The following is a 72,089-nucleotide window of genomic DNA, read 5'->3' on the forward strand; positions in this document are numbered from 1 at the left end:
AAATGCTCTGGTGGTGACGCCGTCTTGGGCTCCACGATGACCTCCGTCTTGCAGTCCTCCTGGTCTTGGTCTTATTGCACCAATATAGCAACCTTTGCCTGATGCCTCGGTACTCTTTGCCTGCGCTGGCCTCCTTAGCACCAAAGAGGAAATAAGGACGCTGCGCGCGCTGGCGCCCGCCTGGTGCCGTTCGTCATGGCTCACGTCACGAGAGCCTCGGGAGGTTTGCCCCGCCTTGATATCTCCGCTCCATGTGAGACTGCCTGGCTAGGCTACTCCAGAGGAGGTCTTGCGTCGTCCGCCTCGAGAGGCTTGGACCCTCACGAAGGTCTTGGATGCCTTGTTGATGAGGATGGGCCATACGGCCTGCTGCTTAGCCACGCTGTGGGCCGCAGGCAGGCAAGCCTGGGGACCCCCGTTCCCAGAACGCCGACAGCCGCACGCAAGGAAATGCCTCCTTATTACGCGCAAAATAATGATTCCTCCACCTGACAACTAGGACCCACGGGAAGGGCTTCTGTATTTCACGAAAAAAAGTTCCCCCTGCTGACAGGTCGGACCCACCAGCTATATCTTCGAACGCAAGGAAGTGCCTCCTTATTATGCACAAAAAAAATGAATACCCCCTGCTAGCTGGGACCCCCATAGTGGGTGGCTGACTTGTGGGCCTACTAAGTTGACGGGGACGGAGGGCTTTGTCAACTTAGTCAATATGAACGATTCTAGCTCTAGTGACCGTACGATGTCCATCCAACGGCCATAGTGCTTCTTCAAGCTCTGGTCTTCTTGCTCCAGCCGCCCAAAGCAGCGCCGGTCGTGCCGCCTCCTCCTGCCTCCCGTGGCCGGCTGTGCTACCGCGGAGGCCTCACCGCCCCATACTACTCCCACCGCTGGCCAGGCCATCCCTCCACTCACCCACACCCCCTGTTACTCTGCGGCGATGGCAGCCTCACACCGTAGCTGAACCAGTGAACCCTCGTACTCCTCTCCGCGTGGGCATCCACTACTGCGTCTTCCCCGGCTCCGCGTCGTCCCCTTCCTAGGCCTCGCCGTCGTCCACCGACGGTGCTCTCGGCGCGACATGGTCAATGTGGTCAACGACCGACTTCCATCGAAAGAGTACTGTACGTGGAGAGGCTGATAGCTGGGTCCATGGCCACAGCCCAGTTTTTTGTGATTTGCCAAGTAAGTGGCTTTGTCAGGCCTGTTGGGCTGCAAATCTTTCAAGACGAGGAGAGCTTCATTCGGCTGGCCTATCAGTAATGAGAAATGGGTTGTACATTTTTAAAACACATCAAACCGGCAATTAGTTTCAAATTTCTTTTTTTCATTTCAAGATTTTAAATTGCATTGATTTTTATGCGTGGAAAATTTGTTGGATTTTATATTGATATACATTTGTTTTTAAAATCAGTTTGAATGTGACTCGAAATTTTGGGATTAAAAACAGTTCGGACCGCACCGAAATATGCAAAATTTCATATAATTTTTTAACCGTGGCCACAATATGGGCTGTAATGCTAACAAAAAGAATATGGGCTAAAAAACCTTAAGAATTAGAAAATGGTCTATAAATTATTAGAAATAATGGCAGATGGGTTGTATGCTGTTTTCCACAGATTTGAGGCTTTCCTAAAAAAAGGTTGACGCACAAGCAGTGACTATTGGATGTCCATCCAATGGCCGTCGTGCTTCTTCAATCTCTGCTCTTCCTGCTCCAGCCGCTCAAACAAGCACCGGCGGGACTGCCTGCTCCCTCCTCCCCGCGGCCGACTGTGCTGCCGTGCAGGCCTCATCGCCCCATCGTACTCCCATCGCTAGCCTAGCCATCCCTCTACTCACCCACACCTGCTGTTATTCTCCGGCGACGATAGACAAACCAGTAAACCCTTGTATAGTCGTACTCCCCTCCGCGTGGGAAACAACTACCGAGTCTTCCCTGCCTCCGTGTCGTTCCCTTCCTAGGCCTCGCCGTCGTCCACTGCCCTGGTGCTCTCGGCGCGGCCTGGTCAATGTGGTCAACGACCGACATGCATCTGAAGTGGACTGTACGTGGAGAGGCTGACAGCTGGGTCCACGGCCGCACGCAAGGAAATGCCTCCTTATTACGCGCAAAATAATGATACCTCCACCTGACATCTGGGACCCACCAAAAGGGCCTCTGCATTTCACGAAAAAACGTTACCACCGCTGACAGCTCGGACCCACCAGCTATATCTTCGCACGCAAGGAAGTGCCTCCTTATTACGCACAAAAAAATGAATACTCCCCCTGCTAGCTGGGACCCAGTATAGTGGCAGGCTGACTTGTGGGCCTACTAAGTTGACGGGGACGGAGGGCTTTGTCAACTTAGTCAATATGCATGATTCTAGCTCCAGTGACCGTACGATGTCCATCCAACGTCCGTAATGCTTCTTCAACCTCTGGTCTTCTTGCTCCAGCCGCCCAAACCAGCGCCGGTCGTGCCTCGTGCTCCTGCCTCCCGTGGCCGGCTGCGATGCGGCGAAGGCCTCACCACCCCCTACTACTCCCACCGCTGGCTAGGCCATCCCTCTACTCACCGACACCCCCTGTTATTCTGCAGCGACGGCAGCCTCACACTACAGCGAACCAGTGAACCCTCATATTCCTCTACGCGTGGGCATCCACTACCGCGTCTTCCCTGGCTCCGCATCGTCCCCTTCCTAGGCCTCGCCGTCGTCCACCGCCCTGGTGCTCTCGGCGCGGCGTGGTCAACGTGGTCAAGGAACAGCTTCCATCGGACGTGGACTGTACGTGGAGAGGCTGACAGCTGGGTCCACGACCGCAGCAAGGAAGTGCCTCCCTATTACGCGGAAAATAATGATTCCTCCACCTGACAGTAGGGACCCACCGGACGGGCAACCGTATTTCGCGAAAAAAACATTTCCCCCCTGACTGCTGGGACCTACCAGCTACATCTTCGCACACAAGGAAGTGTGTCCGGGCAAAAAAAATGATTCGCCCCCTGACTGCTGGGACCCACTAGCTACATCTTCGCACGCAAGGAAGTGCCTGACAGTCGGGACCCACCTGGTCCAAGCGTACGTAGCGTTGTCATTCTGGTTGCGAACGTGTACGTACATACAGGTCGATGTAGAGGCGCGCATGTGTCGTAGTAGAGGCGCACACGTAGCATGTACACGTACGTACAGCGGCCAGTGTGCAAGAAGGAAAATACGGCCACGTACATACATACGGGCGGGGTCTCGAACGCCTACTCGCGCATACATACGGCCATAGCACGTGTACATGGCTGGGTTGGAACGGAGAAACAGTGTCGTCGTTGCCCGTAAACAAAAAACAACAGTGTCGTCGTCGTGTTCATGGGGAGGCAGCGGAATGCGACGTGTTCTTCGGGAGGCAATTGAACGCGTGGGAGCCAACCGGCTTGGACGGAACAGCCGACGGAAACAAGGCCTGGTGTACCGCAGAACGGAGGAAACGGCCTTGTGTTCGACCAGCCACGTTCGAAATGGGATCCTGTTCATCTGGATGGGTCTGGCGTACCGCAAAACGGAGGAAACGGACCTCCTACAGTCGAAACGGAGGTCCTATTCATCGGGAGGGGTGTGGCGTACCGCAAAACGGAGGAAACAGACTTGTGGTGGAGCGCTACGGTCGAAACGGGGGTCCTGTTCATCGGGAGGGGTGTGGCGTACCACAAAATGGGACTCCATGGGATACTGTTCATCTCCACCGTGGACCCCCTCCAGCCTCCATGGGCTACTGTTCATCCACCGTCGACCTCCTCCAGCCTCCACATGCGACTGTTCATCCACGGGCTCATGTTCATCCAGCCTCCACCGCGTGCTACTCCACCGGCTACTGTTCAACCAGCCCTCTCCACACGGGCTCCTGTTCAACCACCCCTCCACGGGCTACTGTTCATCCAGCCCTCCACGGGGTCGTCTGATACGTCTCCATCGTATCTACTTTTCCAAATACTTTTGCCCTTGTTTTGGACGCTAACTTGCATGATTTGCATGGAACTAACCCGCACTGACGCTGTTTTCAGCAGAGTTTCCATGGTGTTATTTATGTGCAGAAACAAACGTTCTCGGAATGACCTGAAACTCTATGGAACTTATTTTTGGAAAATATAAAAAATACTAGAAGAAGAATCCACGTCAGGGGGGCCTCCACCTGTCCACGAGGGTGGGGGCGCGCCTGCCACCCCTGGGCGCGCCCCCTGCCTCGTGGGCCCCCTGTTGCTCCACCGACCTCAACTCCAACTCCATATATTCGTGTTCGGGGAGAAAAAATCAGAGAGAAGGATTCATCGCGTTTTATGATACAGAGCCGCCGCCAAGCCCTAAAACCTCTCAGGAGGGCTGATCTGGAGTCCATTCGGGGCTCCAGAGAGGAGAATCTGTCGCCGTCGTCATCATCAACCATCCTCCATCACCAATTTCATGATGCTCACCGCCATGCATGAGTAATTCCATCGTAGGCTTGCTGGACGGTGATGGGTTGGATGAGATTTATCATGTAATCGAGTTAGTTTTCTTAGGGTTTGATCCCTAGTATCCACTATGTTCTGAGATTGATGTTGCTATGACTTTGCTATGCTTAACGCTTGTCACTAGGGCTCGAGTGCCATGATTTCAGATCTGAACCTATTATGTTTTCATGAATATATGTGAGTTCTTGATCCTATCTTGCAATTCTATAGTCACCTACTATGTGTTATGATCCGGCAACCCCGAAGTAACAATAATCGGGACCACTCCCGGTGATGACCTTAGTTTGAGGAGTTCATGTATTCACTATGTGTTAATGCTTTGGTCTGGTACTCTATTAAAAGGAGGCCTTAATATCCCTTAGTTTCCGTTAGGACCCCGCTGCCACAGGAGGGTAGGACAAAAGATGTCATGCAAGTTCTTTTCCATAAGCATGTATGACTATATTCAGAATACATGCCTACATTACGTTGATGAATTGGAGCTAGTTCTGTGTCACCCTATGTTATGACTGTTACATGATGAACCGCATCCGGCATAATTCTCCATCACCGATCCAATGCCTACGAGCTTTTCACTTATTGCTCTTCGCTTATTTACTTTTCCGTTGCTATTGTTACAATCACTACAAAACCCGAAAATATTACTTTTGCTATCGTTACCATTACTTCCATATTACTTTGCTACTAAATACTTTGATGCAGATATTAATTTATCCAGGTGTGGCTGAATTGACAACTCAGTTGCTAATACTTGAGAATATTCTTTGGCTCCCCTTGTGTCGAATCAATAAATTTGGGTTGAATACTCTACCCTCAAAAACTGTTGCGATCCCCTATACTTGTGGGTTATCAAGACTATTTTCTGGCGCCGTTGCCGGAGAGCATAGCTCTATTCTTTGAGTCACTTGGGATTCATATCCGCTGGTCACTATGAAGAACTTGAAAGACACGAAAACAACAATTTATCCCTCAACTACGAGGGGAGGTAAGGAACTGCCATCTAGCTCTGCACTTGATTCACCTTCTGTTTTGAGTAAGCTTGCGACACCTAAACCTGCTTCTGCTATTAATTCTGATATGTCGCATGTTATTGATGATGCCACTTCTGCTATGCATGATACTTATGATGAAACTACTTCTATGCTTGATACTACTGTGCCACTTGGTGAATTTCTTGATGAACAACTTGCTAGGGCTAGAGAGAATGAAATTATTGAAACTGATAATATTGATGAAAGTGATGATGAAGACTCTCCCCCTAATAAATATGAATTACCTGTTGTTCCTGAGGTTTATGTTATGGATGAAGAAGCTGCTAGAGCTATTTTAGCTTGCAATGATAGATATGATCTTAAGAAGTTATTAGCTAAATGGAAGCAGCAATCTCTTAATGCTAGAATGAAACCTGACCCTGCTTTTGCTACTTCACCTATCTGTGTTACTGATAAGGATTATGAATTCTCTGTTGATCCTGATATAATTGCTTTGGTTGAATCTGATCCTTTTTATGGCTATGAATCTGAAACTGTTGTGGCACATCTCACTAAATTAAATGATATAGCCACCCTGTTCACTAATGACGAGAGAACTCGCTACTTTTATATCCTTAAAATATTTTCGTTCTCATTAAAGGGTGATGCTAAGATATGGTTTAATTCTCTTGGTCCTGGTTGTGTGCGTAGTCCCCAGGATAAGATTTATTACTTCTCTGCTAAATATTTCCCTGCTCATAAGAAACAAGCTGCTTTAAGGGATATATACAACTTTGTGCAAACTGAAGAAGAGAGTCTCCCACAAGCTTGGGGGAGGCTTCTCCAATTACTTAATGCTTTGCCTGATCACCCTCTTAAGAAAAATTAAATACTTGATATCTTTTATAATGGACTAACCGATGCTTCCAGAGATTACCTGGATAGTTGTGGTGGTTCTGTTTTCAGGGAAAGAACACCGGATGAAGCTGAAATTTTATTGAATAATATGTTGACAAATGAAAATAATTGGACACTTCCTGAGCCAATTCCTGAGCCTATTCCAAAACCAACTCTGAAGAAGAGGGGTGTTCTATTTCTCAGTCCTGAAGATATGCAAGAGCCAAAGAAATCTATGAAAGAAAAGGGTATTAAAGCTGGAGATGTTAAGAATTTACCTCCTATTGAAGAAATACATGGTCTTAGTTTACCGCCTGTTGAAGAAATATATGATCTTAATCCTTCACCTATTGAAGAAACTCATGGTCTTGATAACCCGACACAGGTAGTAAAGGTAAATTCTCTCTATAGATTTGATGAAGGTGATATCCCTCGTTATAAGTCTGCTAGACAATGCTTAGATGAGTTTGACAATTTCATTGTTAAACAAGAAAACTTTGATGCTTATTTTGGTAGACAATTGAAATATAATTCCGATACGCTTGAATACTTGGGTGATTATATGTCTAGAGTTAAAGGTGAACTTAAACTCATTAGTAAACATGCTTTTATGGTTACCACTCAAGTAAAACAAGTACTTAAAGCTCAAAATGATTTGCTCAATGAATTAAATAGTAAGAATAATGATCATGTTGTTAGAGTGGCTACTAGAACTGGTAAAATGACTCAGGAACCTTTGTATCCTGAAGGACATCCTAAGAGAATTGAGCAAGATTCTCAAAGAACTAATTTAGATGCACCTAGTCCTTCTAAAAAGAAGAAAAAGAAAAATGATAGTACTTTGCATGCTTCTAGTGAACCTGTTGCTGAAACACCTGAGAATCCAAATGATATTTCTATTTCTGATGCTGAAACACAATCTGGTAATGAACATGAACCTAGTGATAATGTTAATGATAATGTTCATGATGATGCTCAACCTAGCAATGATAATGATGTAGAAATTGAACCTGCTGTTGATCTTGATAACCCACAATCAAAGAATCAATGTTATGATAAGAGAGACTTTGTTGCTAGGAAACATGATAAAGAAAGAGAGCCATGGGTTCAGAAACCCATGCCTTTTCCTCCCAAACCATCCAAGAAAAAGGATGATGAGGATTTTGAGCGCTTTGCTGAAATGATTAGACCTATCTTTTTGCGTATGCGATTAACTAATATGCTCAAAATGAATCCTTATGCTAAGTATATGAAAGAAATTGTCACTAATAAAAGAAAGATACCGGAAGCTGAAATTTCCATCATGCTTGCTAATTACACTTTTAAGGGTGGAATACCTAAGAAACTAGGAGATCCAGGAGTACCAACTATACCATGCTCCATTAAAAGAAACTATGTTAGAACTGCTTTATGTGATCTTGGAGCCGGTGTTAGTGTTATGCCTCTCTCTTTATATCGTAGACTTGATTTGAATAAGTTGACACCTACTGAAATATCTTTGCAAATGGCTGATAAATCAACTGCCATACCTGTCGGTATTTGTGAGGATGTGCCTGTTGTGGTTGCAAACGTTACTATTTTAACGGACTTTGTTATTCTTGATATTCCCGAGGACGATAGTATGTCTATTATTCTTGGAAGACCCTTTTTGAATACTGCAGGGGCTGTTATTGATTGCAACAAAGGCAATGTCACTTTTCATGTCAATGGTAATGAGCATACGGTACACTTTCCGAGGAAACAACCTCAAGTTCATAGTATAAATTCTATTGGAAAAATTCCATCAATTATTTTTGGAGGTTTTGAATTTCCTCTACCTACTGTCAAGAAGAAATATGATATTCTTATTGTTGGGGATGTGCATATCCCCGTTGAGGTAACATAGTGTTATTCGAAATTTCTCCGGTTCCATGTTAGTCGGAATGAGTTTGTTAACAAGACTTGATCAACCTTGTTAGTGGATTCCTTTTGATGAGCATGAGATGGATGAAGTTAGAAAGCACAACCTTCTGTACCTTCTCTCTACTTTCTGTTATTTAGTTGAAATAAAGCAAAAATAGTATTTTCGTGTCAGTTTTCTAAATTATCCGTGCAATATAAAAATACCCCGAAAATAAAAGTTCTCCAAATGCCCTGAAATTGGAATATGATTTTTCTGGAATATTTGAGAATATCTGGTACTGAGAACACAACAGGGGGAGCAAGCACCTGGCCACGAGGGTCCAGGGCGCACCCCCTACCTCGTGGGCCCACGGTGGCTCCCTTCCACTTATTCCTGCACCCACACACTTCTTCTTCCTCCCAAAAAATCACCATCCAGCTCAAGCACGAGTTCTAGCTCATTTTGCTGCGATTTTCGATCTCCTTGCTCAAAGCACCTCTCACAAAACTGCTTGGGGGGATTGGTCCTTGGTATGTGACTCCTCCATTGGTCCAATTAGTTTTTGTTCTAGTGCTTTATTCATTGCAAATTTGTGCTTCCTAGGTGACCATGTTCTTGAGCTTGCATGTCAAATTTGTATGGTTCCAAGTAGTTCTAATGCTTGATATAGTCTCTAGGCACTTGTAGGAGTAGTTGCTATCAATTTTGTTGAGCTTGGCTCACTTTTATTTGAAGTTACTAAAACTTTCAGAAATTTTTCAGAGGAAGAAATATGTTTAGGAAAATGTACCAAGGTGGCCCTTCAAGGAAGCAAGGACCCAGGCTCGCAATGCGCGATGCCGATGATGAGCCACAAAGGAATGCTCCAGTGCGGCCTTGTGAATGGCCTTCAGAAGACTTTATGGATCGAGCGGGAATCAAGGAAGAATTTAACGCGTATTTGCGTAACGCCGATCTTGTGAGCTTCGAGGCAGAAAAGTGCCGCCAGTACCACTATCTCACTAGTTCCTTTGTGAGGAGGTTTGAATTTTCATCTTCACGCAATTCTCAAACTGTCCTGTTTGATCTTTATGAAAAATCTTATACTATGGACTTCGAGGATTTTACCACTGCTTGCAAACTTCCACAATGGGGTAGTGCTAGTGAATCTCGCAAATCCGAATTTAGAGATTTTCTTGCTAGTATAACTATGGGGGAATCTCGAGATATAGCCCAAGCTACCATAGGGAGCATTCATTTTCCTTCTATACATTATTTTGCTCTCTTCATAGGTAGGTGCATAAATGGTAAAGATGAAGCATGTCATATGTGTGTCCCTGACCTCAGTGTTCTCAGGAGTGCTGTGTTAGGAGATAAATCTTATAATTTGGGAGTTATTCTTGCACGTAGGTTGCATCATAATAGATTTAATGGAGATTTCTTTGGTGGAATTTATGCAACCCGCTTAGCTGATTTTCTTGGTGTAACCATACGTGATGATGATAATTAATTGCCTCCTACTTATCTAGACTTTAATGCTATGGTTCACCATCAGTTTGTTGAGAGGAATGAACCGCCTCTCCAGTACCGACTAATCTTTGACAGGCGTCACGCTGTCAATATTGTCCTCCCTGCTCCCGCTTTCTTTGACTTTCAGGAAAAAGGGAGACATTACATAACCAGAGAGGAGGAGGAGGAGTATAAGAGGAGGGCTGAGATAGCTCGCCTCCAAGCTGCAACACAATATGCAATGGCCGCTGCATCCCAGTACGACCCCAACTACAACTTTGGATATCCGTCAGGCCATCCGTGGCAATAAACCAACTTAGGCCAAAAGCCTAAGCTTGGGGGAGTACGTATTTCTCACCGACATTACATTCATGTTCACACACTCATTGCTAGATGTCGGTGCTCATACTTTTTCACTGTAATATCCATGCTAGTTTATTTTCTTTTTACACTTTTTCTTGTGTGTTTAATAAACCTTAAGAAAAACCAAAAAAAATTAGTTATAGCTTTTAGTTAGTTCACTTTTCTTGCTGTAGTAATAATTAAAAAGAAAACCCAAAAAGATTTCTTGTTCTTCTTTTGCTTGTTGGGAGCTTTCCCGTGTAAATAGTTTTATTTTCTTTTCTTTTCTTTGGGGGTCGATAGGAGAAGACCATAATTAAACTGTCGAAGTGGCTCTTATATGCATTATTGTTGATTTAACGAAGAGTCCATATTGCCTTGTCTTCTCCTTCTTATTGAATGCTCGCAGATTCCAGCTTAGTCCAATGCACGTGCACTCTTATTATTTTCACATCATTTGGTCATGCAAGTGAAAGGCAATTATGACGATTTATGATGGACTGATTGAGATGAGAGAAGCTGGTATGAACTCGACCTCTCTTGTTTTTGTAAATATGATTAGTTCATTGTTCCTGATTCAGCCTATTATGGATGAACATGTTTGCAATGACAATTAGAGATCATAGTTGCTCGTGCCATGCTTGATTAGCTATGAGTTATAATGGTTTTCCTTGCATGCCAACATGCTATTAAAATGGTTGTGATGTGGTATAGTGGGGTGGTATCCTCCTTTGAATGATTCAAGTGACTTGACTTGGCACATGTTCACACATGTAGTTGAAACAAAATCAACATAGCCTTCACGATATTTATGTTCATGGTGGATTATATCCTACTCATGCTTGCACTCAATGTTTATTAATTTTAATGCATGTTCATGACTGTTGTCGCACTCTAGTTGGTTGCTTCCCAGTCTTTTGCTAGCCTTCACTTGTACTAAGCGGGAATACTGCTTGTGCATCCAATCCCTTAAACCCCAAAGTTATTCCATATGAGTCCACTATACCTTCCTATATGCGGTATCTACCTGCCGTTCCAAGTAAATTTGTATGTGCCAAACTCTAAACCTTCAAATGAAATTCTGTTTTGTATGCTCGAATAGCTCATGTATCAACTAGGGCTGTCCATATCTTCCATGCTAGGCGGGTTATTCTCAAGAGGAGTGGACTCCGCTCCTCACTCACGAGAAAATGGCTGGTCACCGGGATGCCCAGTCCCATGCTTTATGCAAATCAAATCAAAATAATTGCAAACAAAACTCCCCCTGGGACTGTTGCTAGTTGGAGGCACTCGTTGTTTTGAGCAAGCCATGGATTGATGCTTGTTGGTGGAGGGGGAGTATAAACTTTACCATTCTGTTTGGGAACCGCCTATAATGTGTGTAGCATGGAAGATATCGCCATCTCTTGGTTGTTATGTTGACAATGAAAGTATGCCGCTCAAAATATTATTTATCTCTGTTTCAAAATCGAGCTCTGGCACCTCTACAAATCCCTGCTTCCCTCTGCGAAGGGCCTATCTATTTACTTTTATGTTGAGTCATCACCCTCTTATTAAAAAGCACTAGCTGGAGAGCACCGTCGTCATTTGCATCCATTACTATTAATTTATATTGGGTATGACTATGACTGGATCTCTTTTACCATGAATTACAATGTTTAGTCAGTCCTTGGTCATTAAAGGTGCTCTGCATTTATGTTTTCTGGTCTCAGAAAGGGCTAGCGAGATACCATCCTGTTATATCATATTATGATTGTTTTGAGAAAGTGTTGTCATCCGAGATTTATTATTATTGCTCGCTAGTTGATTATGCCATTGATATGAGTAAACATGAGACCTAAGAGTTATTGTGAATGTGGTTAGTCATAATCTTTGCTGAGAACTCGAATGCTGGCTTTACATATTTACAACAACAAGAGCAAACAGAGTTTGTAAAAGTTTTTCTTTATCACTTTTAGTTTATCAACTGAATTGCTTGAGGACAAGCAAAGGTTTAAGCTTGGGGGAGTTGATACGTCTCCGTCGTATCTACTTTTCCAAACACTTTTGCCCTTGTTTTGGACTCTAACTTGCATGATTTGAATGGAACTAACCCGGACTGACGCTATTTTCAGCAGACTTTGGTGTTATTTATGTGCAGAAACAAGCGTTCTCGGAATGACCTAAAACTCCACGGAACTTATTTTTGGAAAATATAAAAAATACTAGAAGAAGAATCCACGTCAGGGGGGCCTCTGGGCGTGCCCCCTGCCTCGTGGGCCCCCTGTCGCTCCACCGACCTCAACTCCAACTCCATATATTCGTGTTTGGGGAGCAAAAAATCAGAGAGAAGGATTCATCGCGTTTTACGATACGGAGCCTAAAACCTCTCTGGAGGGCTGATCTGGAGTCCGTTCGGGGCTCCGGAGAGGGGAATCCGTCGCCGTCGTCATCATAAACCATCCTCCATCACCAATTTCATGATGCTCACCGCCGTGCGTGAGTAATTCCATCGTAGGCTTGCTGGACGGTGATGGGTTGGATGAGATTTATCATGTAATCGAGTTAGTTTTGATAGGGTTTGATCCCTAGTATCCACTATGTTCTGAGATTGATGTTGCTATGACTTTGCTATGCTTAATGCTTGTCACTAGGGCCCGAGTGCCATGATTTCAGATCTGAACCTATTATGTTTTCATGAATATATGTGAGTTACCGATCCTATCTTGCAAGTCTAAAGTCACCTACTATGTGTTACGATCCGGCAACCCCGAAGTGACAATAATCAGGACCACTCCCGGTGATGACCTTAGTTTGAGGAGTTCATGTATTCACTATGTGTTAATGCTTTGGTCCGGTACTCTATTAAAATGAGGCCTTAATATCCCTTAGTTTCCATTAGGACCCCGCTGCCACGGGAGGGTAGGACAAAAGATGTCATGCAAGTTCTTTTCCATAAGCACGTATGACTATATTCGGAATACATGCCTACATTACATTGATGAATTGGAGCTAGTTCTGTGTCACCCTATGTTATGACTGTTACATGATGAACCACATCCGGCATAATTCTCCATCACCGATCCAATGCCTACAAGCTTTTCAGTTATTGCTCTTCGCTTATTTACTTTTCCGTTGCTATTGTTACAATCACTACAAAACCCAAAAATATTACTTTTGCTATCGTTACCATTACTTCCATATTACTTTGCTACTAAATACTTTGCTGCAGATATTAAGTTATCCAGGTGTGGCTGAATTGACAACTCAGTTGCTAATACTTGAGAATATCCTTTGGCTCCCCTTGTGTCGAATCAATAAATTTGGGTTGAATACTCTACCCTCGAAAACTGTTGCGATCCCCTATACTTGTGGGTTATCATCGTGTTGTTCATCCAGCCCTCCACGGGGTCCTGTTCATCCATCCCCAACCGGCTCGATCAATCGGGGTCCTGTTCATCCAGAGGCAACACCACGAGGTCCTGTTCATCCACCCCCATCGGGAACTGTTCATCCAAAACCCCCAGCAACGCTCACTGTTCAACCAGAGGCAGCATCGATCGGCTTCAGTTAGCAGCAGTAGCGAAGGAATCGCACGATCGGGTTCAGTTAACAGCCATCGATTGATCGCTCGGGTTCAGTAACGCGTAGCCTGCAGTGCAATCGCTCGGGTTCAGTTAGAGCCCAACGCCTCGCTCGGGTTCAGTTAGAGCCCAACGCCTCGCACCCACGCGCGTGCGTGTATGTGAGAAACGCACATCGCTCGGCCCCGACCACCCACCGTAACCGGGAACACCCCGATATTTTCCTCGCCCTCGCTTCTGTCATGATTTTTTGTCATAGAAGTAGGAGCCCACCACATCTATGATGATACCGGGTTTTGTCACAATTATCGTCATAGAAGTGTCATAAGTATGACAGAAATTTTTTTCGTTCGGCCCAAAATGTCACGGATGTGTCTTTTTTTGTAGTAATGCTTTCAATGACTTGAGCCTACCAAACATGACATTCAGTGGTTAGTTCATTGCATGTAATCCTATTAATTAGCAAAAAAGACATTAAGTTCTCTCGCTTTCCCCTTCGTCTTGGTCACGGTGCACAACCTAAGAGCATGGTTAATAGTATAGCTAGTTGCTGGCTATATGATGTTGCCATGTCATATAGAGCCATCACTTGTAGCCACTCATACAATAAGGTTAGCTATAAGGCTTGCTATAAGAGTACTACTTTTTCTCATGTTCTCTCTCTCTTTCTTCATATTTATTGTACGTATCGGCCTAGGAATCCGCATATAGCTAGGCTCTTGCATGAGAGCCCACTCCTCTTTTTAACTTGCTCTAAGATGACTTATACACCTAGACAGAAGGAGTAGTCTCAAGTCATTGGATGCATACGCAGCCCACATCTCGTATTGGGTGATTTCTTTTTTCGCGGCAAAAAACAGGGAATGAGGTGGGTAGTTAATGCACCGCGCCTAAAAGTTTTGGGATTACTATTTGGTTTTCGTAACGTGACTAATGCACCAGTACGGAGGGAGTACAATAGTAGTCTTTGATTGCAACTTTTTGTTGGTAGCTTAGAAAGCTGAGCACTCGGTGAGTACAATAGTAGTCTGATTGATGAGACTTCAGATTTGAGCCATCTACCGGAAGGAATAAAACAATACACCATGTATTTATTTACAGAGGGAGTAGTACATTTTTTGTGACATGCATTACTAGATATTGCTAGTCAAATACTAAATCTAGATGGACGTGGTAGTACTACTAAATCTAGATGGTGGTGCTAGTACTAGCAGTAGTACTACCAATGTAGTAGCACTGTACTACCCGTTGGTCAAATTATTATGTGCTGCTCCTCACAGTAAAGTGACAAGACCCTGCGCCGGAGATGACACCTGAGTATAGGCGCCATGTTCGGCATACCATAGTCAGCCTCACCGTATGTAGTCACTATCATCATGGCTGTAGAGCTAGCCTGCTTACAACTAGCCGTGTTCGACATAATTTCCCTTGCGTAGATGCCCATGCATTGCATGGAACACCAAGATTGGGGGTGGACGGCGCCGGCAGCGGCCATCGCGCCAGATTGTTTCATGGCCTTCTAGATGTGGTGGGGGAGATAAGGCTGATTGTGAGAGAGAAGGAGTTGTTTGTAAATAGGGAACAAGTGCGAGCATCTTTTTGCAAAGCTGGAGAAGTTTGGTGTGTATGCGTTAGATCTAGATCCGACGGCTATTGGTGAAAGATGGCAGGCACAACATCATCACCAACTCAGGACCTCTTTGATTCGTAGGATTTTGAAAACACAGGAATAGGACACGGCAATATTACAAGTTTCAAACTGATATTACAAATGTTAGGAGTAATGCTGCACCTACGAAGAGGGAATTACTAGGAAGTTTACGTAAGAACTTTTGTTACTTTAGGTGGATGCAGCATTATCGTACAAACTAAAATCCACCGCCCTGACAAGTCACTAATGGGAAAATAAATTTTCCAGTCTCTGGCCACTTGATGTTTCAAAAACAAATTCAGCTTCTGCAGAGACTTTGTCATTTAGGCTTAGACGCTTGCGGTGATCAACACACCATTCATTGTTGCGCCAGATAACGCCAAACCTCATTACCTTGAGCACACTTGCCTCCAGAACAAAGAACCTGGCCAATTTAATCTCAGATGTGCTGCCTCGGTAGTCGATCAAATCAAGTTCTGTAAGATGGAGATCAAGGCATTCGATTAGATTGTTATAGTGCAACACATTTTTCACTTTCGGGTCTTTTTTTATCTGCAAAAGAAGAGAACATATTAGAGCAGCTGGCTGTATAAGATTGTCGTATCATCAAGAGGTACCAATATCATTCGCTCATACGATAGGGTTGGCTGGCTAGTGATATTTTTTCACTCTCTCTCTCTTTCTCTTTCCTCTCATTTACCTAGGAGCACGTGAAGAGCTTGGGCATTTGTTGCCTTCCACTATGTGGCCGATGCCATATTTGTCAAAAGTATGCCACATAATACGCATCGATGTCAAATCAAAAGATTTTGGCACCGCTCTCACGATGTGAGAGAGTTGGCACCGCTGTGCACACATACCCACATGTATAAACAAATCAATCAAACCAACTACACCAGCCTCTCACTCTCCCAAACAAGTGTTTTTTTATTGCATCAGTCCTCTCTCTCTCCCACGCAAGTGTTTTTTCATTGCGTGAGTTAATTTGGCACCGGAGCAAAGTAGGTGATTCAGATTGGGGCACCAGGTGAGCAACGGAGGGGCATCGATGCCAAATGCATCACAAGTGAATTTGGCACACATTTTGGCCTACATAGTGGAGGGCCGTTATAGCCCACTTTTGTACAACCTCATATTTAGTGCAAAAATTTGACCATATATTTACCTAAGAAAATGCCAATGCATGTCACAAAAAATTATACCATTTGAAATTATGTTCAAATACGAATCCAACGATATTATTTTTAGTGACATGCATTAACATTTTGTCAGTTAAATCTATGGTCAAATTTTGATACTAGAAAATAGGAAGAGTAAACCAGGACGGAGGTAGTACTTGCTCTTAGGGTAACCATAGAGTTACTAGTCTAAGTTACTTTCCACTATGACTAGCCTAGGCTACTATAGTAGTACAACAAAAAACGATGCAGGTGATCACGTGAGAAAAAATACAAAAAAATTTCTTTCGATGCAGTGCGTAGATGCAGTTTTGAACACTACACTTGTCATCGTAATTTGGGAAAATTACAAAAAAAATCGAGCTACATTGTGATTACCATTTACTAATAGGAAAGAAGTTTCACCTCGATGAGTAGCTTCTTCGTGCACGGAAAGAATGTAAGGAATCCAACAACTTGATCCAGATTGGGCCGATAGATTTTATTGCCAAGATCTTCACTGTGTGCATAGACTGGGTCAAGCTTGTGGGAATTATTTTCTGGAAGACGGTCGTAAATACATCATGAAGAAATTTAAAAATGTGATTTTCAAGAAGATGGAGAAGAAGATGAGTGTTGTACCTGAACAGTTACGGATCCAATAAAGAGTTCGAAGAATTTGGCAGACGAGTACACCAACGCTGTCAATTTAGGCGCGTCAATGACCTTGAGTTTTGTTGGACCTTCTAGATCAGATACAAGCAATCTCTCAAGGAAAGGCGCATTCTCAATGACCATAACGTGGAACAGCTGGAGTGATCTCTTCCCAATTGATGTCTTGTTGCGGGGCCAGCAAGACACATAAATCCATCGGAGGTTCGTCGAGGCGATGTGGAGGCTAATGAACCCGTGGATCTGCTCAAGATGAAGGTACTCGAGTGCAGTACAGCTGCGGAGTAGGTGCTCCATAGCCTTCTTCGAGATGACAATGTCGAAGAGGTCGAGTTGCTTGAGTTGAGGGAGAAGAAGGGCGGGCGCGGCATTAATCTGGGGAAGATAGCAGGAGCTAAAGTTGGCGTGGCGCAGCGTTGGCGTGAGGCGGAGCGCGGACGGCGGCAGATAGCGACATCGACCAGCTTCAAAGCTGAGCTCTCGAGCTGATCTAGGGCGGGGGATAAGAACCACTCGTCTAACTTGGCTTGGACCTTGCAGTTGGTACTGAACATGCGGATTTCAAGGCGTCTGGTTGGCCCAGGGTGCGATGAAAGGATCTTGGAGACTACGGCCAATTTGCAATCCCTGTCGCAGAGGCAGCTGTCGACGGTGAGGTTGAGGGGGACGCGGCGCCAGAGGGGGCGCCACCGCCGGGAGAGCAGGGCGGTCCGCACGGTAGATTTGGTGGGGAGGAGGCCGATGATGACGAGCAGCATGTCGTCGGGGAGGCTGCTAATGAAGTCCAGGCTCGCCGGATGCGGTTTTGGCTCGAGCCGCCTCCCGCTTGTTGGCTGCCTCACCGTCCATCTCAACTGGCGGCGACGCCGGTGTACACGTGTGCTGGTGTGTGTTGTGTGCTGGCCTGCTGGCTGTGCGCGAGTGCGTCCTTCTGTGCATGCCGCCGCGCAGTGGTGAATTGTGCATGAGTGCGTGCTTCACGCGGAAGAAGTGTGTCCTCAATGCGCCCTCAATTTACTAGCATGCGGGGTGCTACCCCGAGTGGTTTCAACTTTGTTTACTTCACCGCGTGTCAGATGGGCCTCTAGTTTACTTATTTTCACCCACTGCCACATGGGCCAGCACACAAACATAGAGAACACGAGCTGACAAGGCAACATGTGGACTGGTTGACCAGTCAACTAAACAATATACGGAGCTATACGTTGACACAATGAGCGTATAATCCATCGGTATAGAGAGTTCGAGTGAGAGGGGAGGCCCGTGAGAGATAGCAGGGAGAGAGAAATAGCTACTCCCTCCATTCGATAATGTAGTGCCAACATTTTTTTTAAAGTCAAACTTTTGAAACTTTGACCAAGTTTATAAAGAAATTGCTTATATCTACAATACCAAAGATAAATGATAGTATGAAGTAAGTACATCTTGTGATGAATCTAATGATCGTTACAGATGTAAATGTTTTTCCCCACATATACCTGGTCTAACTTTTCTGAGGTTTGACTTGTCAAAACATCCATATGCTTATGGACGTGAGAGAGTACCTAACTAGAGAGAGTGTGTGTGAAATAGAAAGAGTGACTGAAAAAAGTGTGTGTGCCTGTGTGAAAGAGACATGGACAACACACGATAAAAGTAGAGAAAAAGCGTGTGTGTCTTATGCAAACATATCACACATGCATCTTCTACAGCAGAAGCAAGCACTGGTGCGCGTCGATCCTAAACAAACGGTTTTTACCCCTTTCCGCGACGGCATTTGGAACCGCCGCCAAGTGAGTGTGGGCGATAGGGGGGGTCCTTCCCACACGATACAAAAACCGTTGGGGATATGCCCTCCTGGCGCACACGCTCGGCAAAATGAGGTCGTGTGCGACCGGCGAGCACACAAATACGGAAATACGTACAGTAGTGCTAAAAAATACAATTATACAGGCGAAATCATTTTTGGTCCTAAGTACATCCCACACAGTCAGTCACCACTAAACGTTTCCGTTCGTATATACATCCCACACAGTCACTACAAGGAAAACGTTTGCGCAAGGTGGTGTAACGCAAACAGTTTTGAAGGGAATGTCGTGTGTGATTGTTCATTGATCCAACATAGTTTATTCCTAGAAACTGTGTGCGTTGCCTTAGGTCATCGCCCACGGTGTTTTCTCATTAACCGTTTGCAATAGGAAAACCCAATTAGCAAGCTAATTGGCCAATTAGTGGGCTAATTGACCTATTATTAATAATCCATTTACTAATCTAATTGACATTCATATTAAGCACATAATATATTCCATTTCCATATTAAGGAAGCAGGATTTCATAATTGAAATACATCGGAGTACAACATGATATAGCTTCAGCACTCAGCTACCCCATTACACAACTGCACCAGCAGCAAGTTTCACATGCAACATCTAGAACCTTTCGAAATTAGCATCATATACGGTACATACGGAGATGCATCTCATCTAGAAAACTGCTGAAGCGGAAGGCGGATATTGAGCCTTCATTCATGTTGAAGGTCTTTGCAACTTTAGGCCAGTGCAGGTGGATGATTGACTGTCCATCCTTCGACCTCTTCAGAAACACATCAATATTGAATCGTGGGTGTTGTATGAAAACTTTCCTCGCCTCCTGACCATAGAGGTGGTTTGAGAGGTAATCAGCAGTGAACCCTGAAAACAAGGATGTGCATAAATATCTTCTCTATATTGGAAATGGGGCAAAGGAATAAAAAATGGCAAGGTATAATAGTTAGTACCATCTTGTAAACCTCAGTGCTTCCCATTGTTTCCCTGCAACACATATAAGGTAGTTAGTCATCAGGTTAAGTAAGGGTTCACATGCTATCAGCAAAATATGTTGATGAAAAATAAGCACATTGCAGATTCATCAGACTAATTCAAGCCACATGGAAAACCCATTTATCCAAACCAAGCATGATTAAGAACTAGGAAATATAGCACTTGTATATGTTTCTCATGTATTAAGTGCAGCCAAATTCAATTTATTCCTCACATGGTATACAATAAGAGAATGCAGCCACAACAATTGAACATCGCATTGCAGAATTGAACCAAGTAGTTAACTAAACACCACCACAAATGAACCAAACATTAACTGAGCACCACATTGCACAATATAACATACTCCTAATAGAAGATCAGACATTAACCAAACCAAGCATGCTTAACAACTTGGAAATATAGCAATTGTATTTGTTTCTCATGTATTTAGTACAACCAAATTCGATTTATTCCTTGCATGGTATACAATAAGAGAATGCAGGCACAACAATTGAACATCGCATTGCAGAATTGAACCAAGCAGTTAACTAAACACCATAACAAATGAACCAAACGTTAACTGAGCACCACATTGCACAACATAACATAATCCTAATAGAAGATCAGACAATTAACCAAACCAAGCATGCTTAACAACTTGGAAATATAGCAATTATATTTGTTTCTCATGTATTTAGTACAGCCAAATTCGATTTATTCCTCACATGGTATACAATAACAGAATGCAGCCACAACAATTGAACATCGCATTGCAGAATTGAACCAATCAGTTAACTAAACACCACAACAAGTGAACCAAGCCACAACAAATGAACCAAGCAGTTAACTAAACACCAATTGAACAATATAACATACTCCTAATAGAAGATCAGACAGTTAACCAAACCAAGCATGCTTAACAACTTGGAAATATTGCACCCTGAAGAATTGAACATCACATTTGCAGAATTGAACCAAGCAGTTAATTGAACACCACATTGCACGACATATAGAACATATACAATATAGCAGAAGATTGCATGGTAAAAGTAGATAGCACAATTCACTAGAATTTGTTAAGGAAAGGCAGTAGCTAGCAAACTGAACATGGGTCCTTATAGTGAGCTAATAAGACAAGCTACTCCTCATTGTCGGAGATATCGATGACGATTGGGTCCTTGGACATGGAAGAGGGCAAGGCCTCCGCATCGTGGGCGCCCTCGTTGTAGTGGTGAGTTGCCTGAGCTGCTCCGGGCACCAACCTGCTGGCTCTCGAGATGAGGTAAGCACGTGCATGCTGAGAAAACACCTCGTAGTCTTCATCGAAGGCACCGACGGTGGCCTCGAGAAAACACCACGAACTGTCGTTTAAAGAAGCCAACCACGTCGCGGTGTCGGCGCGCGAGGCGTCAATGGTGGCCTCGACGGCGAGGTGCTCCTCGAAGATCTGGGGCTCGGCACGAATGGCAGCCATCGCGACCTCATCCGCGCCTACGGCCGCGATTTGCTTCTCCGCTGCCAAATGCTCCTTGAGGTCCTGGCTATACTGCGTGCACCATGGCTTAGGCCGGCGCTTATTTGGTGGAGGGGTCGGTGATTTGGGTGGAAGGTGTCGCGCTCGCGTCGGCGGTCGGGGCATGTGGGATGTGGAAGGAGGAGGAGGATGGGGGTCGGGTGTGGATTACCTGCCTGGATAGGCGAGGCCGAGCAGTGTGAAGGAGGGTCGCCGGCGCTGCAAGCAAGGAGTGAAGGTTTCAACTTGGAAAGGAAGGCGGACAGGGGGGAAATGTGGCTTTTGGTAAGGGGGAGGGGGCGGGGAGGTAGATATTTCCGCGGAATCCGAAAATTTGGAATCGCTTCAGCCAAAAAACTGGCGTGCAAAGTGTCATTAGACACAGTCCCTTATTCAGACACGGTCCGAAGATATTTTGTGCTGCATCTCACTCGGTTGGTTATAATAAACTGTGTGGGATCTACTTGATTTTTCGTCTTGATTTGAATTACATAATGGGGTCACAGCGGCCATGGACGGTGTTTGAATTGCTAGACCTTTTATCTGTAGTGATCATAAAAGAATTGGAATTATTCAGGGTTCGTTTGGACATTTTTATGCATTAAGTGAGTTTTCAATGCATTTACGTGTATAATTCAAATTTGAACTACATGCACATGCTCCAGTGCATATAAATTGGTTGAAAAATCAAATATTTGTCCTTGGGTGCATGCTTAGGTCCCATGCAAGAAATGGGAATGAATGTCAAACACCCTGCCACCGTCACTCGGCCGCAAACATTGAGATACCTGGTTTTTAAATTCTAGTAAATCCAAAACTCGTCTAAAATTCATGAAACTTGGCAAGCTATCATGGAGTGGCATCAACATGGTGTGGTAAAGTTTTTGTCCCATTTGGGGCAGGTTTTGGTATATGCTTCTCACAAACTAGAGCTTCTCACAACAAGCATGATGGTTTCAGTAGGGAACGCCCGAACTTTGGGGACGAAACGATATCCATTGCCTCTAATTGCTTTCAAATTTTTTTCTCGTGTCAACATAGAACAACAGGAGTGTTGTGTTGTTTTTTGTGATTTTTCGGGGTTCGTTTGGACATTTTTATGCATTAAGTGACTTTTCAATGAATTTATGTGCATAATTCAAATTTGAACTACATGCACATGCTCCAATGCATATAAATTGGTTGAAAAATCAAATCTTTGTCCTTGGATGCATGCTTAGGTCCTATGCAAGAAATGGGAATGAATGTCAAACACCCTGCCACCGTCACTCGGCTGCAAACATTGAGATACCTGGTTTTTAAATTCTAGTAAATCCAAAACTCGTCTGAAATTCATGAAACTTGGCATGCTATCATGGAGCGGCATCAACATGCCGTGGTAAAGTTTCTGTCGCATTTGGGACAGGTTTGGGTATATGCTTCTCACAAACCATAGCTTCTCACAACAAGCATGATGGTTTCGGTAGGGAACGCCCAAACTTTGAGGGCGAAACGATATCCATTGCCTCTTATTGCTTTCAAATTTTTTCTCGTGTCAACATAGAACAACAGGAGTGTTGTGTTATTTATTTTTATTTTTCGGGGTTCGTTTGGACATTTTTATGCATTAAGTGAGTTTTCAATGCATTTATGTGCATAGTTCAAATTTAAACTACATGCACATGCTCCGGTGCATATAAATTGGTTGAAAAATCAAATATTTCGTCCTTGGGTGCATGCTTAGGTCCCATGCAAGAAATGGGAATGAATGTCAAGCACCGTGCCACTGTCACTCGGCCGCAAACATTGAGATACCTGGTTTTTAAATTCTAGTAAATCCAAAACTCGTTTGAAATTGATGAAACTTGGCATGCTATCATGGAGCGTCATCAACATGCCGTGGTAAAGTTTTTGTCCCATTTGGGGCAGGTTTGGGTATATGCTTCTCACAAACCATAGCTTCTCACAACAAGCATGATGGTCTTGGTAGGTAACGCCCCAACTTTGGGGGGAAATGATATCCATTGCCTCTTATTGCTTTCAAATTTTTTCTCGTGTCAACATAGAACAACAGGAGTGTTGTGTTATTTTTTTGTGATTTTCGGGGTTCGTTTGGACATTTTTATGCATTAATTGACTTTTCAATGCATTTATGTGCATAATTCAAATTTGAACTACATGCACATGCTCCGGTGCATATAAATTGGTTGAAAAATCAAATCTTTGGTCCTTGGGTGCATGCTTAGGTCCCATGCAAGAAATGGGAATGAATGTCAAACACCCTGCCACCGTCACTCGGCCGCAAACATTGAGATACCTGGTTTTTAAATTCTAGTAAATCCAAAACTCGTCTGAAATTCATGAAACATAGCATGCTATCATGGAGCGGCATCAACATGCCGTGCTAAAGTTTTTGTCCCATTTGGGGCAGGTTTGGGTATATGCTTTTCACAAACCAGAGCTTCTCACAACAAGCATGATGGTTTCAGTAGGGAACGCCCCAACTTTTGGGGCGAAACCATATCCATTGCCTCTTATTGCTTTCAAATTTTTTCTCGTGTCAACATAGAACAACAGGAGTGTTGTGTTATTTTTTGTGATTTTTCGGGGTTCATGCATTAAGTGACTTTTCAATGAATTTATGTGCATAATTCAAATTTGAACTACGTGCACATGCTCCAATGCATATAAATTGGGTGAAAAATCAAATCTTTGTCCATGGGTGCATGCTTAGGTCCCATGCAAGAAATGGGAATGAATGTCAAACACCTGGCCACCGTCACTCGGCCGCAAACATTGAGATACCTTGTTTATAAATTCGAGTAAATCCAAAACTCATCTGAAATTCATGAAACTTGGCATGCTATCATGGAGGGGCATCAACATGCCGTGGTAAAGTTTTTGGCCCATTTGGGGAAGGTTTGGGTATATGCTTCTCACAAACCAGAGCTTCTCACAACAAGCATGATGGTTTCAGATAGAACACCCGTATGCAAAGTGAGAGCAGGATTTGTGCATCTCTTGAACACAAACGGTTCTTTTGGATGACCCGTGTGAACCACTTACAAACAATTTGGTGCGATTTGCATCTGTCATATTGGGTATGTTGCCATTTGTCAAACTAGAAAGATTGACATTTGTTGATCTAGTAACATTGCCATTTGCCAACCTTGTAACACTGCGATTTGTCAAAATATGAAGCTAAAAATCACTAGCAGGCGGCGCAGTACTATTCGATTTGACAGCGGGCGGCGCAGTTCCTGATACGGCTTTAATGCAGACGAGGGAGAGGGTAGCGGTTCCCAAAATGTTGAACGGCCAATGATGCATCCTCCTTCAATTAGTATCATGTGAATGCATGAGGGAAGTAATGGGAGGACCGGGAAAAGAGGCAGCACAATGTGAATGCAACGCAGTTTGCACTCATATAAAGGTGCCCCTCCATTCCAATGCATCTACCACATCGTACACACCTAAGCATTTGCCTAAGCACCTACACTAATAAGCGCAAAAGTGCCCACTCCAGAACCATGGCGGCGATGCGCGCGAGTAGCCAGCGGCTGTCCCAGATGGTCCATGACGCCGGCCTGCGGCATGGCACCGTGGATCGTCTCCATACGGTGTTGGCGACCGGCATGTGGATGGCCGCCGTCGACGCCAGCAACGACTCTCCGTTGGACCAGATGATCGTTCGCACCACCAACAGGTTCACCGTCGTCAAGAAGCTCGCGGACGACATCGCTGTACTCCTCCAGCCCGCGTGCCCGGGCTCCTCATTGCCTGCCACCCTAATCGGCCTCCATGGTCGGAACCTCTTTGAAGCAATGGTGGCCCTGCGACTGCCCGCCGACGCCACGAAGAATGTCCACCTGGAGGTCGCGCTCGCCGCGAGGCGCCTCGCCCTGCAAGAAACCATCGACCTACACATCCATGTGTACGAGCGAACCGTGTACATAGGTATCTAGATGGCCAGTGAGGATGCTACAACGTTGGCCTTCTTCAGCCGGCTGGAAGCCTTGGATGCCTTAGTTGAGAAGCACCTTGACCTCGCCACACAAGCCTCCGCTCCTTAGCCGCCGGTCGGTGGCCCGCCGGCCGCACTGAGTTGATGAGGAGGAGGTCGTATGTTGATGGATTCATCTTTCTTCTTGCCTCCTGTAACCACCACTGCGATCGCATCATCGTGGCCTTAATTCTTCTTTTTCTATTGCATTCTCGTTCCAGTCAATACAGACATGTGCGATCCCTTTGCTCAATACAGACATGTCCGTTCCAATCTTATTTTGATTGGCTTGAATGAAGGTCTATCCCAGGTGCCGCGGCGCGCTCTGCTCGCGCCGTTGAGGCGACCGCGGAGCGCTCTGCTCGCGTCCCTCTGCGCGCGCTCTACCAACGGTTGGGCGTGCGCACGATCACGTCGGGTGCCCCGTATGCACGCGGTTGCGCCGCGCGCATTGTCATGCGATGCAATTACGTGCGGCACGCTGGAGTTACGCGCTGCAAATTAGAACCGCCATCAGGGCCTGCCGATATTCCTGGCCGTCCGGCTTCGCCTTTAATTCCCGCGGCCATTATAACCTTAGTCTCTTCAACCTTTCGATCGCGCCCCACAACACAACAAGCACACCCACGACGACACATAGAGAGGGGATGTCCAGCGGCGCTCCAATGGAGTTCGGCGAGCATAGAGTGGAGACCCACGCGAGGGAGACGGATCTCTCGGTGGTGTACACCATCGACCCGGCCATGGTGGACGACTACATCAACAGCGTTGAGCAGTTGCTTGCTGGAGACAAGTACAAGGTGGTCGGCATCGACCTCCAGTACACCGCCGGTGGTCCCGGCATAGATCAGAAGGTTGCCGTCGCCCAGTTGTGCGTGCGGCATCATGTCCTCATCTACCACTACTGCATGGCCACAGAGCCTTGCGACCGTTTCAACAGGTTTGTCAACAGCACCGACTACAAGTTCGCCACGGTGGAAACCAAAGACGATGTAAAAGCGCTCAGTATTATGGGCTTGGCCTGCAAGAACCTTGTCGAAATCCATGACCACTACAGGGTCTGGGGCAGCACGAAGAAGGACTCCCTGGTCGAACTCGCCTCGGCCATCATCGACCCCTACTACGAAAAGATGAAGCGGGATGCCCAGAGAACAAGCCCCCTATCCCGGCACATGGCCTGGATGCGGCAACGGGATGAACCTCACCTCAGGTTTGCGGCCAAGAGCGTGTACACATGCTACGGGATGCACAGGTGGATCGTTGACATGAGGAAGTGCCTCGTTACCCAAATCGACGAGCCCGGATCGAGCCACAAGCAGAGCAAGCATCACAAGAAGTAGATGATGATTAGATGATCATTTATGCTAGTTATCATGCATGTAATATATAGTTTACTTATTAGTGTGTGGAAATGTCATGTGTGTAGTAGCCACCTATGTAATTATGCATGTAATAGTTTACTTTGGTGTGTGCAAATGCCATGGTTGTAGTAGCCACCTATGTAAGTGGATGTTTAATTTGGTTATGCAAGCATGTCCTTATAAGTGTGTGTGTGTGTGTGTGTGTGTGTGTGTGTTGTTGTTGTTGTTCTATATGCAATCCCATCGCACAACACACACGTCTTCTTAAGTTGAACCGTTTCTGTTCTCTTGTGTCAACGCAAGTAGTTCGTCCGAGTGAACCGCATGCCGTATATCGCACACACCTTCATCTGGCTGACCGTTTCTTTTGTATTGCCTAATCACAAACAGTTCATCCGAGTAAATCGTATGCTGTACATCACACACACCTTCATGTGGCTGCCCATTTCTTTGTTCCTCTTCATCGAAAATGGTTAATTGAACTGAACCGTATGCCCTGAATCACACATGCAACTAAAATCTGAACCGTGTTTGATGCATCCTCCATCGCAAACGTTTTGTACCTTTTTTGACGGTTTTTTACACCACCATTTGCGATTATGGCATCGCACACAGTTTCGTTGAAGGGTCTCTAATCTTAGTGTCGCGTTAGCAGCATCCTGCAGTAGTGAAGGTGAGGAGATAGTGTGCGGTTGTTTTCAACCGAGAGAGAAAGACCCCTAGCACGTGGCCAAGAGGGGTCCGACAAACAAGGGAGAGAGGTCGAGAGAGACGTACGGAGAAAATGCAAACATGGGGAGGAGAGAGTGTATGTTTGTCATAGAGAGATCCGCTGGAGATCGTGATCAGACTACATGGGTGGGAGATCGAGTGACAAGGTGTGTGCGCGATAGAAGATACCGAGATAGACGTATGGATGGAAGGAGACAATACGTGTGTTCCTGATGGCTAGTGAGAGATAATCATACTTAGGGGGTAGTGCGTGCGCCTATGATGGAGTGAGTGATTATGGTACTTAGGGGGTGCATGTCACATAGAGAGAGAACAAGGGAGGAGAGTGTTAGATGGGTCTATGTAGCGCGAGCAAGACATGTGTATGTGTGAACCAGGGAGATATAAAGTTTGATATAGATAGAGGAGCCCCGATAAGGCTGAGTGGTGCATTAGATAGCTGAGAGGGGGAAAGAGATATTCCATCCGCTCGATAATGCAGTGCATGTAAATTTTTTAGAAGTCGAACTTTGGAAACTTTGACCAGGTTTATGCAAATGTTATTTATATCTACAATACCAAAGATACATCATACGAAACTACATCTCATGATGAATCTAATGGTATATGTTTGCTTTTCTAGATGTAAATGTTATTCTCCACATACATGGTCAAACTTTGTGATGTTTGACTTTTCAATAAATCTATATGCTATGGACCGAAGAGAGTGCCTAAGTCGAGAGAGATCAAGTGCGTGTGAAGGAGAATGAGTGAGTGTGCAAAAAGAGTATGTGTGTGAAAGAGAAAGGGACAACAAACGATAAATTATAGAGAGCGTGTGTGTTTTTTGTTTCTTATGCAAACATATCACGCATGCATCTCCGAGATAGAAAAGCGAGGTGAGGAGATACACGAAGATAGCTAGTGCGTGATTGTTTGCAATGGAGAGAGACACCCCTATGGCACATGTCCAGTAGAGGTCTAGCCAACAAGGAACAAAGGTCGAGAGGGACGCATGGGGAGGGAGAGAGGGTGTGTTTGTGATAGAGAGATCCCCTCGAGATCGTGAGGGGACTATATGGTTGGGAGATCGAGGGGGGTGCGTGCGCGATAGAAAGATGCCCCGAGAGAAATCAAGATAGACCATGCACATGTTTGTGATGGAGACTAAGATTAGCTAGTCATATACATATAGGGGGAACTGAGTGTGCCTACAATTGAGTGAGAAACCATCATACTTGGCTAGGCATGAGATTGTGTGTGTGTGCGTGTGAGATGGAGAGAGAATGAGGGAGAGAGATAGAGTTTTAGATGGGTCTATCGAGTGCGAGTGAGATATGCATGTGTATGTGTGACCCAGGGAGATGGAGAGTTTGAGAGAGAGAGAGAGGGAAGAGCTCCGAGACGACAAAGTGGTGCGTGAGAGAGTTACGGGCAACGAGCCAAGGAATTTGTCTGCGTACGATGAGTGACCCAAGATATTTAGCTTGGACTAGATAATCATACATAGTGTGCGAGAGAGACCTATAGATGGAGTATATATGCATGCGAACTATAAAGACCCCCCCACACACACACAAAGAGAGAGAGAGAGAGATGGAGAGAGAGGAAGAGGGACCAACCAGGTTTGTGTGTTGGATGCATGCGACAGAATTGAAGATTGTCGGCGAGAGAGAGAGAGAGAGCAGGAGTCCGGGAGAGGGGGATGTCGCGTTTTATGCATCAAAGACTGATATAAACCATGTTTCGATATAAACTTGCATTCAAATATTTAAATTGGAGAACATGTTTTCTGCAATCCACACATGCACGGAGATATGCGTATATCAAACAAGTTCATTAATTTGACTTTCAACATGTTCATGGAGTACAATAATATTGTACAACATGCTACTCGATTGAGGTGTTCAATTTTGGATTTAGTTCACTATTTTGACCTGCTGAACGAGCTATTTCATTGAATCGAGATATTTCATTTTGGGTTTGATTCCTGTTTTTGAGTGGGCCAACTATTTGTCATATAGTAAATCATTAGCAACGAGCATGTAAAAACACATTACTCCCGAGCATCATCTCTCCATCTAAAAAAGAAGTGGCAAGCTAATATTTCAAAATTTGATTCGAATCGACTTAGTAAGGTAGACGTCGATTCTCGTTCTCCCAAAATTTGAACAAACCATTAAACACCCTCTGCTCGGTGGAATTCACCCGAGCAAATAAATGGGAGACGCGAAATTACCGGCCTATGTGGGACACGCATCAATTGGCCCGTTGTACATCGAGGGTAGGTTCGCAACTTCATCCAAGCACGCCTTCTCCTCGGCCGAAATGACATGTGCCGAATAATTCATAAACCATGGTCGGCAAAACACCCTCTCCTCGCCCGAAATAGCTCGCGCCCACTATTTCAAAACACGCTCTCCTCGCCCGAAATCGCTCGCGCCCACAATATTTTAAAACACGCCCTCCTCGCCCGAAATTGCTCGTGCCCACTATATTTCAAAACACGCCCTCCTCGCCCAAAATCGCTCGTCCCACTATTTGGGAGAAGCAAAGTTACTCTACTATCCCCGACCCTCAGTACACAGACCCACGCCGAGAAGCCTAAAGGCAGGGGTAGAACTGTAACCCCCCCCCACACACACACATTTCAGACAAATGCGTCCGTAAGACATGGTTCCACTCCCCTCCCAATTCCCCATTCATTCCTCGTGGGCGCCAAATCACCTTCTCCCCGGAAGCTCCCTTCTCCCGAGCCGCGAAACCTCAGCCCCTCCTCCATGGCGCCCCCACCGCACCAAATTCATAGCCGCCCTCCTCCCTAATGCCGGAGACGCTGTCCATTTGACGTCGTGCACTGGGCCGTGTGCCTCTTACTCCGTGCTGTTGGAGCTGCCTCGACGACGGCCGATTCACCCCCGCCGTTGTTCACGGCGCCGGAGCAACCCCAACTTCGGATCCATCCAGAGCCCTGGCATTGCTTCCCCGTAGCCGTCGACCGTCGCGATATCTCTGCTTCCCTGCCGCCGGTAGCCACCGCAACCGCGCCGGCCTCACCGACTTGGCAGCTGGAGCTGCCTAGTTCACCGACCCGCCAGATAGGTTGCACCCTCATCAAAAATCACTTTATTTAGGCGTCAGTTGTCTGAATTTTTTTTCTGGGCCAATCGATTCCCAATGGGAAGCAGCACCCCTCGAGGCGGCGGAGCTCCTAGGCTGCCGGTTGGCTGGTGTCTAACGTAAGGGTGCGGGGGCGCAAGTTCGCCGCAGAAGCAGCGCTTAGATGGCTATCTTAGAGTTGCGTGGGTTGAAGGTACTGCCGCTGCCGGATCTGGATGACGACGAGTCTTGTGGATTGGCCTGGGGCGGCGTAACCACGGTAGTGCGGTGGGGCGGGGTTTTGGTCGGGGCCACAGACGGGGGAGGCAGACTGCTCTGCCGGTGGTCGTTGGCTCTTCGGGGAAGATTTCGAATAGTGTCATCCGGGAGGCACAAGACGGCCATTAAGCCATCCGGCGTAGATCAATCAGAACCAAAATAAAATAAAATTGTGTGACCCCAATTTAGTCTTCAGTCAACAGACGTGTAACCACTCTCGTACCTTGCTGTTGATATCTTAGGGTATTTCTTCAGATCAGAGAGATGTGTCGTTCTTAACATTATGCGTTTTCTGCATCTTCAGCCACACCGTATTTCGACTCACCGCAGCTGCTCCAACAAGGGAAGCATACACCAGAAGGGAGCTATAGTCCCCACTCAACAGTTCCCTGCATCGAATGCGCGTGCCCGACATGGACAGCCACATCAACTGCAGGGTCATCGACAAGTCAACACATGATGCTCACTCCTATGGATGGCGGCCAGATTGGTTGTACCCTCATCTTACTTGTGTGCAACATTTATGGCTTTGTTATTCATCTAAGCATGGAAAATATATTATCACATTTCACTGTATATTCATGCTGGTCTCTTACGGGTCTTGTTCAGGAGTTAACGTTGTTCCATAGTTCAGCTAAGAGACTTGTTCTTTAGGTATTGTTGTTCCATAGTTATCATCCATCAGCCAATGCTATCGCATAGGCTGGTGATTATAGTATTATACCACTTCTAGTATTACCTAAGTTGTTCTTTCATACTTTTGTGTTCCATCTAGTTAATCTCGAGTACAAACGATACATATTCTGTAGCTTTCATCTGTGTTCTCCCTTTAGTTTTTGAGACCTGTTGCTGCTAGTTAACCCTACTCCTACTATTTATGTCGTCTCCTACAGGCACTCATTACATAAATCTAACTACTAGTTGTCTTCCATGCATGTCAGATATAATTGCACACACTGATTTATCCACAAGAACCTCACGAAGCAATGTAACGACCAACAAACTTGACGTCAATGATACCCAATATGATGGAACATGTAAAGGCAGTTCTTTACAAGACTTGCAGTAAGATGATGAATCCTATTCACCCCACAAGGTCCTTGCTCTAACTTGGCCCTTGATATGGGTACAACATGCATATAATGTCCTGGAATGCATCTACTCTATTGCAATGCCTTGTGCTTAGCCTACTGATCATGCATGTAAATAAGGCATGCCTTCCTGTTTTTCAGTACCTATTCCATTCATGATAACATGTTTTCAAATTCAAGTACTGTCATTCTACTCTATCGCAATGCCATCTGCTTAGTTTGGACATCATGCTTCTAAATATCTTATGCATTGTTATTCATCAGTATGTACTTCATCTGTCTACCATACCATGTTCTTTTTTTTAGATTGAAGTGTTGTTCTAGTGGTCTCTTGCAATGCCATCTTAGTTTCCCAATCATACACGCATATGTTGCCTTAGTGTTTTTCTGTATGTATTCCGCTAGCATACAGTTTTACATTCAAGTAGTGTTTTTTTACACTGTTGTCCTGTCGTATCCCTAGCTCCTACATCATACTCCCTCCGTCCGGATTACATGTCATAGAAATGGATAAAACTGGATGTATCTAGAACTGAAATACGCCTAGACCCATCCATTTATTTCCGGATGGAGGGAATACATGTCAATATGTCTTGCCTTTCTATTCTTCAGTACCTATTCCATCTCTGCTGTAGCATGTTTTATAATTGAAGCACCATTCTTCTATGTAAGGCATGCAAGGGGAAGATGGCTATGTTAGAATCTGAAGGGTTACAAACCAGGTCTTTGCAAAAGATCCAAACTCCAGGAGATAATAAACCAACTCTAGTTTTCATATATACTGCTCCAGCACAGAGAAACCCAACTCCCACTGATAATAAGCAGATTCCAGTGGCCAAAAAACTAGTCCGCTCCAGTCCAGCAAAAATATGTCAACTCCATTCTAAGAAGCGTGTGCGTATCCTCGCATCATGAAATTTTATAGCATTCTGATCATATTTTCTACATGTTTCTTACCCATCTCTCTTTTAGAAAATAAGTTTAAAGGATAGAAGGCTTCCTCCATTGGGATCGTATTCGAGGGAAGTATCTTGAGGGAATTCTCTGTGCTCCAGTGCTGATGTAAGTACCTGTTGTATATCACTATATTTTACATCAGCATGTATTTTGTTAATCAGCGTGAATCCAACCTTTATCTGATCTAAAACTAGTTGTAGCAAAATGTTAAAGGCGACAATGTAGATTTTTGTAAGGAAAACTGCCTGATAGTTTTGCATACTGAGCTGCATGAGTGTACTATCTCATATCATGCACATTACTTAATTGTAGTGCTTCTCTGGTTGCCCATTCATTTATTGTGTCAATGTTGCTTTCGTGTTACCTTACCTGGCTGATGATAGTTGTGCCATATTGTGTTAATTTGGTGTAGGTTGGTGTGGTCTGGTTACCCAAACGTTTGTTGTGTCAATGTTGCTTTCCTATTATCTGACCTGGCCAATGATAGCAATGCTAGTGTATTAATTTGGTGCAGGCTGCTAAAGATAAGAGACAAACTCTGAAAACAGCAAGGCAACCCCATTGTTTCTTTCCAATAAATCTAGGCCAGGTAATATGGCAATAACTCTTGATTAATCTTTTCGGTTCCCCTCCTAATTTATGTTATAAGGCAGTGGTCGAGACACTCTCCACTATCACTAATACAAGCCTGCCAAAATCGCCATCTGAATCTGTTCAGTTTCCTCTGTCTTGAATGCAACGGAAAAAAATGTATGTTTGTGAACCAATTAATGGCTGAAGCAATGATGGAAATGGTGGAGGAATCAAAGGTGCACATTCGTGCGCAACAACAACTGATCAATGTTTTCAGAGACAATGTAGCAAAGCAGCAAGAACTTGCCCACATGCTTATGGGTGTCATCCGCGCTGAGGTTGCAGATTGTGATGTTGTAGATCATTAGGTTTTGTTCATTTATTTGCACTGGTCAATCTTTGATTGCCCAATGGATGTAATTTCCTGTAATATATGCTGGATGTGCAACGTTTTCCCCTGTATGCCGTACCTTTGCTTGATCGGTTTTGGTCCTGTGCATAATTGCTCGTCATACTGGGCTCAAATTATCTAATTGGGCCTAAAGACATGTACGAACTTTAGTGGGCCCATTAAGTTAATGGGCCATTAGCAGGCCGAAAGTTAATGGTCGGCCCTCTTACCTCCCAGATCGTTAATAGGCCAACATCAAAGCGGGCAACTGGTGGGCCCATTTGATTTCACGGGCCGTTAACAGGCCGATACTAAGGTCGGGCTACATATGGCCCAATATACTGTGGGCCTTTAGCAGGCTGAAAGAGACAGCGGGCTCGTACTAGACCATGAAGAGCATGGGCCGCTAAGAGGCTGAAAGTCAGGTCGTACTGTAAATGGCCCAACTGTGTTGTGGGCCTTTAGCAGGCGGAAAGAGAAACCGGGCTGGTGTTGGACCATGAAGAGCATGTGCCGTTAAATGGCCAAAACTCAGGTCCGACGGCAAATGTCCCAACTCACTTATGGGCCATCAACAGGCTGAAAGACACACCGTGCCAGAAATTGGCCCAACACTTAAATGGGTCGCTAAAAGGCCGAAAGATGGACATCCTAAAAATTGGCCCATCCCTTGAATGGGTCGTTAACAGGCCGAAACCACATCGGCCTGATACTGAGCCCAAATATATAGCGGGTTGTTAACGGGGTCGAACTGACGATGGGCTGCAATGGTGTCAAATCGTTAATGGGCCGTTGACGGGCCGAATTGGCACATCTCGTATGGGCCGTGGGCTTAAATGGACCTGACACAAGTAGGCCTTATATGGGCCAGCCTGCTAATTCTTACTAGGCTGGCCTTTTTCACCGGAATGGGCCACTGTTGGGCCGTGCCATGTGTCGATCTATCATAGGCGCCTCCTGTCCAATGAGTGGACGACATCTGTACCAACCGTGAGCCGATATGTGGTTCCTCCGGCCAATGAGAATTTTACACATGGAAAATCCCCATTGGTCCGAGCTATTAACGGGTTATCAGATCCAAACCCGAACCCGATAGCTTAACAACGACCTGTTACGGTGGATGCCACGTGTCGGTCACCCTTGACGAAAGCACTTCTATGACGCGTGATTTATCGTCATGCAAGTGGACACTTCCGTGATGATAATTTTGGTAATGTCATGGAACACTTCTACGACAACACAAGTAATGACTATCTTGATTCTGTCATAAAATTGTCATGGATGTACATGCATGACAGAAAACGTGACCTACTGTGACAAACATGTATCATCACGGAAGTGTATTTTTTTTGTAGTGTATAACGTGGAGCTCAGTAGCATCTGGCAGCGGAGAAGCAAATCGCAGCCGCACGCGCGCACGAAGTCGCTATGGCTGCCATGCGTGCCGACCGCCATATCTTGGAGGAGCACCTCGTCTTCGAGGCCACCGTCGACACCGCCACGCGGTTGTCTACCTTAAAATAGAGTTTGTGTTATTTTCTCGAGGCCACCGTCAGTGCCTTCTAGTGATTTGTCCTCTGTAATGTTAATATGCAATCTAATGTTCAGTTAACAGTTTGGTCCTCTGAAATGTAATGTTCAGTTACCAGTTTGTGTTGGGGAACGTAGTAATTTCAAAAAATTTCCTACGCACACGCAAGATCATGGTGATGCATAGCAACGAGAGGGGAGAGTGTTGTCCACGTACCCTCGTAGACCGATAGCGGAAGCGTTATCACAACGCGGTTGATGTAGTCGTACGTCTTCACGATCCGACCGATCAAGTACCGAACGCACGGCACCTCCGAGTTCTACACACGTTCAGCTCGATGACGTCCCTCGAACTCCGATCCAGCCGAGTGTTGAGGGAGAGTTTCGTCAGCACGACGGCGTGGTGACGATGATGATGTTCCACCGTCGCAGGGCTTCGCCTAAGCTCCGCAACGATATTATCGAGGTGTAATATGGTGGAGGGGGGCACCGCACACGGCTAAGAGATCTCAAGGATCAATTGTTGTGTCTATGGGGTGCCCCCCTGCCCCCGTATATAAAGGAGCAAGGAGGAGGCAGCCGGCCAAGGGAGAGGCGCGCCAAAGGGGGGAGTCCTACTCCCACCGGGAGTAGGACTCCTCCTTTCCTTGTGGGAGTAGGAGAAGGGAAGGGGGAAGGAGAAAGAAGGAAGGGGGCGCCCCCCTTCCCTAGTCCAATTCGGACTAGCCCATGGGGAGGGGTGCGGCCACCCTTTGGGGTCTTTCTCTCCTTTCCCGTATGGCCCATTAAGGCCCAATACGAATTCCCGTAACTCTCCGGTACTCCGAAAAATACCCGAATCACTCGGAACCTTTCCGAAGTCCGAATATAGTCGTCCAATATATCGATCTTTACGTCTCGGCCATTTCGAGACTCCTCGTCATGTCCCCGATCTCATCCGGGACTCCGAACTCCTTCGGTACATCAAAACTCAATAAAACTGTCATCGTAACGTTAAGCGTGCGGACCCTTCGGGTTCGAGAACTATGTAGACATGACCGAGACACCTCTCCGGTCAATAACCAATAGCAGGACCTGGATGCCCATATTGGCTCCCACATATTCTACGAAGATCTTTATCGGTCAGACCGCATAACAACATACGTTGTTCCCTTTGTCATCGGTATGTTACTTGCCCGAGATTCGATCGTTGGTATCTCGATACCTAGTTCAATCTCGTTACCGGCAAGTCTCTTTACTCGTTCCGTAATACATCATCCCGTAACTAACTCATTAGTCACAATGCTTGCAAGGCTTATAGTGATGTGCATTACCGAGTGGGCCCAGAGATACCTCTCCGACAATCGGAGTGACAAATCCTAATCTCGAAATACGCCAACCCAACAAGTACTTTTGGAGACACCTGTAGAGCACCTTTATAATCACCCAGTTACGTTGTGACGTTTGGTAGCACACAAAATGTTCCTCCGGTAAACGGGAGTTGCATAATCTCATAGTCATAGGAACATGTATAAGTCATGAAGAAAGCAATAGCAACATACTAAACGATCGGGTGCTAAGCTAACGTAATGGGTCATGTCAATCACGTCATTCTCCTAATGAGGTGATCCCGTTAATCAAATGACAACTCATGTCTATGGCTAGGAAACATAACCATCTTTGATTAACGAGCTAGTCAAGTAGAGGCATACTAGTGACACTCTGTTTGTCTATGTATTCACACATGTATTATGTTTCCGGTTAATACAATTCTAGCATGAATAATAAACATTTATCATGATATAAGGAAATATATAATACTTTATTATTGCCTCTAGGGCATATTTCCTTCAGTTTGGTCCTTTGAAATGTAATGTTTAGTTAACAGTTTGGTCCAATAATTGTTACATTTTGTAGTATTGTTCTCAAGCATTCTTTATTTTGTTAACTGTTGTCGGCGTCCTGGGAACGGGGGTGCCCAGACTTCCCTGCATGCGGCCCATGGCGTGGCTCCATCAACGGCCCGGTACGGCCCAGCTTCGGCAGCAACTACTCAAGACCCTCGCGAGGGGCCAAGCCTCGTGAGGCGGACGACACCAAGACCTCCCTGGGGGCGGCCTTGCTAGGTTGGCTCCCGAGGAGTGGAGATATCTATGCAGGGGGCATCTCGCGAGGTTCACATGACGTGAGCCATGACGACCGAGGCCATGCGGGCGCCAGCGGGCAAAGTGTACCAGTTTCCTCTTTGGTCCTAAGGAGGCAAGCGCAGGCGAGGAGTCCCGAGGCATCAGGCAAAGGTTTCCATATCAGTGCAACAAGACCAAGACCAGTAGGACGGCAGGACGGAGGTCATTGCAGCACCCACAGCAGCGTCACCACCAGAGCCTTTGGCAGGCGAAGACTACTTTTGTCAGGATAGCTTGTACTAGTTGTCTCCCTTCAAAATTGGCCGTAGTGGGATCCCTTCCCGCCTACATTTGGGAAGAGGACCGGGGCCTCTATAAATAGGACTAGCCACCACCGTGGGGGGGGGTCATCTCATCTTGGATCGGATCCATCCCATCCTCCCATCCGCCAGCTCATTGAGCTCTAGAAGACCTCTCCTCCGGAGGTCGTTCATCCACTGTACTTGTTCATCCTCAGCCCTCGTGAGGCAATCCACCACCACACTAGAGTAGGGTATTACACCACACGGTGGCCTGAACCAGTATAAACCCCTGTGTCTCTTGTTCTTTGGGTTCGTCGAGCTAGGCCATGGAATCGTTGGGTAGGCAGGCTGGGGAGAAAGAGTCCTTCGTGCGCACCCCATAGTACGAACCTCTCAAGGGTCTGCGGAACCCTGAATCTGACATTTGGCGCGCAAGGTAGGGGTGCGCCGAAGCTCTGCCTCTCTGTCCACTCTACCTCTCTGCCTGCTTTGTCTCTCCATCCAGCTCCATGGCAGGCGCCGCTCTTTCGGCTGGATCGACAGGCGCGCGCGAAGGCTCCGTGGGCCTCCAGGCCTTCACCCCCGCCTTACGACAAGTGTAGTGGCCGCACAAGTTCAAGCAAGAGATGCCGCCGCGCTACGATGGCGCGGCGGATCCAGCAGCCTTCCTGCTGGTGTACGAGGAGGCCGTCCTGGCAGCCGGAGGCGACGACAGGGTTATGGCCAACTGGTTCCCCATGGCCCTCGCCGGCATGCCACGCGCCTGGCTGCTCGACCTGCCAGGATCTTCTGTGGCCTCTTGGGAAGAGCTGCGTAGTATTTTCATCGCACGCTTCGTAGCACCAGCACCCCTCGCCGTTGCGGCCCTCCTCGGTGGCTCGCAAGCACTGCCCTCAGATTGCCATGTCAAGCAGTTCTTCCGCCAAATGGGTGCCACCTCTGTGCAGTAGGGAGCTCCTCCGGGAAGGGCGGCGCCCAAGGCCGACCTCACCTTCGACTCGGGGGACCATCCGGCAACCACCGCTGGCTCGGGCACGCTCCCGATGCTCTGCACACCCACCATCTGCAAAGTGGCGGCGACCAAGACCCTCATCGACGACGGGGCTGGCCTCAACGTGCTCGCCGTCGAAGCTTTCGGCTTGCTTCACGTACCACATGGCCGGCTCCGTCCCACCAAGCCCTTCTCCGGAGTTGGCAGCGGTTCCACCAGTCCCCTAGGGCAGATCTGCCTCCCGGTCACCTTCGGTACCCGCGACAACTACTGCACCAAGCTTATCGACTTCGACATTGCTCGCATCGGCCTCCCGTACAACACCATCCTTAGGTACGCTGCCCTGACTCAGTTCATGGCGGCGACCCATCCGGCCTACAACCTTATGAAGATGCCGGGAAGCAGCGGCGTCCTCGCCGTGGCTGGAGACACCAAGGAAGCCCTGACGGCCCTCAAGCTCACCTTCAGGGCCACACAAGCAGCACGCCCGGCCGCCGGAGCCGCCCCCGGGGCTAAGGGGGCTGCGCCGGCAAAGAAGAAGCAGCTGTTCTCTCAAGATCGGGCCAAGACGAAGTAGGTACCGATCGACGAGGACGGGGTCTCGGGGGCCACCTTCACCATAGGTGCCGACCTCGCCTCGGACCAAGAGAAGGAATTCGTGAATTTCTTGTGGGCGAACAAGGAGGTATTCGCCTGGGAGCCCAAGCAGCTGGTTGGGGTCCCAAGGGGAGTGATCGAGCATCTCCTGAGGGTATGCCCTAACATGCGCCCTATAAAGCAGAAGGTGCGACGGTAGTCCACGGAGAAGCAGGAGACCCGCAAGCTGCAAGAAGCAGGTGTCATCAGTGAGGTGCGGTACCCGAAGTGGCTAGCGAACCTAGTCTTCGTGCCCAAGAAAGGGGGGAAGGAGCGCATGTGCGTCGACTTCACCAACCTCAACTAAGCCTGCCCTCAAGACCCATTCCCGCTTCCGCGCATCGACCAGATCGTCAACTCCACCGCCGAGTGCGACCTACTATGCTTCCTTGATGCCTTCTCGGGCTACCACCAGATCAAGATGGCGGTGCAGGACATCGAGAAGACAGCCTTCCTGACCCCGTGCGGGGTGTACTACTACACCTGCATGTCGTTCGGGCTGTGCAATGCTGGGGCGACTTTCCAGCGACTGATGCACATCGCTTTAGGCCAGCAGCTCGGGAGGAACGTTGAGGCCTACGTCGACGACATTGTGCTGAAATCTTGGGAGGCAAGGACCCTCATTCAGGATCTGGAGGAGACTTTCGCCAGCCTGCGCAAGGTGGACCTGCGGCTCAACCCGGAGAAGTGCGTGCTCGGTGTCCCCTCCGGCAAGCTGTTGGGTTTCCTCGTGTCGCACAGGGGGATCGAGGCGAACCCGGAGAAGGTCAAAGCAATAGAAGGCATGAGCCCGCCGCAGACTCTCAAGGAAATGCAAAAACTCATGGGTTGCGTGACCTCACGGGGGCGCTTCATCTCCAAGCTGGGGGAGCGCGCCCTACCGTTCTTCAAGCTAATGAAGAAGAAGGGCCCGTTCGAGTGGACTTCGGAGGCCGACATGGCGTTTCAAGACCTCAAGAGATACCTAACCAGCCCATCGGTGATGGTGGCGCCTCGTCCCCTCGAGCCTCTAATGCTCTACCTGGCCACCATGCCTCATTCCGCTAGCGCAGCACTGGTGGCCGTCCGGGAGGAGCGCCAGGCCAAGGGCCTGCCGCATGGCGTCGCACCTTCGGTTGGGATGGTGCGGTATCTAGAGGGCGCCCCTGAAGCCACACCGGCGCCAGCAGATGACCAAGCTCCATAAGACGACACTCCTGAGGCCGCGGAAGCCCCGATGGGTGACCAAACTCCTGGGGTCCCCCGGCCTCAGGAAGCGCCCTAGCCTCCGTAGACCTCGGACTCCACCGACGCTCCCGCCTTCGTCGAACACCCGATGTACTTCGTCAGCACGGTGTTACGGGACCCGCGGGCATGCTACCCCATGCCGCAAAGGCTTCTACTCGCGCTCCTCGTTGTCTCGCGCAAGCTGCGCCATGCTACCTCTTGAGCATGCGTTGGTTTTCCCTTGAAGAGGAAAGGGTGATGCAGCAAAGTAGAGTAAGTATTTCCCTCAGTTTTTGAGAACCAAGGTATCAATCCAGTAGGAGACTACATGCAAATCCGTAGTACCTGCACAAACAATTAAGAACCTTGCAACCAACGCGATAAAGGGGTTGTCAATCCCTTCACGGCCACTTGCCAAAGTGAGATCACATAAAGATAATAAGATAGATATTTTTTTGGTATTTTTGTTGTATAGATTGTAAAATAAACGGCGACAGAAATAGCTAGTTGACGGGAGATTAATATGATGGAAAATAGACCCGGAGGCCATAGGTTTCACTAGTGGCTTCTCTCAAGATAGCAAATTCTACGGTGGCTGAACAAATTACTGCCGAGCAATTGATAGAAAAGTGCATAGTTATGAGAATATCTACGCATGATCATGAACATAGGCATCACGTCCGTGACAAGTAGACCGAAATGATTCTGCATCTACTACTATTACTCCACACATCGACCGCTATCCAGCATGCATCTAGAGTATTAAGTTCATAAGAATAGAGTAACGCATTAGGCAAGATTACATGATGTAGAGGGATAAACTCAAGAAATATGATATAAACCCCATCTTTTTATCCTCGATGGCAACAATACAATACGTGTCGGTTCCCTTTTTGTCACTGGAATCGAGCACCACAAGATTGAACCCAAAGCTAAGCACTTCTCCCATTGCAAGAAAGATCAATATAGTAGGCCAAACCAAACTGATAATTCGAAGAGACTTGCAAAGATATCAAATCATGCATATAAGAATTCAGAGAAGAATCAAATATTGTTCATAGATAATCTTGATCATAAACCCACAATTCATCGGATCTCGACAAACACACCACAAAAAGTATTACATCGAATAGATCTCTAAGAGAATCGAGGAGAACTTTGTATTGAGGTCAAAAGAGAGAGAAGAAGCCATCTAGCTAATAACTATGGACCCGAACGTCTGTGGTAAACTACTCACACATCATCGGAGAGGCCATGGTGTTGATATAGAAGCCCTCCGTGATCGATGCCCCCTCTGGAGGAGCACCGGAAAAGGCCCCAAGATGGGATCTCCCCGGTACAGAAGGTTGCGGCGGTGGAAAAAGTGTTTCGTGGCTCCCCTGGATGTTTTCAGGGTATAAGAGTATATATAGGCGAAGGAAGTAGGTCGATGGAGCTGGGAGGGGCCCACAAGGGTGGGGGCGCGCCCACCGCTCTGGGGCGCGCCTCCCTGCCTTGTGGCTTCCTCGCTGCTTCCTTGACGTCCACTCCAAGTCTCCTGGATTGCGTTTGTTCCAAAAACGATCCTCGCGAAGGTTTCATTCCGGTTGGATTCCGTTTAATATTCCTTTTCTGCGAAACACTGGAATAGGCAAAAAAACAGCAATTTGCACTGGGCCTTCAGTTGATAGGTTAGTCCCAAAAATAATATAAAAAGGTATATTAAAGCCCATTAAACATCCAAAACAGATAATATAATAGCATGGAACAATCAAAAATTATAGATACGTTGGAGACGTATCAAGCATCCCCAAGCTTAATTCCTGCTCGTCCTCGAGTAGGTAAATGATAAAAACAGAATTTTTGATGTGGAATGCTACCTAACATAATTTTCAATGTAATGCTCTTTATTGTGGCATGAATGTTCAGATCCAAGAAATTCAAGATAAAAGTTTAATATTGACATAAAAATAGTAATACTTCAAGTATGCTAACCAAGCAATTATGTCTTATCAAAATAACATAGCCAAAGAAAGCTTATCCCTACAAAATCATATAGTTTGGCCATGCTTCACTTTTGTCACACAAAATGCTCCCATCATGCATAACCCCGATGGCAAGCCGAGAAATTGGTTCATACTTTTTAACGCGCTTCATCCTTTTCAACCCTTACGCAATACATGAGCGCAAGCCATGGATATAGCACTATAGGTGGAATAGCATATGATGATGGGGGTTTATGTGAGGAGACAAAAAAGGACAAAGTCTCACATTGACGCTTCTAATCAACTGGCTATGGAGATGCCCATCAATTTATGTCAATGCGAGGAGTAGGGATTGCCATCCAACGGATGCACTAGAGCTATAAGTGTATGAAAGCTCATCAAAAGAAACTAAGTGGGTGTGCATCCAACTTGCTTGCTCACGAAGACCTAGGGCATTTTGAGGAAGCCCATCATTGGAATATACAAGCCAAGTTCTATAATGAAAAATTCCCACAAGTATATGAAAGTGACAAAATAAGAAACTCTCTATCATAAAGATCATGGTGCTACTTTGAAGCATAAGTGTGGAAAAAGGATAGTAATATTGTCCCTTCTCTCTTTTTCTCTCATTTTTTTTCTTTTTTTTGTTTGGGCTTCTTTGGCCTCTTTTTTATTTGGGCTTCTTTGGCCTCTTTTTTTTATTTTTTTCGTCCGGAGTCTCATCCCGACTTGTGGGGGAATCATAGTCTCCATCATCCTTTCCTCACATGGGACAATGCTCTAATAAAGATAATCATCACACTTTTATTTACTTACAACTCGATACTAGAACAAAATATGACTATGTGTCAATGCCTTCGGCGGTGTACCGGGATATGTAATGAATCAAGAGCGACATGTATGAAAGAATTATAAAGGTGGCTTTGCCACAAATACGATGTCAACTACATGATCATGCAAAGCAATATGATAATGATGGAGCGTGTCATAATAAACGAAACGGTGGAAAGTTGCACGGCAATATATCTCGGAATGGCTATGGAAATGCCATAATAGGTAGGTATGGTGGCTGTTTTGAGGAAGATATAAGGAGTCTTATGTGTGATAGAGCGTATCATATCACGGGGTTTGGATGCACCTGCGAAGTTTGCACCAACTCTCAAGGTGAGAAAGGGCAATGCACTGTACCGTAGAGGCTACCAAATTGCGGAAAGGTAAGAGTGCGTATAATCCATGGACTCACATTAGTCATAAAGAACTCATATACTTATTGCAAAAGTTTGTTAGCCCTCGAAGCAAAGTACTACTACGCATGCCCCTAGAGGGATAGATTGGTAGGAAAAGACCATCGCTCGTCCCCGACCGCCACTCATAAGGAAAGCAATCAAAGAACACCCCATGTTTCAAATTTGTCACACAACATTTACCATACGTGCATGCTATGGGACTTGCCAACCTTAACACAAGTATTTCTCAATTTCACAATTACCCAACTAGCATGACTCTAACATTACCACCTTTATATCTCAAAACTATTAGCAAGTATCAAATTTATCATAGTATTTAATGCACTCTATATAAACGTTTTTGTTATACCCAACTTGGATGTCTATCATATTAGGACTAATTTTATAGCCAAAGCAAACTACTATGTTGTTCTAAAAGACTCTAAAAATAATGTAAGTGAACCATGAGAGATCAATAATTTCTACAAAATAAAACCACCACCATGCTCTAAAAAGGTATAAGCGGAGCACTAGAGCAAAATTATCTAGCTCAAAAGATATAAGTAAAGCACATAGAGTATTCTAATAAATTCCGATTCATGTGTGTCTCTCCCAAAAGGTGTGTACATCAAGGATGATTGTGGTAAACTAAATAGCAAAGACTCAAATAATACAAGACGCTCCAACCAAAGCACATATCACGTGGTGAATAAAAATATAGCATCGAGTAAAGTTACCGATAGACGAAGACGAAAGAGGGGATGCCTTCCGGGGCATCCACAAGCTTAGGCTTTTGGTTGTCCTTGAATTTTACCTTGGGGTGCCTTGGGCATCCCCAAGCTTAGGCTCTTGCCACTCCTTCTTCCAAAATACATCAAATCTTTACCCAAAAACTTGAAAACTTCACAACACAAAACTCAACAGAAAATCTCATGAGCTTCGTTAGCGAAATAAAACAAACTACCACTTTTAATGCTGTAATGAACTCATTATTTATTTATATTGGTGTTAAACCTACCGTATTCCAACTTCTCTATGGTTCATACCCCCCGATGCTAGCCATAGATTCATCAAAATAAGCAAACAACACACGAAAAACAGAATCTGTAAAAAACAGAACAATCTGTAGTAATCTGTATCAAACACAAACTTCTGTAACTCAGAACAATCTGCAAAAATAGGACGACCTAGATAATTTGTTTATTGATCTACTGCAATTGGAATCAGTATTTTATCACTTTCTGGTGATTTGTAACAATTGTTTTCGTGAGCAGAAAGTTTCTGTTTTTTTCAGCAAGATCAAATAATTATCACCCAAGAAGATCCTATAGGTTTTACTTGGCACAAACACTAATTAAAACATAAAACCGCATCTAACCAGAGGCTAGATGAAATATTTATTACTAAACAGGAAAAAAAGCAAGGAACAAAAATAAAATTGGGTTGCCTCCCAACAAGCGCTATCGTTTAACGCCCCAGCTAGGCATAAAAACAAGAATAGATCTAGGTATTGTCATCTTTGGTATGCAATCCATAAGTGGCTCTCATAATAGATTCATTAGGTAACTTAATTTTATTCCTAGGAAAGTGTTCCATGCCCTTCCTTAATGGAAATTGGAATCTAATATTTCCTTCTTTCATATCAATAATTGCACCAAACGTTCTAAGGAAAGGTCTACCAAGAATAATAGGACATGTAGGATTGCAATCTATATCAAGAACAATAAAATCTATGGGAACATAATTCCTATTTGCAATAATAAGAACATCATTAATCCTTCCCATAGGTTTCTTAATGGTGGAATCCACAAGATGCAAATTTAAAGAACAATCAGTAAATTCACGAAAACCTAACACATCACACAAAGTTTTTGGAATCGTGGAAACACTTGCACCCAAATCACACAAAGCATAGAATTCATGATCTTTAATCTTAATTTTAATAGTAGGTTCCCACTCATCATAAAGTTTCCTAGGGATAGAAACTTCTAATTCAAGTTTTCCTCCATAGGATTGCATTAAAGCATCAACGATGTGTTTAGTAAAGGCTTTATGTTGATCATAAGCATGCGGAGAATTTAACACGGATTGCAACAAGGAAATACAATCTATCAAAGAGCAATTATCATAATTAAATTCCTTGAAATCCAAAATAGTGGGTTCATTGCTATCTAAAGTTTTGACCTCTTCAATCCCACTTTTACCAATTTTTGCATCAAGATCTAAAAACTCCGAATCATTAAGACGCCTTTTAACTAAAGTTGACTCATCTCCAGTCCCATCTTTATCAAGATTCATATTGGAAAACAAAGATTTAATAGGAAACACATCAATCACTTTTAGATCTTCATCATTATTATCATGAAAACTAGAAGAAGACGCTTTCACAAAGCAATCTGTTTTAGCACGCATCCTAGTGGTTCTTTCTTTGCACTCATCAATGGAAATTCTCATGGCTTTGAGAGACTCATTGATATCATTCTTAGGTGGGATAGATCTAAGTTTCAAAGAATCAGCATCAAGAGAAATTCTATCCACATTCCTAGCCAACTCATCAATCTTAGGCAATTTTTCTTCAAGCAAAGCATTGAAATTCTTTTGCGAAATCATAAATTCTTTAACAATAGTGTCATAATCAGAGGGCATCTTATTAAAATTTTCATAAGAGTTGTTGTAGGAATTACCATAATTATTAGAGGAATTACTAGGGAACGGCCTAGAATTAAAGTTTCCTCTATATGCGTTGTTACCAAAATTGTTCCTACCAACAAAATTCACATCCATAGATTCATTATTATTCTCAATCAAAGTGGACAAAGGCATATCATTAGGATCAGAAAAAACACTCTTATTAGGAAACAATTTCATAAGTTCATCCATCTTTCCACTCAAGACATTAATCTATTCAATTGCATGAACCTTTTTACTAGTAGATCTTTCGGTATGCTATTGAGAATAATTAACCATAATATTATCTAGGAGTTTAGTAGCTTCTCCTAAAGTGATTTCCATAAAAGTGCCTCCCGCGGCCGAATCTAAAAGATTTCTAGAAGCAAAATTCAATCCGGCATAAATTTTTTGTATAATCATCCATAAATTCAAACCATGTGTAGGGCAATTACGTATCATTAATTTCATCCTCTCCCAAGCTTGTGCAACATGCTCATGATCAATTTGCTTAAAATTCATAATATCATTTCTAAGAGAGATGATCTTAGCGGGAGGAAAATACTTAGAGATAAAAGCATCTTTGCACTTATTCCATGAATCAATACTATTTTAGGCAAAGAAGAGAACCAAGTTTTGGCACGATCTCTAAGTGAAAACAGAAATAGCTTCAATTTAACTATATCATTATCCACATCTTTCTTCTTTTAAATATCGCACAAATCAACAAAGTTGTTTAGATGGGTAGCGACATCTTCACTAGGAAGGCCAGAAAATTGATCTTTCATGACAAGATTCAACAAAGCAGCATTAATTTCACAAGATTCAACATCGGTAATAGGAGCAATCGGAGTGCTAATAAAATCATTGTTGTTGGTATTGGAAAAGTCACACAATTTAGTATTGTCTTGAGCCATCGAGAAAAACAATCCAACACACAAGCACACAAGAAGCAAGAGAAAAGAGACGAACGAAAAAAGGGCGAATTAAACGGCAAGGTTAAAGTGGGGGAGAGGTAAACTAGAGGAAAATGGCAAATAATGTAATGCGAGGGATAAGAGTTTGTGATGGGTACTTGGTATGTCTTGACTTGTGCGTAGATCTCCCCGGCAATGGTGCCAAAAATCCGCACGTTAGCGGGAGATCAAATCTTGACTTGACTTGGCATAAACCTCCCCGGCAACGGCGCCAGAAATCCTTCTTGCTACATCTTGAGCATGCGTTGGTTTTCCCTTGAAGAGGAAAGGGTGATGCAGCAAAGTAGCGTAAGTATTTCCCTCGGTTTTTGAGAACCAAGGTATCAATCCAGTAGGAGACTACACACAAATCCCTAGTACCTGCACAAACAATTAAGAACCTTGCAACCAATGCGATAAAGGGATTGTCAATCCCTTCACGGCCACTTGCAAAAGTGAGATCTGATAAAGATAATACGATAGCTATTTTTGGTATTTTTGTTGTATAGATTGAAAAATAAAGATTGTAAAATAAACGGCGACAGAAATAGCTAGTTGACGGGAGATTAATATGATGGAAAATAGACCCGGGGGCCATAGGTTTCACTAGTGGCTTCTCTCAAGATAGCAAATTCTACGGTGGCTGAACAAATTACTGCCGAGTAATTGATAGAAAAGTGCATAGTTATGAGAATATCTACGCATGATCATGAACATAGGCATCACGTCCGTGACAAGTACACCGAAACGATTCTGCATCTACTACTATTACTCCACACATCGACCGCTATCCAGCATGCATCTAGAGTACTAAGTTCATAGGAGCAGAGTAACGCGTTAGGCAAGATGACATGATGTAGAGGGATAAACTCAAGCAATATGATATAAACCCCATCTTTTTATCCTCGATGGCAAGAATACAATATGCGTCGGTTCCCTTTCTGTCACTGGGATCGAGCACCGCATGATTGAACCCAAAGCTAAGCACTTCTCCCATTGCAAGAAAGATCAATCTAGTAGGCCAAACCAAACTGATAATTCGAAGAGACTTGCAAAGATATCAAATCATGCATATAAGGATTCAGAGAAGAATCAAATATTGTTCATAGATAATATTTATCATACACCACAATTCATCGGATCTCGACAGACACACCGCAAAAAGTATTACATCGAATAGATCTCCAAGAGAATCAAGAAGAACTTTGTATTGAGATCCAAAGAGAGAGAAGAAGTCATCTAGCTAATAAATATGGACCCGAAGGTCTGTGGTAAACTACTCACACATCATCGGAGAGGCCATGGTGTTGATGTAGAAGCCCTCCGTGATCGATGCCCCCTCCGGTGGAGTGTCGGAAAAGTCCCCAAGATGGGATCTCACGGGTAAAGACGGTTGCGGCGGTGGAAAAAGTGTTTCGTGGCTCCCCTGGATGTTTTCAGGGTGTAAGAGTATACATAGGCAAAGGAAGTAGGTCGGTGGAGCTGCGAGGGGCCCACGAGGGTGGGGGCGCGCCTCCCTGCCTCGTGGCTTCCTCACTGCTTCCTTGACGTCCACTCCAAGTCTCCTGGATTGTGTTTGTTCCAAAAACGATCCTCGCGAAGGTTTCATTCCGTTTGGATTCCGTTTGACATTCCTTTTCTGCGAAACACTGAAATATGCAAAAAAACATCAATTTGCACTAGGCCTTCGGTTAATAGGTTAGTCCCAAAAATAATATAAAAAGGTATATTAAAGCCCATTAAACATCCAAAACAGATAATATAATAACATGGAACAATAAAAAATTATAGATATGTTGGAGACGTATCACGCCACTACTTCCAAGGCCATCCTATCAAGGTCGTTTCAGCTTACCCACTCGAGAGGGTGCTCCGGAGCCCCAACGCCGCGGGAAGGGTCATAGAGTGGAACAATGTCGTCAAGGGAGCCGCCCTCACCGACTTCGTGGCGGAATGGACCGACGCTCCAGAGCCCGAAGCAGGCAAGAACCGGTCCCTCTCGCCAGGAAGTGAAGCGCCAGATGGCTGGATCATGTACTTCGACGGCGCCTTCGCGCGTCAGGGCGCTGGGGCTGGAGCCGTGCTCATCTCGCCCACCCAGGACAAGCTCTACTACGCCGTGCAGCTTTGCTTCCAGCAGGGCGAGAAGGTCTCCAACAACATCGCGGAGTACGAAGGTTTGATTGCCAGCCTCAAGGCTGCGGTGGCCTTGGGAGTGTAACGCCTCACCATTAGGGGCGACTCACAACTCCTCGTCAACTTCTCCAAGAAGGTATACGAGCCGAAGGACGAGCATATGGAGGCATACCTCGCGGAGGTACGCAAAATAGATAAGCCATTCTTGGGCCTGGAACTGCAGCATGTGCCTCGCGGCACGAACAAGGAAGCCGACAACATCGCCAAGAGGGCGTCAGCCCCAGGAGCCCGGAGTCTTTGAGGAATGTCTCTTCAAGCCCACGGCAGCCTCTCCAGCTATGGAACCAGCGCCACCTCAGGAGGAGCTTCCCCCACCACCAGCCTCGGGAGCCCCCGCTTGTGGCCCGACCTCAGGAGCACGCCTGCTCCTAGCGCTCGGGCCCTAGGAGGGGTGCTGGACCGAAGAATTCAGGGCGTACCTGATGCAAGGAACACTGCCAAAGAAGGAGAAAGACGCGGAGTGCGTGGCCTGGCAGGCTACAACATACTGCATTCAGGATGGTGAGCTGTATCAAAAACGGCCGAACGATGTTTCCTTGCGATGTATCTCCAGGAAGCAAGGGTGCAAGCTGTTAGCTGACATTCAGAGCGGGGACTACGAGCATCATTCGTGATATGCACCTTGGTGGGCAAGGCGTTCCGCAGCGGATTCTACTGGCCCACGGCACTCAATGATGCAACCGAGCTGGTGAGATCCTGCGAGGCCCGCCAGTTCCACGCCAAGCAAATCCACCAACCGGCTCAGGACCTTCACACTATTCTGCTCTCGTGGCCATTCGCGGTCTGGGGGTTGGACATTTTGGGTCCATTCCCTCGAGCGCCCGGGGGCTACCGCTACCTCTACGTCGCCATCGACAATTTCACCAAGTGGGCGGAGGTGGAGCCAGTACGTACCATCCCTGCCGGCTCAGCGATCAAGTTCATCAAGGGCCTCGTGAGCCAGTTCGAGGTCCCTAATCGTATCATCACCGACAACGGCTCGCAGTTCACTAGCAATCTCTTCATAACATATTGTGCTAACCTTGGAACGTAGATATGCTACGCCTCAGTAGCGCACCCCAGAAGCAACGACCAAGCTGAACGCACCAACGCGGAGGTCTTGAGAGGCCTCAAGACAATAACCTTCAAGAAGAAGCTCGAGGCCTGCGGCAGGGGCTGGCACGACGAGCTCCAGTCCGTGATGTGGTCCATCCGCACTACCACCAGCAAGCCAACGGGCGAGACTCCATTCTTCCTCATCTACGGAGCCGAAGCGGTTCTCCCTCACGAGGTCAAGCTTCACTCCGCGCGGGTCTTGGCGTTTGACGAGGCACGTCAATACGCCATGCGGGGGATGGACCTCGTGCTGGTGGAGGAACGCCGCCGCCAAGCCTCGCTCCGAGCGGCAAGGTACCAGCAGGCGCTGCAGCGGTACCACTGCCACAACGTCTGCTCCAGGACGCTCGAGGTGGGCTATCTCGTCCTGAGGCGGGTGCTCTCCAGGGAAGGGCTGCATAAGCTCTCACCCATGTGGAAGGGCCCATTTAGAATTGCCCGCGTCTCGAGGCCTAGCTCCGTGCGCCTGGAGACGCAGGACGGGATCCTCATCCAGAACGCCTGGAACGTCCAGCACCTCCGGAAGTTCTACCCATGAAGCAAGGCCCAGTGCCTGTGAAGGTCTCCGCTCGTGAGACTCTCACGTAATAATGAGTGGGGTTGTACACGCCCTAGAGTCTCCGGAGTGCCACCCTAGGGCCTCAGGGGCTCCCTCCCACATCCTAGTGGCAGCACTTAGCTCCACGCTGGTGAGAAGACTAGACTAGGTGCCGGACGCGGCTGTTCATTTGCTTTCTGTAGCTGGTTTGCAACCTTCTTAATGGAATTTGGAGTTCTGGCGTTTCTCGATTGCTTGGTTGAGTTTCCCCTTTTTATCTCGCTCGCTTCTTTGTCTTTCGTCAGGGAGGGTGGCAGTTGCCAGAGGCTCTCCCTGGTACACCTCGCGCAGGGCCTGGGTAGGTGTGTACGTGCGCTGGGCTAACCTAGACCGCGGACGGACGCACCTCGCCAAAGCCCTGTCGCCCCAGAGCTTCGGCTCCCTTGATCTTCGCGAGGCGCCCTTGAATGAGCTCGTGTCTTGCGCCCCCCCCTAAGTCTGTGCCCCACGGGTACCGCGACGTGGTGTGCTAAGCCGTGACTAGCTCATGCCTGAGGGCTCGCGCAGGGAAGAACAAGGCACCCGGCAGATGTCCTAACAAATTATGCAGCTTTGCGATGCCTCCCGAGGTCAGCGGCTCCCGAGTCGGCAACAAGGAGACCTCACCAGATGCCAGAAGACGGGAAACAACCCCGAGCGTACCAAGCGAAGTTACCCCTCTATGCCTACGTGGAGCACGAATATCACAACACAACACAAGAATAATAAACACAGCATAAGGGCACGGATACCACGGTTCATTACAGGCCCCAGCAGGGCCATCTACTTTTTCAAATGCAGGAAGAAAGGAAAGGTTAAACAAAGTGGGCGCACGACCACGGCGCCCCCCGGACTCAGCCGGAGCCTTCCTCGCGCTTCACCGGAGCACGACGACGGGACGACCCGCCACCATCCTCAAAGCGAGCCCGGCGACGTGGTGGCTGGTCGTAGCCGCCGCTGCTGGAGCTCTCGCCGAAGGAGAAGCCGCCGCCGCTGGAGGAGTCACGGCCGTCGTCAAGGCCAAGCTTGCCATCATCACCGCTGTCCTTGGGGCAGCACCCTGCGCGGCGACCGTCTTCCCCAAATACCCTCACGTAGAGGGTCGCGACGCCGTCGTACTTGAAGTGGAGGGTGCACCGCCTGCTCAGGCGACGCGCGCGAGCGAACGTCTGCTAGCTGCGGGCCAGGACCGCGTTCCCCGCGGCGGAAACCTCCACCGCGGCCCATGTGGCCCTGCTACAGCATCCGTTGGCTTGCAGCCAGAAGCCGTTGAGACCCGCGGCCGGCAGCTCACCGGCAAAGGAGCGCGGGAGCTGGAGCAAGCTATCGGCCGGCTGCTCTGACCACACGACGAACTCCGGGAGCACCTTCGCCGAGTGGAAGCGTGGCCGAGGGTGCCGGGCGACCATGGCACGCCTCCCCTCGGCACAAGGGCTGCTCCGCCTAGAGCAGCCCCCGCCTTGGGAGGAGGCACCGTTGCGGCCACCTAGGACGACGCCGGACCCCAAAGGAGTACGACCATGCCCCCGAGGAGCGACAACAGGGGTCAACGTGCTTGCGGGGGCAACCACGCGCCCTCTTGGGCGGTGGCGAGTTGAGCCCCTCCTGGCGAGGCTTCCCTTTCTTCGCGGCCGAGAACCTCTTTGTTGGCACCATGAGTTCCGCAGCAAGACGGCAAGGCGAGGAGGAAGAAGAAGGAGCGGGCAACGAGAAGAAGGAGATGAGCAATGGGGGCTCCGCCCCTCTCCTCATTTATAGCCAGGAGGAGGCCAACCGTCGACCTCCAGGATCGCACGCAATGATGGTTTTCTTTTGGATGCAGCAGGGTCTCGTCAGGTCGAACGGTTGCCAAGGCAGCATGGGGAAGCGGAGGCGCCCACGTCCCGTCAATTGCCACGCGTCGACCGAGGCCGCAGGCGGTTGGGGCCCGTGGCGCTCCGCACTTGCCCTTTCGCTTCGCCTCGAAGCCAAGTTCAAGCGCGCCTTGGGCCCGGGGGCTACTGTCGGCGTCCTGGGAATGGGGGCGCCCAGACTTGCCTGTATGCGGCCCGTGGCGTGCCTCCATCAACGGCCCGGTACGGCCCAGTTTCGGCAGCAACTACTCAAGACCCTCGCGAGGCGGACGACACCAAGACCTCCCTGGGGGCGGCCTTGCTAGGCTGGCTCCCAAGGAGCAGAGATATCTATGCAGGGGGCACCTCGCGAGGTTCACATGACGTGAGCCATGACGATCAAGGCCAGGCGGGTGCCAGCGGGTGCAGTGTACCAGCTTCCTCTTTGGTGCTAAGGAGGCAAGCGCAGGCGAGGAGTCCCGAGGCATCAGGCAAAGGTTTCCATATCGGTGCAACAAGACCAAGACCAGTAGGATGACAGGACGGAGGTCATTGCGGAGCCCACAACAGCCTCACCACCAGAGCCTTTGGCATGCGAAGACTACTTTTGTCAGGATAGCTTGTACTAGTTGTCTCCCTTCATAATTGGCCGTTGTGGGATCCCTTCCCGCCTACATTCGGGAAGAGGACCAGGGCCTCTATAAATAGGACTAGCCACCACCGTGGGGGGGGGGGTCATCTCATCTTGGATCGGATCCATCCCATCCTCGCATCCACCAGCTCACTGAGCTCAAGAAGACCTCTCCTTCGGAGGTCGTTCATCCACTGTACTTGTTCATCCTCAGCCCTTGTGAGGCAATCCACCACCACACTAGAGTAGGGTATTACACCACACAGTGACCCGAACCAGTATAAACCCTTGTGTCTCTTGTTCTTTGGGTTCGTCGAGCCAGGCCGTGGAATCGTTGGGTAGGCAGGCTGGGGAGAAAGAGTCCTTCGTGCGCACCCCAGAGTTCGAACCTCTCAAGGGTCTGCGGAACCCTGAATCCGACAACTGTCTTATCTTCTAGTACATGTTTCTATTCTGCAATGTCGTGCTCAGTTAACTGTTTTGGTTCATTTGGTCTGCTGTCCATTTAACTGTTTGGTTCAATTCTACAATTTGATTTTCATTTGTTGTGGGTACAATTTTGTATTGTTATGCATGAGAAATAAATCAATTTTGGCTGTACTCAATACATATTCTACTGATAGTATGGCAACTCTCAGTTAACCTGATCAAGATCTTCCTTATGTGTGTTGCAGGGAAACAATGGGAGACACTGCAGTTTACCATTAAGGTATGCTCATGCATGGTCCTTTCACTAATAGCACATTATTGTGAAGTTGCAGGAATCATTCTAATATTTAGGTTTCTTACAATTTGGTCTTGCACATGTAGGTCATGCTGTCAGAGGCTTAGACCCACTGTTTGACCCATTTTGCATATGGGGAAATGAGATGTCCATGAATATCAGTCAAGTCAAGAAACACAGAAAGATGGTTAGGATGAAGAAACTTGCGACGAATAACAGCAAGATCTTTGTTTGCGCAATGAAGAAGACATCAGTCAACTATAGGATGGTACTAACTCTTTTACCTTGTTTCGACCCCTTGCACCATTTCAAAATTTATAACAGCGATTTATGCATATCTTTGTTTTCAGTACTTTTCAAAGCAGTTCACCGATGATTACCTCTCAAACCACCTGCATGGTCAAGAGGCGAGGAAGGTATTCATTCAACACCCACGATACAATATTGAAGTCTTCTTGAAGAGGACGCAGGTTGGACGAGCAATTATCCATAGCCACTGGCCTAAAGTTGCAAGGACATTCAACATCACTCAAGACTCAATATTTGCCTTCCGCTTCTACAGTTTCCCAGATGAGATTCATCTGTCTATTTACCATGTATGATGCTACTTTCCAAAGGTTTTCGATGTTGCATGTGAAACTTGGTGCTGTTGTGTAATGGCGTAACTGAGTGCCGAAGCTATCTGATGTAATTCTATTATGAAATCCTGGTTGTCGTTATAAGGATATGAAATATCCAGTGTGTTTTATAAGAAATATCAATTTGATTTCTACATGGATTATCAATAATAGGCTAATTACCCTGCTTATTGGATTTTTCTATTGCAGATGGTTACTCAGACAGCACCGTGGGCGATGAACTCAAACAACCCACACGGTTCCTAGAAAGTAGGCGTGTTCGATCAACTAACAATCACACACGACTTCCGGCAGAGAACTATTTGCGTTAGGCCACCTTGCACAAATGTTTCCACACAAAAAACTATGTGTGATATACATAGGAACGGAAATGTTTTTCCGGGATTCGCCGTGTGGGATGTACATACGAACGGAAACGATTGGGTTTCGATGCCTCACCAGATCGCACACGAGCTCATTTTGTGTGCCAGGAGGGCCTATCCCCGACGGTTTCTCGGTCGTGTGGGAAGGACCCCCTCTCGCCCACACTCACTTGGCGACGGTTCCAAGCGCCATCGCGGAAAGGGGTTAACACTATTGCAGGATGCTGCTAACGCGACACTACGATCAGAGACCCTTCGACGAAACTGTGTGCGATGCCATAATCGCAAACAGTGGTGTAAAAAACCCGTCAAAAAAGGTGCAAAACTTTTACGATGGCGGAGCCATCAAACACGGTTCATATTTTAGTTGCATGTGTGATGCAGGGCATATGGTTTAGTTCAATTAACTTTTTGCGATGAGGAAGAACAAAAGAAACGGGCAGCCAGATGGAGGTGTGTGCGATATACATCATACGGTTCACTCGGATGAATTGTTTGTGATTAGGCAACACAAAAGAAACGGTCAGCCAGATGAAGGTGTGTGCGATATACAACATGCGGTTCACTCGGACGAACTGTTTGCGTTGAGACATGAGAACTAAAACGGTTCAACTTAACAAGATGTGTGTGATACGCGGCAAACAGGTCTGTAATCAGAAATGTGTGTGAAGACCGATAATAACACATGCACACGGTTGATGCTAATAAGATGTGTGTGTTGTGCGATGGGATTGCATACAGAACAACAACAGAAATATATATATACACATTTATAAGGACATGCTTGCATAAATTAAACATCCACTTACATAGGTGGCTACTACAACCATGGCATTTGCACACACCAAAGTAAACTATTACATGCATAATTACATAGGTGGCTACTACACAAATGACATTTCCACACACCAATAAAGTAAACTATATATTACATGCATGATTAACTAGCATAAACGATCATCTGATCATCATCTACTTCTTGTGATGCTTGCTCTGATTGTGGCTTGATCCGGGCTCGTCGATTTGGGTAATGAGGCACTTCCTCATGTCAACGATCCGCATGTTCATCTCGTAGCATGTGTACATGCTCATGGCCGCGAACCTGAGGTGAGGTTCATCCAGTTGCCGCATCCAGGCCCTGTGCCAGGATAGGGGACTTGTTCTCTGGGCATCCTGTTTCATCTTTTCGTAGTAGGGGTCGATGATGGCCGAGGCGAGTTCGACCAGGGAGTCCTTCTTCGTGCTGCCCCAGACCCTGTAGTGGTCACGGATTTCGACAAGGTTCTTGCAGGCCAAGCCCATAACACTGAGCGCATTTACATCGTCTTTGGTTTCCACCATGGCAAACTTGTAGTCGGTGCTGTTGACAAACCTGTTGAAATGGTCGCAAGGCTCTGTGGCCATGCAGTAGTGGTAGATGAGGACATGATGGCGCACGCACAACTGGGCGACGACCACCTTCTGATCTATGCTGGGACCACCGGCGGTGTACTGGAGGTCGATGCCGACCACCTTGTACTTGTCTCCAGCAAGCAACTGCTCAACGCTGTTGATGTAGTCGTCCACCACGGCCGGGTCGATGGTGTACACCACCGAGAGATCCATCTCCCTCGCCTGGGTCTCAACTCTATGCTCGCCGAACTCCATTGGAGTGCCGCTGGATATCCCCTCTTTATGTGTCGTCATGGGTGTGCTTGTTGTGTTGTGGGGCGCGATCGAAAGGTTGAAGAGACTAAGGTTATAATGGCCGCGAGAATTAAATGGGAAGCCGGACGGCCAGGAATATCGGCAGGCTCTGATGGCAGTTCTAATTTGCAGCGTGTAACTCCATCGTGCTGCACGTAACTGCATCGCATGGCAACGCGTGCGGCGCAACCGCATGCATATGGGGCCCCCGACGTGATCGTGTGCACGCCCAACCGCTGGCAGAGCGCACACGGAGGGACGCGAGCAGAGCGCTCCGCGGTCGCCTCAACGGCGAGCAACCATATATATATGCATATAGCAGTTGAACGCGCAAGGAAAAGCTGTCCACAAGCCGAGCGCGCCGACGGACATGAGCAGAGCATGCCAACGGACGCGACAGAGCGCGCCGCAGCGCCTAACAGCGAGCACAGCATGCTGTGGCGCCTAACGGCGAGCAGAGCTTGCCAAGGGACGCGAGCAGAGGCCGGCACAGTGATACGTGGCAAATAAGACGAACTTTGCGAGCGATGTCGGAGACATCAAGCACGAATCAGATTAGAGTTGCGTGTGCAATACATGACATACAGTTGATCCATCCGAGTTGTTTGTGATGGAATAAGCCGTGTGTGTTGCGGGCAAACGCTTGCTGGTATATAACCTTAAATTTAACCAAAAAAGTGTTAATGCATGTTACAAAAATTGTATAGCTGGAAACTATGTTCAAATACGACTCCAACGATATAATCTTTGGCGACATGCATTCGTCTTTTATTAGTTAAATCCTACTTATAAACCAGGACGGGGGTATAGTAGGTACTTAAATCACAAACGTTTTTTCATTAACCGTATGTGTACATGTCCTTGCGTCCTCCTCTCGCACGTCTTGTCACCCCGCTGCCGCAGACGGCTTACAGCGCAAGCTTGCGCAGCGCGCAGGGTCGTTCTTTTGGCCAAACGGTGGCGCCAATGAATCGTCGGTGAGCCCGTTCCTGCGCAATCTCGCAGGTTCCCGCGCAAGCTTCCCGCCCGACTCGGTGAAATCCCCCAAAATCCCAATGCTTACTGGCCTGCTATAAAAACCCTCACGGCCGACGAGTCTTGTGTTGCATTTTCCCCTCCCTCCCAGTAGCTTATCTCGTCTGCTTCTCCCACAATCGCCAATGGCACCGGTCCGTCGTCGTCACTCAGCCACTCCGCCGTCATCAGAGGACAGCTCCAGCTGGGAGGCTACACCGCGGCGGCGGCGCAGTCCCCGGTGTAGTGTAGTGCGCGTGGCGTCCCTGTTGGGTGTGCGCGGAACACCCACCACACGCTCCGCCGCCACTGCCCGTCGGCAGCTGTTGCCGGCCGCCGTTGCCGCCACACCACCGTCGAAAGCCAGGGCCATCTCCCGCTCCGCCGCCGCGGCCCAAAGGCGGGAGGTGGCCGTCGTGGCCGCCACCCCACTGCCGGCCACCTTGGCCATCACCCGATCCGCCACCGCGGCCCGAAGGCGGGAGGTGGTGGTCGTGGCCGCCACCTCATCATCGGCCGCCGTGGCCGCCGGCCCACCGTCGACCGCCGGGATTATCACCCGCTCCGCCGCCGCGACCCGAAGGCGGGAGGCAGAGGTGGGGGCCCGCACGTGCGTCAGCGACCTTGCGCGCTACATCGAGTTCCTACGGGAGGAGGAGGAGCGCCTCGTCGAGAACACAAAGAGCCATACCGCAGCCGTGGCCGCAGCACACACTGACGCAGAGGCGAGGAATCAGGAGATCTATGAGTAGTCTGGCCGCTTCGAGAGGGATCATCTGGAGCGGCAGTTGGCGTTCCAGCTGGCGAGCGTCGCTGAACGTGCAACAGCGGCATGCACTGTATTGCATTTGTCCAGCTCGTCGGTAGGCTCCTCCTCCTCCTCTGCCTCTTATTGAGCGGGCTCGGAAGAGGAGAGGCTGCTGGAAGTAGCACAAAGCCCATCCGTGGTAGTAGTAGTATTTAGGGGCTATTTTGTTCAGTTCATCTGACTATAGATGTGTGGTCGAACTGTACAACGTACTTAAAATATGCTAGTATATATAGTTGAACTAGCTATTTCAGTACGTGGTTGGCAACAATTGGGGAGAAGTTTGGTCGGTTCAGCTGTCGAGTTGAACTGTTTGTATAAATTAAGAACGACTGCTTAATCTATTAATGAAATCTATGCTTAATTACTGAATTTTAGTTGCAAAAATTAGATAGTGCTAGTGATTTCTAGCTGCATATTTTGAAAAATCATAGTGTTACAAGGATTGACAAATGGCAACGTTACTAGATCAACAAATGTAAATCTTTCCAGTTTGACAAATGGCAACATACCCAATATGAGAGATGCAAATCTTACCAAATTGTTTGTATGTGGTTGCACACGGGTCATCGAAAACAACCGTTTACGTTGAAGGGATGCACAAATCATGCGCTGCGGATTTTCCCTCGACTTAAGGGGGAAGACCATAGCTCTCACTTTGCATACAGTTGTTCTATCTAAAACGTTTGCGATCAAGATCTGCACAAATCCTGCTCGGCACATTTTCCCTTGGCTTTCTGGGGAAGCTGTCGGTTTGCATACGGGTGTTCTAACTAAAACGTTTGCGATGAGTGTTTTATATTTAAAAACCGAATTAAACTGCGGCTTGGGCACCATTAACGGAGAGGATGCGAGTAAGGCGGGCGGCCATGGAAGTCAAAGGGCTTGCTTCTCGGTGAGCCTGCACGGCGTACAGCTCGCACGCTTCCCGTTGAGCCTCCGCATTGGAGTACCGCTCGCACGCCTTCCGTTTACTCAAGCACTCAAGCACCTGTCCGCACGGCACCTCCTAGCTATTAAAAGAGTGAGGCGTGGCGTCACATGAATGGTTAACAGAACGCACACAATTTAAATTATACAAAACGTTTGAGATATTACAGTGGCAGCTATTTGTTTCAAAATGCCTTTGTTGGCTGTTATTCGAGTGCGCCTTCTCTCAAAATGGACACGAAACATACCACAGCATGTCGGGTACCATTCCATTATGGCATGCCAAGTTTCATGAATTTCAGACGAGTTTTGGATTTACTAGAATTTAAATACAAAGTATCTCAACGTTTTGCCAGTAATCAACAGTGCCCTAGTGTTTGAAATTCATTATCATTTCTTGCATGGGACCTAAGCATACCCCGAAGGACACAGATTTGATTTTTCAATCAATTTATATGCACTGGAGCTTGTGCATGTAGTTCAAATTTGAATTATGCACATGAAATGCTTAGAAAACCCAGTTAATGTATAAAAATGTCCAAACGAACCCCGAAAAAAATCCAAAATAAACACAACACTCCTGTAGTTCTATGTTGACACTAGAAATTTTTTCAAAGCAATAAGAGGCAACGAATATCGTTTCATCCCCAAAGGTGGCACGTTCCCTACCGAAACCATCACGCTTGTTGTGAGAAGCTAAGGTTTGTGAGAAGCTTATACCCAAATCTGCCCCAAATGCGACAAAAAATTTACCACGACATGTTGATGCTGCTCCAAGATAGCATGCCCACTTTCATGAATTTCAGACGAGTTTTGAATTTACTGGAATTTAAAAGCCATGTATCTCAATGTTTGCTGCCGAGTGACGGTGGCAGGGTGTTTGAAATTCATTCCCGTTTCTTGCATGGGACCTAAGCATGCAACCAAGGACACATATTTGATTTTTCAACCATTTTATATGCACTGGAGAATGTGCATGTAGTTCAAATTTGAATTATGCACATAAAATGCCTGGGAAACCTAGTTAATGTATAAAAATGTCCAAACGAACCCCAAAAAATTCCAAAATTGAACACAACACTCCTGTTGTTCTATGTTGGCACTCGAAAAATTCTGAAAGAAATAAAAGGAAATGGATATCGTTTCATCCCCAAAGGTGGCACGTTCCCTACCGAAACCATCACGCTTCTTGTGAGAAGCTCTGGTTTGTGAGAAGCTTATACCCAAACCTGCCCCAAATGGGACAAAAAATTTACCACGGCATATTGATGCCGCTCCATGATAGCATGCCAAATTTCATGAATTTCAGACAAGTTTTGGATTTACTAGAATTTAAAAAACCAGGTATCTCAATGTTTACGGCCGAGTGATGGTGGCAGCGTGTTTGAAATTCATTCCCATTTCTTGCATGCGACCTAAGCATGCAACCAAGAACACATATTTGATTTTTCAACCAGTTTATATGCATTGGAGAACGTGCATGTAGTTCAAATTTGAATTATGCGCATAAAATGCCTGGAAAACCCAGTTAATGTATAAAAATGTCCAAACGAACTTCGAAAAATTCCAAAATTGAACACAACACTCCGGTTGTCCTATGTTGATACTAGAAAACTTTTGAAAGCAATAAGAGGCAACGGATATCGTTTTGTCCCCAAAGGAGGCATGTTCCCTACCGAAACCATCACGCTTGTTGTGAGAAGCTCTGGTTTGTGAGAAGCTTATACCCAAACCTGCCCCAAATGGGACAGAAAATTTACCACGGCATGTTGATGATGCTCCATGATAGCATGCCAAGTTTCATGAATTTCAGACGAGTTTTAGATTTACTAGAATTTAAAAACCAGGTATCTCAATGTTTGCGGCCGAGTGACGGTGGCAGGGTGTTTGAAATTCATTCCCATTTCTTGCATGGGATCTAAGCATGCAACCAAGGACACATATTTGTTTTTTCAACCAGTTTATATGCCCTGGAGAATGTGCATGTGGTTCAAATTTGAATTATGGACATAAAATGCCTGGAAAGCCCAGTTAATTTATAAAAATGTCCAAACGAACCCCGGAAAATTCCAAAATTGAACACAACACTCCTGTTGTTCTATGTTGACACTCGAATTTTTTTGAAAGCAATAACAGGCAACAAATATCGTTTCATCCCCAACGGTGGCACGTTCTATACCGAAATCATCACGCTTGTTCTGAGAAGCTCTGGTTTGTGAGAAGGCGATACCCAAACCTGCCCCAAATGGGACAAAAATTTACCACGGCATGTTGATGCCGCTCCATGATAGCATGCCAAGTTTCATGAATTTCAGACGAGTTTTGGATTTACTAGAATTTAAAAACCAGGTATCTCAATGTTTGCTGCCGAGTGACGGTGGCAGGGTGTTTGAAATTCATACCCATTTCTTGCATGGGACCTAAGCATGCAACCAAGGACACATATTTGATTTTTCAACCATTTTATATGCACTGGAGCATGTGCATGTAGTTCAAATTTGAATTATGCGCATAAAATGCCTGGGAAACCCAGTTAATGTATAAAAATGTTCAAACGAACCTCGAAAAATTCCAAAATTGAACACAACACTCCTGTTGTTCTATGTTGACACTCGAAAAAAATTGAAAGCAATAAGAGGCAACGGATATCGTTTGATCCCCAAAGGTGGCACGTTCCCTACCGAAACCATCACGCTTGTTGTGAGAAGCTCTGGTTTGTGAGAAGCTTATACCCAAACCTGCCCCAAATGGGACAAAAATTTTACCACAGCATGTTGATGCCGCTCCATGATATCATGCCAAGTTTCATGAATTTCAGACGAGTTTTGGATTTTCTAGAAATTAAAAGCCAGGTATCTCAATTTTTGCGGCCGAGTGACGGTGGCAGGGTATTTGAAATTCCTTCCCATTTCTTGCATGGGACCTAAGCATGCAACCAAGGACACATATTTGCTTTTTCAACCAGTTTATATGCACTGCAGAATGTGCATGTAGTTCAAATTTGAATTATGCGCATAAAATGCCTGGAAAACCCAGTTAATGTATAAAAATGTCCAAACGAACCCCAAAAATTCCAGAATTGAACACAACAATCCTATTGTTCTATGTTGACACTTGAAATGTTTTGAAAGCAATGAGGCAACGGATATCGTTTCATCCCCAATGGTGGCACGTTCCCTACCGAAACCATCATGCTTGTTGTGAGAAGCCTATACCCAAACCTGCCCCAAATGGGACAAATTTTTTACCACGGCTTGTTGATGCTCCTCCATGATAGCATGCCAAGTTTCATGAATTTCAGACGAGTTTTGGATTTACTAGTATTAAAAGCAATGTATCTCAATGTTTGCGGCCGAGTGACGATGGCAGGGTGTTTGAAATTGATTCCCATTTCTTACATGGGACCTAAGCATGCAACCAAGGACACATATTTGATTTTTCAACCAGTTTATATGCACTAGAGAATGTGCATGTAGTTCAAATTTGAATTATGCACATAAAATGCCTGGAAAGCCTAGTTAATGTATAAAATTGTCCAAACGAACCCCGAAAAATTCCAAAATTGAACACAACACTCCTGTTGTTCTATGTTGACACTCGAATTTTTTTGAAAGCAATAAGAGGCAACAAATATCGTTTCATCCCAAACGGTGGCACGTTCCCTACCGAAATCATCACGCTTGTTGTGAGAAGCTCTGGCTTGTGAGAAGGCGATACCCAAACCTGCCCCAAATGGGACAAAAAATTTACCACGGCATGTTGATGCCGCTCCATGATAGCATGCCAAGTTTCATGAATTTCAGACGAGTTTTGGATTTACTAGAATTTAAAAACCAGGTATCTCAATGTTTGCGGCCGAGTGACGGTGGCAGGGTGTTTGAAATTCATACCCATTTCTTGCATGGGACCTAAGCATGCAACCAAGGACGCAATCTTGATTTTTCAACCAGTTTATATGTACTGGAGAATGTGCATGTAGTTCAAATTTGAATTATGCGCATAAAATGCCTGGGAAACCCAGTTAATGTATAAAAATGTTCAAACGAACCTCGAAAAATTCCAAAACTGAACACAACACTCCTGTTGTTCTATGTTGACACTCGAAAAAAATTGAAAGCAATAAGAGGCAACGGATATCGTTTGATCCCCAAAGGTGGCACGTTCCCTACCGAAACCATCATGCTTGTTGTGAGCAGCCTATACCCAAACCTGCCCCAAATGGGACAAATTTTTTACCACGGCATGTTGATGCTGCTCCATGATAGCATGCCAAGTTTCATGAATTTCAGACGAGTTTTGGATTTACTAGTAATTAAAAGCCATGTATCTCAATGTTTGCGGCCGAGTGACGATGGCAGGGTGTTTGAAATTCATTCCCATTTCTTGCATGGGACCTAAGCATGCAACCAAGGACACAATCTTGATTTTTCAACCAGTTTATATGTACTGGAGAATGTGCATGTAGTTCAAATTTGAATTATGCGCATAAAATGCCTGGGAAACCCAGTTAATGTATAAAAATGTCCAAACGAACCCCGAAAAATTCCAAAATTGAACACAACACTCCTGTTGTTCTATGTTGACACTAGAAAAAAATTGAAAGCAATAAGAGGCACTGGATATCGTTTGATCCCCAAAGGTGGCACGTTCCCGACCGAAACTATCACGCTTGTTGTGAGAAGCTCTGGTTTGTGAGAAGCTTATACCCAAACCTGCCCCAAATGGGACAAAAATTTTACCACGGCATGTTGATGCCGCTCCATGATAGCATGCCAAGTTTCATGAATTTCAGACGAGTTTTGGATTTACTAGAATTTAAAAACCAGGTATCTCAATGTTTGCGGCCGAGTGACGGTGGCAGGGTGTTTGAAATTCATACCCATTTCTTGCATGGGACCTAAGCATGCAACCAAGGACACATATTTGATTTTTCAACCAGTTTATATGCACTGGAGCATGTGCATGTAGTTCAAATTTGAATTATGCGCATAAAATGCCTGGGAAACCCAGTTAATGTATAAAAATGTTCAAACGAACCTCGAAAAATTCCAAAACTGAACACAACACTCCTGTTGTTCTATGTTGACACTCGAAAAAAATTGAAAGCAATAAGAGGCAACGGATATCGTTTGATCCCCAAAGGTGGCACGTTCTCTACCGAAACCATCACGCTTGTTGTGAGAAGCTCTGGTTTGTGAGAAGCTTATACCCAAACCTGCCCCAAATGGGACAAAAATTTTACCACATCATGTTGATGCCGCTCCATGATATCATGCCAAGTTTCATGAATTTCAGACAAGTTTTGGCTTTTCTAGAATTTAAAAACCAGGTCTCTCAATGTTTGCGGCCGAGTGACGGTGGCAGGGTGCTTGAAATTCCTTCCCATTTCTTGCATGGGACCTAAGCATGCAACCAAGAACACATATTTGATTTTTCAACCAGTTTATATGCACTGGAGAATGTGCATGTAGTTCAAATTTGAATTATGCGCATAAAATGCCTGGATAACCCAGTTAATGTATACAAATGTCTAAACGAACCTCGAAAAAATCCAAAATTGAACACAACACTCCTATTGTTCTATGTTGACACTCGAAATTTTTTGAAAGCAATAAAAGGCAACGGATATCGTTTCATCTCCAAAGGTGGCACATTCCCTACCGAAACCATCATGCTTGTTGTGAGAAGCTTATACCCAAACCTGCCCCAAATGGGACAATTTTTTACCACGGCATGTTGATGCTGCTCCATGATAGCATGCCAAGTTTCATGAATTTCAGACGAGTTTTGGATTTACTAGTAATTAAAAGCCATGTATCTCAATGTTTGCGGCCGAGTGACGATGGCAGGGTGTTTGAAATTCATTCCCATTTCTTGCATGGGACCTAAGCATGCAACCAAGGACACAATCTTGATTTTTCAACCAGTTTATATGTACTGGAGAATGTGCATGTAGTTCAAATTTGAATTATGCGCATAAAATGCCTGGGAAACCCAGTTAATGTATAAAAATGTCCAAACGAACCCCGAAAAATTCCAAAATTGAACACAACACTCCTGTTGTTCTATGTTGACACTCGAAAAAAATTTAAAGCAATAAGAGGCACTGGATATCGTTTGATCCCCAAAGGTGGCACGTTCCCGACCGAAACTATCACGCTTGTTGTGAGAAGCTCTGGTTTGTGAGAAGCTTATACCCAAACCTGCCCCAAATGGGACAAAATTTTTACCACGGCATGTTGATGCCGCTCCATGATAGCATGCCAAGTTTCATGAATTTCAGACGAGTTTTGGATTTACTAGAATTTAAAAACCAGGTATCTCAATGTTTGCGGCCTAGTGACGGTGGCAGGGTGTTTGAAATTCATACCCATTTCTTGTATGGGACCTAAGCATGCAACCAAGGACACATATTTGATTTTTCAACCAGTTTATATGCACTGGAGCATGTGCATGTAGTTCAAATTTGAATTATGCGCATAAAATGCCTGGGAAACCCAGTTAATGTATAAAAATGTTCAAACGAACCTCGAAAAATTCCAAAATTGAGCACAACACTCCTGTTGTTCTATGTTGACACTCGAAAAAAATTGAAAGCAATAAGAGGCAACGGATATCGTTTGATCCCCAAAGGTGGCACGTTCCCTACCGAAACCATCACGCTTGTTGTGAGAAGCTCTGGTTTGTGAGAAGCTTATACCCAAACCTGCCCCAAATGGGACAAAATTTTTACCACAGCATGTTGATGCCGCTCCATGATATCATGCCAAGTTTCATGAATTTCAGACAAGTTTTGGCTTTTCTAGAATTTAAAACCCAGGTCTCTCAATGTTTGCGGCCGAGTGACGGTGGCAGGGTGCTTGAAATTCCTTCCCATTTCTTGCATGGGACCTAAGCATGCAACCAAGAACACATATTTGATTTTTCAACCAGTTTATATGCACTGGAGAATGTGCATGTAGTTCAAATTTGAATTATGCGCATAAAATGCCTGGAAAACCCAGTTAATGTATACAAATGTCTAAACGAACCTCGAAAAAATCCAAAATTGAACACAACACTCCTATTGTTCTATGTTGACACTCGAAATTTTTTGAAAGCAATAAAAGGCAACGGATATCGTTTCATCTCCAAAGGTGGCACATTCCCTACCGAAACCATCATGCTTGTTGTGAGAAGCTTATACCCAAACCTGCCCCAAATGGGACAATTTTTTACCACGGCATGTTGATGCTGCTTCATGATAGCATGCCAAGTTTCATGAATTTCAGACGAGTTTTGGATTTACTAGTAATTAAAAGCCATGTATCTCAATGTTTGCGGCCGAGTGACGATGGCAGGGTGTTTGAAATTCATTCCCATTTCTTGCATGGGACCTAAGCATGCAACCAAGGACACAATCTTGATTTTTCAACCAGTTTATATGTACTGGAGAATGTGCATGTAGTTCAAATTTGAATTATGCGCATAAAATGCCTGGGAAACCCAGTTAATGTATAAAAATGTTCAAACGAACCTCGAAAAATTCCAAAACTGAACACAACACTCCTGTTGTTCTATGTTGACACTCGAAAAAAATTGAAAGCAATAAGAGGCAACGGATATCGTTTGATCCCCAAAGGTGGCACGTTCCCTACCGAAACCATCACGCTTGTTGTGAGAAGCTCTGGTTTGTGAGAAGCTTATACCCAAACCTGCCCCAAATGGGACAAAATTTTTACCACAGCATGTTGATGCCGCTCCATGATATCATGCCAAGTTTCATGAATTTCAGACAAGTTTTGGCTTTTCTAGAATTTAAAAACCAGGTCTCTCAATGTTTGCGGCCGAGTGACGGTGGCAGGGTGCTTGAAATTCCTTCCCATTTCTTGCATGGGACCTAAGCATGCAACCAAGAACACATATTTGATTTTTCAACCAGTTTATATGCACTGGAGAATGTGCATGTAGTTCAAATTTGAATTATGCGCATAAAATGCCTGGAAAACCCAGTTAATGTATACAAATGTCTAAACGAACCTCGAAAAAAATCCAAAATTGAACACAACACTCCTATTGTTCTATGTTGACACTCGAAATTTTTTGAAAGCAATAAAAGGCAACGGATATCGTTTCATCTCCAAAGGTGGCACATTCCCTACCGAAACCATCATGCTTGTTGTGAGAAGCTTATACCCAAACCTGCCCCAAATGGGACAATTTTTTACCACGGCATGTTGATGCTGCTCCATGATAGCATGCCAAGTTTCATGAATTTCAGACGAGTTTTGGATTTACTAGTAATTAAAAGCCATGTATCTCAATGTTTGCGCCCGAGTGACGATGGCAGGGTGTTTGAAATTCATTCCCATTTCTTGCATGGGACCTAAGCATGCAACCAAGGACACAATCTTGATTTTTCAACCAGTTTATATGTACTGGAGAATGTGCATGTAGTTCAAATTTGAATTATGCGCATAAAATGCCTGGGAAACCCAGTTAATGTATAAAAATGTCCAAACGAACCCCGAAAAATTCCAAAATTGAACACAACACTCCTGTTGTTCTATGTTGACACTCGAAAAAAATTGAAAGCAATAAGAGGCACTGGATATCGTTTGATCCCCAAAGGTGGCACGTTCCCGACCGAAACTATCACGCTTGTTGTGAGAAGCTCTGGTTTGTGAGAAGCTTATACCCAAACCTGCCCCAAATGGGACAAAAATTTTACCACGGCATGTTGATGCCGCTCCATGATAGCATGCCAAGTTTCATGAATTTCAGACGAGTTTTGGATTTACTAGAATTTAAAAACCAGGTATCTCAATGTTTGCGGCCGAGTGACGGTGGCAGGGTGTTTGAAATTCATACCCATTTCTTGCATGGGACCTAAGCATGCAACCAAGGACACATATTTGATTTTTCAACCAGTTTATATGCACTGGAGCATGTGCATGTAGTTCAAATTTGAATTATGCGCATAAAATGCCTGGGAAACCCAGTTAATGTATAAAAATGTTCAAACGAACCTCGAAAAATTCCAAAATTGAACACAACACTCCTGTTGTTCTATGTTGACACTCGAAAAAAATTGAAAGCAATAAGAGGCAACTGATATCGTTTGATCCCCAAAGGTGGCACGTTCCCTACCGAAACCATCACGCTTGTTGTGAGAAGCTCTGGTTTGTGAGAAGCTTATACCCAAACCTGCCCCAAATGGGACAAAATTTTTACCACAGCATGTTGATGCCGCTCCATGATATCATGCCAAGTTTCATGAATTTCAGACAAGTTTTGGCTTTTCTAGAATTTAAAAACCAGGTCTCTCAATGTTTGCGGCCGAGTGACGGTGGCAGGGTGCTTGAAATTCCTTCCCATTTCTTGCATGGGACCTAAGCATGCAACCAAGAACACATATTTGATTTTTCAACCAGTTTATATGCACTGGAGAATGTGCATGTAGTTCAAATTTGAATTATGCGCATAAAATGCCTGGAAAACCCAGTTAATGTATACAAATGTCTAAACGAACCTCGAAAAATCCAAAATTGAACACAACACTCCTATTGTTCTATGTTGACACTCGAAATTTTTTGAAAGCAATAAAAGGCAACGAATATCGTTTCATCTCCAAAGGTGGCACATTCCCTACCGAAACCATCATGCTTGTTGTGAGAAGCTTATACCCAAACCTGCCCCAAATGGGACAATTTTTTACCACGGCATGTTGATGCTGCTCCATGATAGCATGCCAAGTTTCATGAATTTCAGACGAGTTTTGGATTTACTAGTAATTAAAAGCCATGTATCTCAATGTTTGCGGCCGAGTGACGATGGCAGGGTGTTTGAAATTCATTCCCATTTCTTGCATGGGACCTAAGCATGCAACCAAGGACACAATCTTGATTTTTCAACCAGTTTATATGTACTGGAGAATGTGCATGTAGTTCAAATTTGAATTATGCGCATAAAATGCCTGGGAAACCCAGTTAATGTATAAAAATGTCCAAACGAACCCCGAAAAATTCCAAAATTGAACACAACACTCCTGTTGTTCTATGTTGACACTCGAAAAAAATTGAAAGCAATAAGAGGCACTGGATATCGTTTGATCCCCAAAGGTGGCACGTTCCCGACCGAAACTATCACGCTTGTTGTGAGAAGCTCTGGTTTGTGAGAAGCTTATACCCAAACCTGCCCCAAATGGGACAAAAATTTTACCACGGCATGTTGATGCCGCTCCATGATAGCATGCCAAGTTTCATGAATTTCAGACGAGTTTTGGATTTACTAGAATTTAAAAACCAGGTATCTCAATGTTTGCGGCCGAGTGACGGTGGCAGGGTGTTTGAAATTCATACCCATTTCTTGCATGGGACCTAAGCATGCAACCAAGGACACATATTTGATTTTTCAACCAGTTTATATGCACTGGAGCATGTGCATGTAGTTCAAATTTGAATTATGCGCATAAAATGCCTGGGAAACCCAGTTAATGTATAAAAATGTTCAAACGAACCTCGAAAAATTCCAAAATTGAACACAACACTCCTGTTGTTCTATGTTGACACTCGAAAAAAATTGAAAGCAATAAGAGGCAACTGATATCGTTTGATCCCCAAAGGTGGCACGTTCCCTACCGAAACCATCACGCTTGTTGTGAGAAGCTCTGGTTTGTGAGAAGCTTATACCCAAACCTGCCCCAAATGGGACAAAATTTTTACCACAGCATGTTGATGCCGCTCCATGATATCATGCCAAGTTTCATGAATTTCAGACAAGTTTTGGCTTTTCTAGAATTTAAAAACCAGGTCTCTCAATGTTTGCGGCCGAGTGACGGTGGCAGGGTGCTTGAAATTCCTTCCCATTTCTTGCATGGGACCTAAGCATGCAACCAAGAACACATATTTGATTTTTCAACCAGTTTATATGCACTGGAGAATGTGCATGTAGTTCAAATTTGAATTATGCGCATAAAATGCCTGGAAAACCCAGTTAATGTATACAAATGTCTAAACGAACCTCGAAAAATCCAAAATTGAACACAACACTCCTATTGTTCTATGTTGACACTCGAAATTTTTTGAAAGCAATAAAAGGCAACGAATATCGTTTCATCTCCAAAGGTGGCACATTCCCTACCGAAACCATCATGCTTGTTGTGAGAAGCTTATACCCAAACCTGCCCCAAATGGGACAATTTTTTACCACGGCATGTTGATGCTGCTCCATGATAGCATGCCAAGTTTCATGAATTTCAGACGAGTTTTGGATTTACTAGTAATTAAAAGCCATGTATCTCAATGTTTGCGGCGAGTGACGATGGCAGGGTGTTTGAAATTCATTCCCATTTCTTGCATGGGACCTAAGCATGCAACCAAGGACACAATCTTGATTTTTCAACCAGTTTATATGTACTGGAGAATGTGCATGTAGTTCAAATTTGAATTATGCGCATAAAATGCCTGGGAAACCCAGTTAATGTATAAAAATGTCCAAACGAACCCCGAAAAATTCCAAAATTGAACACAACACTCCTGTTGTTCTATGTTGACACTCGAAAAAAATTGAAAGCAATAAGAGGCACTGGATATCGTTTGATCCCCAAAGGTGGCACGTTCCCGACCGAAACTATCACGCTTGTTGTGAGAAGCTCTGGTTTGTGAGAAGCTTATACCCAAACCTGCCCCAAATGGGACAACAATTTTACCACGGCATGTTGATGCCGCTCCATGATAGCATGCCAAGTTTCATGAATTTCAGACGAGTTTTGGATTTACTAGAATTTAAAAACCAGGTATCTCAATGTTTGCGGCCGAGTGACGGTGGCAGGGTGTTTGAAATTCATACCCATTTCTTGCATGGGACCTAAGCATGCAACCAAGGACACATATTTGATTTTTCAACCAGTTTATATGCACTGGAGCATGTGCATGTAGTTCAAATTTGAATTATGCGCATAAAATGCCTGGGAAACCCAGTTAATGTATAAAAATGTTCAAACGAACCTCGAAAAATTCCAAAATTGAACACAACACTCCTGTTGTTCTATGTTGATACTCGAAAAAAATTGAAAGCAATAAGAGGCAACTGATATCGTTTGATCCCCAAAGGTGGCACGTTCCCTACCGAAACCATCACGCTTGTTGTGAGAAGCTCTGGTTTGTGAGAAGCTTATACCCAAACCTGCC

This window comes from Aegilops tauschii, chromosome 6 (assembly GCF_002575655.3).
Source record: "Aegilops tauschii subsp. strangulata cultivar AL8/78 chromosome 6, Aet v6.0, whole genome shotgun sequence".
Lineage (NCBI taxonomy): Eukaryota > Viridiplantae > Streptophyta > Magnoliopsida > Poales > Poaceae > Aegilops > Aegilops tauschii.